We start from the raw sequence: 69,640 nt of genomic DNA, 5'->3' as shown, positions 1-69,640 counted from the left end.
CAACGAAGAGTCCTGGTTCAATGTCTTGTGACCAAAGAAGAGTCCCGGCTCGGTGTCCTGTCTCCTATGTCAAATAAGACTCTCGGCACTATGTCCTGTCCCCAAGATGACCTCCTGAGACCAAGAAGCATTCCGGCTCTGTTTCCTGTGTCCAACGAAGAGTCCTAGTTCGGTGTCCAATGTCGACAAAGATTCCCAGCTCTGTGTCCTGTGTCCAAGAATACTGACGGCTCTTTGTACTGTGTCCAACGAAGAGTCCTGGCTCTGTGTCCTCTGTCCGATGAAGAGTCCCTGTTCTGTGTACTGTATCCTATGTTGACGAAGATTCCCGGCTCTCTGCCCTATGTCAAACGAAGAGTATGGGTTCTGTGTCCTGTTCCCAATGAAGAGTCCCGATTCTGTGTCCTGTGTCCAACGAAGAATCCGGGTTCTGTGTCCTGTGTCCAACAAAGAATCCGGTTTCCCTGTCCTGTGTCCAAAGATGGGTCTCAGTTATGTGTCCTGTGTCCAACGAAGAGTCTTGGTTCGGTGTCCTGTCTCTTATGTCAAAGAAGAGAAACAGCTCTGTGTACTGTAACCTATGTCGAGAAAGATTCCCGGCTCTGTGTCCTTTATCCAAGAATACTCACGGCTCTGTGTTCTGTGTCCAACGAAGAGTCCCAGTTATGTGTCCTGTCTCCAACGAAGAGTCCTGGTTTTCTGTCCTGTGACCAAGGAAGGGTCCCAGCTCTGTGTCCGGTCTCCTATGTCAAAGAAGAGTCTCGATGCTGTGTGCTGTCCGCAAGACGACATCCTGAGTCCAAGAAGCATCCCGGCTCTGTTTCCTGTGTCCAACGAAGAGTCCTGGTTCGGTGTCCTGTGTCCAACGAAGAGTCCTGGTTCGGTGTCCTGTGTCCAACGAAGAATCCGGGTTCTGTGTCCAGTCTCCTATGTCAAAGATGAGTCTCGGCACTTTCTCCTGTCCCAAAGACGACTTCCTGAGTCCAAGAAGCATCCCGGCTCTGTTTCCCGTGTCCAACAAAGTGACCTGGTTCGCTGTCCTGTGTCCAACGAAGAGTGCAGGCTCAGTAACAAAACCCTATGTCAAAATAGTCTCCTGGCTCTGTGTACGGAATCCTATGTCGACGAAGTTTCCCTGCTCTGTGTCCTGTGTCCAACGAAGAGTCCTGGTTCGGTGTCCTGTGTCCAACGAAGAGTCTTGGTTCGGTGTCCTGTGTCGAACGAAGAGTCCTGGTTAGGTGTCCTGTCTCCTATGTCAAAAGAAAATCCCGGCTCTGTGTACTATATCCTATGTCAACGAAGATTTCCGGCTCTGTGTCCTGTATCCTACGAAGAATCCGGTTTCAGTGTCCTGTGTGCAATGAAGAGACCCGTTTCTGTGTCCTAAGTCCAAAGAAGAATCCCGCTTCTATGTCCTGTGTCGAACGAAGTGTCCCAGTTATGTGTCCTGTGTCCAACGAATAGTCCTGGTTCGGTTTCCTGTCACCCATGTCAAAGAAGAGTCCCGGCTCTGTGTACTGTACATTTTGTCGAGGAACATTCCCGGCTCTGTGTCCTGTATCCAAGAATACTCACGGCTCTGTGTCCTGTGTCCAACGAAGAGTCCTGGCTCTGTGTCCTCTGTCCAACGAAGAGTCCCTGTTCTGTGTACTGTATCCTATGTCGGCGAAGATTCCCGGCTCTCTGGCCTATGTCAAACGAAGAGTACGGGTTCTGTGTCCTGTTCCCAATGAAGAGCCCCGACTATGTGTCCTGTGTCCAATGAAGAGAGACGTTTCTGTGTCCGATTTAAGAAGAAAAATCCCGCTTCTGTGTCGGTGTCCAACGAAGAGTCCCAGTTATGTGTCCTGTGTCCACCGAAGCATCCTGGTTCTATGTCCTGTGACCAAGGAATAGTCCCAGCTCTGTGTCCTGTCTCCTATGTCAAAGAAGAGACCCGGCTCTGTGTACTGTAACCTGTGTCAAGGAAGATTCCCAGCTCTGTGTCCTATATCCAAGAATACTCACGGCTCTGTGGCCTGTGTCCAACCAAGAGTCCCAGTTATGTATCCTGTGTCCAACGAAGAGTCCTGGTTCAATGTCTTGTGACCAAAGAAGAGTCCCGGCTCGGTGTCCTGTCTCCTATGTCAAATAAGACTCTCGGCACTATGTCCTGTCCCCAAGATGACCTCCTGAGACCAAGAAGCATTCCGGCTCTGTTTCCTGTGTCCAACGAAGAGTCCTAGTTCGGTGTCCAATGTCGACAAAGATTCCCAGCTCTGTGTCCTGTGTCCAAGAATACTGACGGCTCTTTGTACTGTGTCCAACGAAGAGTCCTGGCTCTGTGTCCTCTGTCCGATGAAGAGTCCCTGTTCTGTGTACTGTATCCTATGTTGACGAAGATTCCCGGCTCTCTGCCCTATGTCAAACGAAGAGTATGGGTTCTGTGTCCTGTTCCCAATGAAGAGTCCCGATTCTGTGTCCTGTGTCCAACGAAGAGTCCCAGCTCTGCAACAGTATCCTATGCTAAAAAAGAGTCCGAGCTCTGTGTACTGTATCCTATATCAACAAAGATTCCCGGCTCTCAGTCCTGTATTCCTGTGTCCAACGAAGAGTCCTGGTCGGTGTCCTGTCTCCTATGTCAAAAAAGAGTCCTGGCTCTGTGTACTGTATCCTATGTCGACAAAGATTCCCGGCTCTGTGTCCTGTGTCCAACGAAGAATCCGGGTTCTGTGTCCTGTGTCCAACAAAGAATCCGGTTTCCCTGTCCTGTGTCCAAAGATGGGTCTCAGTTATGTGTCCTGTGTCCAACGAAGAGTCTTGGTTCGGTGTCCTGTCTCTAATGTCAAAGAAGAGAAACAGCTCTGTGTACTGTAACCTATGTCGAGAAAGATTCCCGGCTCTGTGTCCTTTATCCAAGAATACTCACGGCTCTGAGTTCTGTGTCCAACGAAGAGTCCCAGTTATGTGTCCTTTCTCCAACGAAGAGTCCTGGTTTTCTGTCCTGTGACCAAGGAAGAGCCCCGATTACGTGTCCTGTGTCCAATGAAGAGAGATGTTTCTGTGTCCGATTTAAGAAGAAAAATCCCGCTTCTGTGTCGGTGTCCAACGAAGAGTCCCAGTTATGTGTCCTGTGTCCACCGAAGCATCCTGGTTCTCTGTCCTGTGACCAAGGAATAGTCCCAGCTCTGTGTCCTGTCTCCTATGTCAAAGAAGAGACCCGGCTCTGTGTACTGTAACCTGTGTCGAGGAAGATTCCCAGCTCTGTGTCCTATATCCAAGAATACTCACGGCTCTGTGGCCTGTGTCCAACCAAGAGTCCCAGTTATGTATCCTGTGTCCAACGAAGAGTCCTGGTTCAATGTCTTGTGACCAAAGAAGAGTCCCGGCTCGGTGTCCTGTCTCCTATGTCAAATAAGACTCTCGGCACTATGTCCTGTCCCCAAGATGACCTCCTGAGACCAAGAAGCATTCCGGCTCTGTTTCCTGTGTCCAACGAAGAGTCCTAGTTCGGTGTCCAATGTCGACAAAGATTCCCAGCTCTGTGTCCTGTGTCCAAGAATACTGACGGCTCTTTGTACTGTGTCCAACGAAGAGTCCTGGCTCTGTGTCCTCTGTCCGATGAAGAGTCCCTGTTCTGTGTACTGTATCCTATGTTGACGAAGATTCCCGGCTCTCTGCCCTATGTCAAACGAAGAGTATGGGTTCTGTGTCCTGTTCCCATTGAAGAGTCCCGATTCTGTGTCCTGTGTCCAACGAAGAGTCCCAGCTCTGCAACAGTATCCTATGCTAAAAAAGAGTCCGAGCTCTGTGTACTGTATCCTATATCAACAAAGATTCCCGGCTCTCAGTCCTGTATTCCTGTGTCCAACGAAGAGTCCTGGTCGGTGTCCTGTCTCCTATGTCAAAAAAGAGTCCTGGCTCTGTGTACTGTATCCTATGTCGACAAAGATTCCCGGCTCTGTGTCCTGTGTCCAACGAAGAATCCGGGTTCTGTGTCCTGTGTCCAACAAAGAATCCGGTTTCCCTGTCCTGTGTCCAAAGATGGGTCTCAGTTATGTGTCCTGTGTCCAACGAAGAGTCTTGGCTCGGTGTCCTGTCTCTTATGTCAAAGAAGAGAAACAGCTCTGTGTACTGTAACCTATGTCGAGAAAGATTCCCGGCTCTGTGTCCTTTATTCAAGAATACTCACGGCTCTGTGTTCTGTGTCCAACGAAGAGTCCCAGTTATGTGTCCTGTCTCCAACGAAGAGTCCTGGTTTTCTGTCCTGTGACCAAGGAAGGGTCCCAGCTCTGTGTCCGGTCTCCTATGTCAAAGAAGAGTCTTGATGCTGTGTGCTGTCCGCAAGACGACATCCTGAGTCCAAGAAGCATCCCGGCTCTGTTTCCTGTGTCCATCGAAGAGTCCTGGTTCGGTGTCCTGTGTCCAACGAAGAGTCCTGGTTCGGTGTCCTGTGTCCAACGAAGAATCCGGGTTCTGTGTCCAGTCTCCTATGTCAAAGATGAGTCTCGGCACTTTCTCCTGTCCCAAAGACGACTTCCTGAGTCCAAGAAGCATCCCGGCTCTGTTTCCCGTGTCCAACGAAGAGAACTGGTTCGCTGCCCTGTGTCCAACGAAGAGTGCAGGCTCAGTAACAAAACCCTATGTCAAAATAGTCTCCTGGCTCTGTGTACGGAATACTATGTCGGCGAAGTTTCCCTGCTCTGTGTCCTGTGTCCAACGAAGAGTCCTGGTTCGGTGTCCTGTGTCCAACGAAGAGTCTTGGTTCGGTGTCCTGTGTCGAACGAAGAGTCCTGGTTAGGTGTCCTGTCTCCTATGTCAAAAGAAAATCCCGGCTCTGTGTACTATATCCTATGTCAACGAAGATTTCCGGCTCTGTGTCCTGTATCCTACGAAGAATCCGGTTTCAGTGTCCTGTGTGCAATGAAGAGACCCGTTTCTGTGTCCTAAGTCCAAAGAAGAATCCCGCTTCTATGTCCTGTGTCGAACGAAGTGTCCCAGTTATGTGTCCTGTGTCCAACGAATAGTCCTGGTTCGGTTTCCTGTCACCCATGTCAAAGAAGAGTCCCGGCTCTGTGTACTGTACATTTTGTCGAGGAACATTCCCGGCTCTGTGTCCTGTATCCAAGAATACTCACGGCTCTGTGTCCTGTGTCCAACGAAGAGTCCTGGCTCTGTGTCCTCTGTCCAACGAAGAGTCCCTGTTCTGTGTACTGTATCATATGTCGGCGAAGATTCCCGGCTCTCTGGCCTATGTCAAACGAAGAGTACGGGTTCTGTGTCCTGTTCCCAATGAAGAGCCCCGATTATGTGTCCTGTGTCCAATGAAGAGAGACGTTTCTGTGTCCGATTTAAGAAGAAAAATCCCGCTTCTGTGTCGGTGTCCAACGAAGAGTCCCAGTTATGTGTCCTGTGTCCACCGAAGCATCCTGGTTCTCTGTCCTGTGACCAAGGAATAGTCCCAGCTCTGTGTCCTGTCTCCTATGTCAAAGAAGAGACCCGGCTCTGTGTACTGTAACCTGTGTCGAGGAAGATTCCCAGCTCTGTGTCCTATATCCAAGAATACTCACGGCTCTGTGGCCTGTGTCCAACCAAGAATCCCAGTTATGTATCCTGTGTCCAACGAAGAGTCCTGGTTCAATATCTTGTGACCAAAGAAGAGTCCCGGCTCGGTGTCCTGTCTCCTATGTCAAATAAGACTCTCGGCACTATGTCCTGTCCCCAAGATGACCTCCTGAGACCAAGAAGCATTCCGGCTCTGTTTCCTGTGTCCAACGAAGAGTCCTAGTTCGGTGTCCAATGTCGACAAAGATTCCCAGCTCTGTGTCCTGTGTCCAAGAATACTGACGGCTCTTTGTACTGTGTCCAACGAAGAGTCCTGGCTCTGTGTCCTCTGTCCGATGAAGAGTCCCTGTTCTGTGTACTGTATCCTATGTTGACGAAGATTCCCGGCTCTCTGCCCTATGTCAAACGAAGAGTATGGGTTCTGTGTCCTGTTCCCAATGAAGAGTCCCGATTCTGTGTCCTGTGTCCAACGAAGAGTCCCAGCTCTGCAACAGTATCCTATGCTAAAAAAGAGTCCGAGCTCTGTGTACTGTATCCTATATCAACAAAGATTCCCGGCTCTCAGTCCTGTATTCCTGTGTCCAACGAAGAGTCCTGGTCGGTGTCCTGTCTCCTATGTCAAAAAAGAGTCCTGGCTCTGTGTACTGTATCCTATGTCGACAAAGATTCCCGGCTCTGTGTCCTGTGTCCAACGAAGAATCCGGGTTCTGTGTCCTGTGTCCAACAAAGAATCCAGTTTCCCTGTCCTGTGTCCAAAGATGGGTCTCAGTTATGTGTCCTGTGTCCAACGAAGAGTCTTGGTTCGGTGTCCTGTCTCTTATGTCAAAGAAGAGAAACAGCTCTGTGTACTGTAACCTATGTCGAGAAAGATTCCCGGCTCTGTGTCCTTTATCCAAGAATACTCATGGCTCTGTGTTCTGTGTCCAACGAAGAGTCCCAGTTATGTGTCCTGTCTCCAACGAAGAGTCCTGGTTTTCTGTCCTGTGACCAAGGAAGGGTCCCAGCTCTGTGTCCGGTCTCCTATGTCAAAGAAGAGTCTCGATGCTGTGTGCTGTCCGCAAGACGACATCCTGAGTCCAAGAAGCATCCCGGCTCTGTTTCCTGTGTCCAACGAAGAGTCCTGGTTCGGTGTCCTGTGTCCAACGAAGAGTCCTGGTTCGGTGTCCTGTGTCCAACGAAGAATCCGGGTTCTGTGTCCAGTCTCCTATGTCAAAGATGAGTCTCGGCACTTTCTCCTGTCCCGAAGACGACTTCCTGAGTCCAAGCGGCATCCTGGCACTGTTTCCTGTGTCCAACAAAGAGTCCTGGTTCGGTGTACTGTGTCCAACGAAGAGTCCTGGTCGGTGTCCTGTCTCCTATGTCAAAAAAGAGTCCTGGCTCTGTGTACTGTATCCTATGTCGACAAAGATTACCAGCTCTGTGTCCTGTGTCCAACGAAGAATCCGGGTTCTGTGTCCTGTGTCCAACAAAGAATCCGGTTTCCCTGTCCTGTGTCCAAAGATGGGTCTCAGTTATGTGTCCTGTGTCCAACGAAGAGTCTTGGTTCGGTGTCCTGTCTCTAATGTCAAAGAAGAGATACAGCTCTGTGTACTGTAACCTATGTCGAGAAAGATTCCCGACTCTGTGTCCTTTATCCAAGAATACTCACGGCTCTGAGTTCTGTGTCCAACGAAGAGTACCAGTTATGTGTCCTGTCTCCAACGAAGAGTCCTGGTTTTCTGTCCTGTGACCAAGGAAGGGTCCCAGCTCTGTGTCCGGTCTCCTATGTCAAAGAAGAGTCTCGATGCTGTGTGCTGTCCGCAAGACGACATCCTGAGTCCAAGAAGCATCCCGGCTCTGTTTCCTGTGTCCAACGAAGAGTCCTGGTTCGGTGTCCTGTGTCCAACGAAGAGTCCTGGTTCGGTGTCCTGTGTCCAACGAAGAATCCGGGTTCTGTGTCCAGTCTCCTATGTCAAAGATGAGTCTCGGCACTTTCTCCTGTCCCAAAGACGACTTCCTGAGTCCAAGAAGCATCCCGGCTCTGTTTCCCGTGTCCAACAAAGTGACCTGGTTCGCTGTCCTGTGTCCAACGAAGAGTGCAGGCTCAGTAACAAAACCCTATGTCAAAATAGTCTCCTGGCTCTGTGTACGGAATCCTATGTCGACGAAGTTTCCCTGCTCTGTGTCCTGTGTCCAATGAAGAGTCCTGGTTCGGTGTCCTGTGTCCAACGAAGAGTCTTGGTTCGGTGTCCTGTGTCGAACGAAGAGTCCTGGTTAGGTGTCCTGTCTCCTATGTCAAAAGAAAATCCCGGCTCTGTGTACTATATCCTATGTCAACGAAGATTTCCGGCTCTGTGTCCTGTATCCTACGAAGAATCCGGTTTCAGTGTCCTGTGTGCAATGAAGAGACCCGTTTCTGTGTCCTAAGTCCAAAGAAGAATCCCGCTTCTATGTCCTGTGTCGAACGAAGTGTCCCAGTTATGTGTCCTGTGTCCAACGAATAGTCCTGGTTCGGTTTCCTGTCACCCATGTCAAAGAAGAGTCCCGGCTCTGTGTACTGTACATTTTGTCGAGGAACATTCCCGGCTCTGTGTCCTGTATCCAAGAATACTCACGGCTCTGTGTCCTGTGTCCAACGAAGAGTCCTGGCTCTGTGTCCTCTGTCCAACGAAGAGTCCCTGTTCTGTGTACTGTATCCTATGTCGGCGAAGATTCCCGGCTCTCTGGCCTATGTCAAACGAAGAGTACGGGTTCTGTGTCCTGTTCCCAATAAAGAGCCCCGACTATGTGTCCTGTGTCCAATGAAGAGAGACGTTTCTGTGTCCGATTTAAGAAGAAAAATCCCGCTTCTGTGTCGGTGTCCAACGAAGAGTCCCAGTTATGTGTCCTGTGTCCACCGAAGCATCCTGGTTCTCTGTCCTGTGACCAAGGAATAGTCCCAGCTCTGTGTCCTGTCTCCTATGTCAAAGAAGAGACCCGGCTCTGTGTACTGTAACCTGTGTCGAGGAAGATTCCCAGCTCTGTGTCCTATATCCAAGAATACTCACGGCTCTGTGGCCTGTGTCCAACCAAGAGTCCCAGTTATATATCCTGTGTCCAACGAAGAGTCCTGGTTCAATGTCTTGTGACCAAAGAAGAGTCCCGGCTCGGTGTCCTGTCTCCTATGTCAAATAAGACTCTCGGCACTATGTCCTGTCCCCAAGATGACCTCCTGAGACCAAGAAGCATTCCGGCTCTGTTTCCTGTGTCCAACGAAGAGTCCTAGTTCGGTGTCCAATGTCGACAAAGATTCCCAGCTCTGTGTCCTGTGTCCAAGAATACTGACGGCTCTTTGTACTGTGTCCAACGAAGAGTCCTGGCTCTGTGTCCTCTGTCCGATGAAGAGTCCCTGTTCTGTGTACTGTATCCTATGTTGACGAAGATTCCCGGCTCTCTGCCCTATGTCAAACGAAGAGTATGGGTTCTGTGTCCTGTTCCCAATGAAGAGTCCCGATTCTGTGTCCTGTGTCCAACGAAGAGTCCCAGCTCTGCAACAGTATCCTATGCTAAAAAAGAGTCCGAGCTCTGTGTACTGTATCCTATATCAACAAAGATTCCCGGCTCTCAGTCCTGTATTCCTGTGTCCAACGAAGAGTCCTGGTCGGTGTCCTGTCTCCTATGTCAAAAAAGAGTCCTGGCTCTGTGTACTGTATCCTATGTCGACAAAGATTCCCGGCTCTGTGTCCTGTGTCCAACGAAGAATCCGGGTTCTGTGTCCTGTGTCCAACAAAGAATCCGGTTTCCCTGTCCTGTGTCCAAAGATGGGTCTCAGTTATGTGTCCTGTGTCCAACGAAGAGTCTTGGTTCGGTGTCCTGTCTCTAATGTCAAAGAAGAGATACAGCTCTGTGTACTGTAACCTATGTCGAGAAAGATTCCAGGCTCTGTGTCCTTTATCCAAGAATACTCACGGCTCTGAGTTCTGTGTCCAACGAAGAGTCCCAGTTATGTGTCCTGTCTCCAACGAAGAGTCCTGGTTTTCTGTCCTGTGACCAAGGAAGAGCCCCGATTACGTGTCCTGTGTCCAATGAAGAGAGATGTTTCTGTGTCCGATTTAAGAAGAAAAATCCCGCTTCTGTGTCGGTGTCCAACGAAGAGTCCCAGTTATGTGTCCTGTGTCCACCGAAGCATCCTGGTTCTCTGTCCTGTGACCAAGGAATAGTCCCAGCTCTGTGTCCTGTCTCCTATGTCAAAGAAGAGACCCGGCTCTGTGTACTGTAACCTGTGTCGAGGAAGATTCCCAGCTCTGTGTCCTATATCCAAGAATACTCACGGCTCTGTGGCCTGTGTCCAACCAAGAGTCCCAGTTATGTATCCTGTGTCCAACGAAGAGTCCTGGTTCAATGTCTTGTGACCAAAGAAGAGTCCCGGCTCGGTGTCCTGTCTCCTATGTCAAATAAGACTCTCGGCACTATGTCCTGTCCCCAAGATGACCTCCTGAGACCAAGAAGCATTCCGGCTCTGTTTCCTGTGTCCAACGAAGAGTCCTAGTTCGGTGTCCAATGTCGACAAAGATTCCCAGCTCTGTGTCCTGTGTCCAAGAATACTGACGGCTCTTTGTACTGTGTCCAACGAAGAGTCCTGGCTCTGTGTCCTCTGTCCGATGAAGAGTCCCTGTTCTGTGTACTGTATCCTATGTTGACGAAGATTCCCGGCTCTCTGCCCTATGTCAAACGAAGAGTATGGGTTCTGTGTCCTGTTCCCATTGAAGAGTCCCGATTCTGTGTCCTGTGTCCAACGAAGAGTCCCAGCTCTGCAACAGTATCCTATGCTAAAAAAGAGTCCGAGCTCTGTGTACTGTATCCTATATCAACAAAGATTCCCGGCTCTCAGTCCTGTATTCCTGTGTCCAACGAAGAGTCCTGGTCGGTGTCCTGTCTCCTATGTCAAAAAAGAGTCCTGGCTCTGTGTACTGTATCCTATGTCGACAAAGATTCCCGGCTCTGTGTCCTGTGTCCAACGAAGAATCCGGGTTCTGTGTCCTGTGTCCAACAAAGAATCCGGTTTCCCTGTCCTGTGTCCAAAGATGGGTCTCAGTTATGTGTCCTGTGTCCAACGAAGAGTCTTGGCTCGGTGTCCTGTCTCTTATGTCAAAGAAGAGAAACAGCTCTGTGTACTGTAACCTATGTCGAGAAAGATTCCCGGCTCTGTGTCCTTTATTCAAGAATACTCACGGCTCTGTGTTCTGTGTCCAACGAAGAGTCCCAGTTATGTGTCCTGTCTCCAACGAAGAGTCCTGGTTTTCTGTCCTGTGACCAAGGAAGGGTCCCAGCTCTGTGTCCGGTCTCCTATGTCAAAGAAGAGTCTCGATGTTGTGTGCTGTCCGCAAGACGACATCCTGAGTCCAAGAAGCATCCCGGCTCTGTTTCCTGTGTCCATCGAAGAGTCCTGGTTCGGTGTCCTGTGTCCAACGAAGAGTCCTGGTTCGGTGTCCTGTGTCCAACGAAGAATCCGGGTTCTGTGTCCAGTCTCCTATGTCAAAGATGAGTCTCGGCACTTTCTCCTGTCCCAAAGACGACTTCCTGAGTCCAAGAAGCATCCCGGCTCTGTTTCCCGTGTCCAACGAAGAGACCTGGTTCGCTGCCCTGTGTCCAACGAAGAGTGCAGGCTCAGTAACAAAACCCTATGTCAAAATAGTCTCCTGGCTCTGTGTACGGAATACTATGTCGGCGAAGTTTCCCTGCTCTGTGTCCTGTGTCCAACGAAGAGTCCTGGTTCGGTGTCCTGTGTCCAACGAAGAGTCTTGGTTCGGTGTCCTGTGTCGAACGAAGAGTCCTGGTTAGGTGTCCTGTCTCCTATGTCAAAAGAAAATCCCGGCTCTGTGTACTATATCCTATGTCAACGAAGATTTCCGGCTCTGTGTCCTGTATCCTACGAAGAATCCGGTTTCAGTGTCCTGTGTGCAATGAAGAGACCCGTTTCTGTGTCCTAAGTCCAAAGAAGAATCCCGCTTCTATGTCCTGTGTCGAACGAAGTGTCCCAGTTATGTGTCCTGTGTCCAACGAATAGTCCTGGTTCGGTTTCCTGTCACCCATGTCAAAGAAGAGTCCCGGCTCTGTGTACTGTACATTTTGTCGAGGAACATTCCCGGCTCTGTGTCCTGTATCCAAGAATACTCACGGCTCTGTGTCCTGTGTCCAACGAAGAGTCCTGGCTCTGTGTCCTCTGTCCAACGAAGAGTCCCTGTTCTGTGTACTGTATCATATGTCGGCGAAGATTCCCGGCTCTCTGGCCTATGTCAAACGAAGAGTACGGGTTCTGTGTCCTGTTCCCAATGAAGAGCCCCGATTATGTGTCCTGTGTCCAATGAAGAGAGACGTTTCTGTGTCCGATTTAAGAAGAAAAATCCCGCTTCTGTGTCGGTGTCCAACGAAGAGTCCCAGTTATGTGTCCTGTGTCCACCGAAGCATCCTGGTTCTCTGTCCTGTGACCAAGGAATAGTCCCAGCTCTGTGTCCTGTCTCCTATGTCAAAGAAGAGACCCGGCTCTGTGTACTGTAACCTGTGTCGAGGAAGATTCCCAGCTCTGTGTCCTATATCCAAGAATACTCACGGCTCTGTGGCCTGTGTCCAACCAAGAGTCCCAGTTATGTATCCTGTGTCCAACGAAGAGTCCTGGTTCAATGTCTTGTGACCAAAGAAGAGTCCCGGCTCGGTGTCCTGTCTCCTATGTCAAATAAGACTCTCGGCACTATGTCCTGTCCCCAAGATGACCTCCTGAGACCAAGAAGCATTCCGGCTCTGTTTCCTGTGTCCAACGAAGAGTCCTAGTTCGGTGTCCAATGTCGACAAAGATTCCCAGCTCTGTGTCCTGTGTCCAAGAATACTGACGGCTCTTTGTACTGTGTCCAACGAAGAGTCCTGGCTCTGTGTCCTCTGTCCGATGAAGAGTCCCTGTTCTGTGTACTGTATCCTATGTTGACGAAGATTCCCGGCTCTCTGCCCTATGTCAAACGAAGAGTATGGGTTCTGTGTCCTGTTCCCAATGAAGAGTCCCGATTCTGTGTCCTGTGTCCAACGAAGAGTCCCAGCTCTGCAACAGTATCCTATGCTAAAAAAGAGTCCGAGCTCTGTGTACTGTATCCTATATCAACAAAGATTCCCGGCTCTCAGTCCTGTATTCCTGTGTCCAACGAAGAGTCCTGGTCGGTGTCCTGTCTCCTATGTCAAAAAAGAGTCCTGGCTCTGTGTACTGTATCCTATGTCGACAAAGATTCCCGGCTCTGTGTCCTGTGTCCAACGAAGAATCCGGGTTCTGTGTCCTGTGTCCAACAAAGAATCCAGTTTCCCTGTCCTGTGTCCAAAGATGGGTCTCAGTTATGTGTCCTGTGTCCAACGAAGAGTCTTGGTTCGGTGTCCTGTCTCTTATGTCAAAGAAGAGAAACAGCTCTGTGTACTGTAACCTATGTCGAGAAAGTTTCCCGGCTCTGTGTCCTTTATCCAAGAATACTCATGGCTCTGTGTTCTGTGTCCAACGAAGAGTCCCAGTTATGTGTCCTGTCTCCAACGAAGAGTCCTGGTTTTCTGTCCTGTGACCAAGGAAGGGTCCCAGCTCTGTGTCCGGTCTCCTATGTCAAAGAAGAGTCTCGATGCTGTGTGCTGTCCGCAAGACGACATCCTGAGTCCAAGAAGCATCCCGGCTCTGTTTCCTGTGTCCAACGAAGAGTCCTGGTTCGGTGTCCTGTGTCCAACGAAGAGTCCTGGTTCGGTGTCCTGTGTCCAACGAAGAATCCGGGTTCTGTGTCCAGTCTCCTATGTCAAAGATGAGTCTCGGCACTTTCTCCTGTCCCGAAGACGACTTCCTGAGTCCAAGCGGCATCCTGGCACTGTTTCCTGTGTCCAACAAAGAGTCCTGGTTCGGTGTACTGTGTCCAACGAAGAGTCCTGGTCGGTGTCCTGTCTCCTATGTCAAAAAAGAGTCCTGGCTCTGTGTACTGTATCCTATGTCGACAAAGATTACCAGCTCTGTGTCCTGTGTCCAACGAAGAATCCGGGTTCTGTGTCCTGTGTCCAACAAAGAATCCGGTTTCCCTGTCCTGTGTCCAAAGATCGGTCTCAGTTATGTGTCCTGTGTCCAACGAAGAGTCTTGGTTCTGTGTCCTGTCTCTAATGTCAAAGAAGAGATACAGCTCTGTGTACTGTAACCTATGTCGAGAAAGATTCCCGGCTCTGTGTCCTTTATCCAAGAATACTCACGGCTCTGAGTTCTGTGTCCAACGAAGAGTACCAGTTATGTGTCCTGTCTCCAACGAAGAGTCCTGGTTTTCTGTCCTGTGACCAAGGAAGGGTCCCAGCTCTGTGTCCGGTCTCCTATGTCAAAGAAGAGTCTCGATGCTGTGTGCTGTCCGCAAGACGACATCCTGAGTCCAAGAAGCATCCCGGCTCTGTTTCCTGTGTCCAACGAAGAGTCCTGGTTCGGTGTCCTGTGTCCAACGAAGAGTCCTGGTTCGGTGTCCTGTGTCCAACGAAGAATCCGGGTTCTGTGTCCAGTCTCCTATGTCAAAGATGAGTCTCGGCACTTTCTCCTGTCCCAAAGACGACTTCCTGAGTCCAAGAAGCATCCCGGCTCTGTTTCCCGTGTCCAACAAAGTGACCTGGTTCGCTGTCCTGTGTCCAACGAAGAGTGCAGGCTCAGTAACAAAACCCTATGTCAAAATAGTCTCCTGGCTCTGTGTACGGAATCCTATGTCGACGAAGTTTCCCTGCTCTGTGTCCTGTGTCCAATGAAGAGTCCTGGTTCGGTGTCCTGTGTCCAACGAAGAGTCTTGGTTCGGTGTCCTGTGTCGAACGAAGAGTCCTGGTTAGGTGTCCTGTCTCCTATGTCAAAAGAAAATCCCGGCTCTGTGTACTATATCCTATGTCAACGAAGATTTCCGGCTCTGTGTCCTGTATCCTACGAAGAATCCGGTTTCAGTGTCCTGTGTGCAATGAAGAGAACCGTTTCTGTGTCCTAAGTCCAAAGAAGAATCCCGCTTCTATGTCCTGTGTCGAACGAAGTGTCCCAGTTATGTGTCCTGTGTCCAACGAATAGTCCTGGTTCGGTTTCCTGTCACCCATGTCAAAGAAGAGTCCCGGCTCTGTGTACTGTACATTTTGTCGAGGAACATTCCCGGCTCTGTGTCCTGTATCCAAGAATACTCACGGCTCTGTGTCCTGTGTCCAACGAAGAGTCCTGGCTCTGTGTCCTCTGTCCAACGAAGAGTCCCTGTTCTGTGTACTGTATCCTATGTCGGCGAAGATTCCCGGCTCTCTGGCCTATGTCAAACGAAGAGTACGGGTTCTGTGTCCTGTTCCCAATGAAGAGCCCCGACTATGTGTCCTGTGTCCAATGAAGAGAGACGTTTCTGTGTCCGATTTAAGAAGAAAAATCCCGCTTCTGTGTCGGTGTCCAACGAAGAGTCCCAGTTATGTGTCCTGTGTCCACCGAAGCATCCTGGTTCTCTGTCCTGTGACCAAGGAATAGTCCCAGCTCTGTGTCCTGTCTCCTATGTCAAAGAAGAGACCCGGCTCTGTGTACTGTAACCTGTGTCGAGGAAGATTCCCAGCTCTGTGTCCTATATCCAAGAATACTCACGGCTCTGTGGCCTGTGTCCAACCAAGAGTCCCAGTTATGTATCCTGTGTCCAACGAAGAGTCCTGGTTCAATGTCTTGTGACCAAAGAAGAGTCCCGGCTCGGTGTCCTGTCTCCTATGTCAAATAAGACTCTCGGCACTATGTCCTGTCCCCAAGATGACCTCCTGAGACCAAGAAGCATTCTGGCTCTGTTTCCTGTGTCCAACGAAGAGTCCTAGTTCGGTGTCCAATGTCGACAAAGATTCCCAGCTCTGTGTCCTGTGTCCAAGAATACTGACGGCTCTTTGTACTGTGTCCAACGAAGAGTCCTGGCTCTGTGTCCTCTGTCCGATGAAGAGTTCCTGTTCTGTGTACTGTATCCTATGTTGACGAAGATTCCCGGCTCTCTGCCCTATGTCAAACGAAGAGTATGGGTTCTGTGTCCTGTTCCCAATGAAGAGTCCCGATTCTGTGTCCTGTGTCCAACGAAGAGTCCCAGCTCTGCAACAGTATCCTATGCTAAAAAAGAGTCCGAGCTCTGTGTACTGTATCCTATATCAACAAAGATTCCCGGCTCTCAGTCCTGTATTCCTGTGTCCAACGAAGAGTCCTGGTCGGTGTCCTGTCTCCTATGTCAAAAAAGAGTCCTGGCTCTGTGTACTGTATCCTATGTCGACAAAGATTCCCGGCTCTATGTCCTGTGTCCAACGAAGAATCCGGGTTCTGTGTCCTGTGTCCAACAAAGAATCCGTTTTCCCTGTCCTGTGTCCAAAGATGGGTCTCAGTTATGTGTCCTGTGTCCAACGAAGAGTCTTGGCTCGGTGTCCTGTCTCTTATGTCAAAGAAGAGAAACAGCTCTGTGTACTGTAACCTATGTCGAGAAAGATTCCCGGCTCTGTGTCCTTTATTCAAGAATACTCACGGCTCTGTGTTCTGTGTCCAACGAAGAGTCCCAGTTATGTGTCCTGTCTCCAACGAAGAGTCCTGGTTTTCTGTCCTGTGACCAAGGAAGGGTCCCAGCTCTGTGTCCGGTCTCCTATGTCAAAGAAGAGTCTCGATGCTGTGTGCTGTCCGCAAGACGACATCCTGAGTCCAAGAAGCATCCCGGCTCTGTTTCCTGTGTCCAACGAAGAGTCCTGGTTCGGTGTCCTGTGTCCAACGAAGAGTCCTGGTTCGGTGTCCTGTGTCCAACGAAGAATCCGGGTTCTGTGTCCAGTCTCCTATGTCAAAGATGAGTCTCGGCACTTTCTCCTGTCCCGAAGACGACTTCCTGAGTCCAAGAAGCATCCCGGCTCTGTTTCCCGTGTCCAACGAAGAGACCTGGTTCGCTGTCCTGTGTCCAACGAAGAGTGCAGGCTCAGTAACAAAACCCTATGTCAAAATAGTCTCCTGGCTCTGTGTACGGAATACTATGTCGGCGAAGTTTCCCTGCTCTGTGTCCTGTGTCCAACGAAGAGTCCTGGTTCGGTGTCCTCTGTCCAACGAAGAGTCTTGGTTCGGTGTCCTGTGTCGAACGAAGAGTCCTGGTTAGGTGTCCTGTCTCCTATGTCAAAAGAAAATCCCGGCTCTGTGTACTATATCCTATGTCAACGAAGATTTCCAGCTCTGTGTCCTGTATCCTACGAAGAATCCGGTTTCAGTGTCCTGTGTGCAATGAAGAGACCCGTTTCTGTGTCCTAAGTCCAAAGAAGAATCCCGCTTCTATGTCCTGTGTCGAACGAAGTGTCCCAGTTATGTGTCCTGTGTCCAACGAATAGTCCTGGTTCGGGTTCCTGTCACCCATGTCAAAGAAGAGTCCCGGCTCTGTGTACTGTACATTTTGTCGAGGAACATTCCCGGCTCTGTGTCCTGTATCCAAGAATACTCACGGCTCTGTGTCCTGTGTCCAACGAAGAGTCCTGGCTCTGTGTCCTCTGTCCAACGAAGAGTCCCTGTTCTGTGTACTGTATCCTATGTCGGCGAAGATTCCCGGCTCTCTGGCCTATGTCAAACGAAGAGTATGGGTTCTGTGTCCTGTTCCCAATGAAGAGCCCCGACTATGTGTCCTGTGTCCAATGAAGAGAGACGTTTCTGTGTCCGATTTAAGAAGAAAAATCCCGCTTCTGTGTCGGTGTCCAACGAAGAGTCCCAGTTATGTGTCCTGTGTCCACCGAAGCATCCTGGTTCTCTGTCCTGTGACCAAGGAATAGTCCCAGCTCTGTGTCCTGTCTCCTATGTCAAAGAAGAGACCCGGCTCTGTGTACTGTAACCTGTGTCGAGGAAGATTCCCAGCTCTGTGTCCTATATCCAAGAATACTCACGGCTCTGTGGCCTGTGTCCAACCAAGAGTCCCAGTTATGTATCCTGTGTCCAACGAAGAGTCCTGGTTCAATGTCTTGTGACCAAAGAAGAGTCCCGGCTCGGTGTCCTGTCTCCTATGTCAAATAAGACTCTCGGCACTATGTCCTGTCCCCAAGATGACCTCCTGAGACCAAGAAGCATTCCGGCTCTGTTTCCTGTGTCCAACGAAGAGTCCTAGTTCGGTGTCCAATGTCGACAAAGATTCCCAGCTCTGTGTCCTGTGTCCAAGAATACTGACGGCTCTTTGTACTGTGTCCAACGAAGAGTCCTGGCTCTGTGTCCTCTGTCCGATGAAGAGTCCCTGTTCTGTGTACTGTATCCTATGTTGACGAAGATTCCCGGCTCTCTGCCCTATGTCAAACGAAGAGTATGGGTTCTGTGTCCTGTTCCCAATGAAGAGTCCCGATTCTGTGTCCTGTGTCCAACGAAGAGTCCCAGTTATGTGTCCTGTGTCCAACGAATAGTCCTGGTTCGGTTTCCTGTCACCCATGTCAAAGAAGAGTCCCGGCTCTGTGTACTGTACATTTTGTCGAGGAACATTCCCGGCTCTGTGTCCTGTATCCAAGAATACTCACGGCTCTGTGTCCTGTGTCCAACGAAGAGTCCTGGCTCTGTGTCCTCTGTCCAACGAAGAGTCCCTGTTCTGTGTACTGTATCATATGTCGGCGAAGATTCCCGGCTCTCTGGCCTATGTCAAACGAAGAGTACGGGTTCTGTGTCCTGTTCCCAATGAAGAGCCCCGATTATGTGTCCTGTGTCCAATGAAGAGAGACGTTTCTGTGTCCGATTTAAGAAGAAAAATCCCGCTTCTGTGTCGGTGTCCAACGAAGAGTCCCAGTTATGTGTCCTGTGTCCACCGAAGCATCCTGGTTCTCTGTCCTGTGACCAAGGAATAGTCCCAGCTCTGTGTCCTGTCTCCTATGTCAAAGAAGAGACCCGGCTCTGTGTACTGTAACCTGTGTCGAGGAAGATTCCCAGCTCTGTGTCCTATATCCAAGAATACTCACGGCTCTGTGGCCTGTGTCCAACCAAGAGTCCCAGTTATGTATCCTGTGTCCAACGAAGAGTCCTGGTTCAATGTCTTGTGACCAAAGAAGAGTCCCGGCTCGGTGTCCTGTCTCCTATGTCAAATAAGACTCTCGGCACTATGTCCTGTCCCCAAGATGACCTCCTGAGACCAAGAAGCATTCCGGCTCTGTTTCCTGTGTCCAACGAAGAGTCCTAGTTCGGTGTCCAATGTCGACAAAGATTCCCAACTCTGTGTCCTGTGTCCAAGAATACTGACGGCTCTTTGTACAGTGTCCAACGAAGAGTCCTGGCTCTGTGTCCTCTGTCCGATGAAGAGTCCCTGTTCTGTGTACTGTATCCTATGTTGACGAAGATTCCCGGCTCTCTGCCCTATGTCAAACGAAGAGTATGGGTTCTGTGTCCTGTTCCCAATGAAGAGTCCCGATTCTGTGTCCTGTGTCCAACGAAGAGTCCCAGCTCTGCAACAGTATCCTATGCTAAAAAAGAGTCCGAGCTCTGTGTACTGTATCCTATATCAACAAAGATTCCCGGCTCTCAGTCCTGTATTCCTGTGTCCAACGAAGAGTCCTGGTCGGTGTCCTGTCTCCTATGTCAAAAAAGAGTCCTGGCTCTGTGTACTGTATCCTATGTCGACAAAGATTCCCGGCTCTGTGTCCTGTGTCCAACGAAGAATCCGGGTTCTGTGTCCTGTGTCCAACAAAGAATCCAGTTTCCCTGTCCTGTGTCCAAAGATGGGTCTCAGTTATGTGTCCTGTGTCCAACGAAGAGTCTTGGTTCGGTGTCCTGTCTCTTATGTCAAAGAAGAGAAACAGCTCTGTGTACTGTAACCTATGTCGAGAAAGATTCCCGGCTCTGTGTCCTTTATCCAAGAATACTCACGGCTCTGTGTTCTGTGTCCAACGAAGAGTCCCAGTTATGTGTCCTGTCTCCAACGAAGAGTCCTGGTTTTCTGTCCTGTGACCAAGGAAGGGTCCCAGCTCTGTGTCCGGTCTCCTATGTCAAAGAAGAGTCTCGATGCTGTGTGCTGTCCGCAAGACGACATCCTGAGTCCAAGAAGCATCCCGGCTCTGTTTCCTGTGTCCAACGAAGAGTCCTGGTTCGGTGTCCTGTGTCCAACGAAGAGTCCTGGTTCGGTGTCCTGTGTCCAACGAAGAATCCGGGTTCTGTGTCCAGTCTCCTATGTCAAAGATGAGTCTCGGCACTTTCTCCTGTCCCGAAGACGACTTCCTGAGTCCAAGAAGCATCCCGGCTCTGTTTCCCGTGTCCAACGAAGAGACCTGGTTCGCTGTCCTGTGTCCAACGAAGAGTGCAGGCTCAGTAACAAAACCCTATGTCAAAATAGTCTCCTGGCTCTGTGTACGGAATCCTATGTCGACGAAGTTTCCCTGCTCTGTGTCCTGTGTCCAACGAAGAGTCCTGGTTCGGTGTCCTGTGTCCAACGAAGAGTCTTGGTTCGGTGTCCTGTGTCGAACGAAGAGTCCTGGTTAGGTGTCCTGTCTCCTATGTCAAAAAAAATCCCGGCTCTGTGTACTATATCCTATGTCAACGAAGATTTCAGGCTCTGTGTCCTGTATCCTACGAAGAATCCGGTTTCAGTGTCCTGTGTGCAATGAAGAGACCCGTTTCTGTGTCCTAAGTCCAAAGAAGAATCCCGCTTCTATGTCCTGTGTCGAACGAAGTGTCCCAGTTATGTGTCCTGTGTCCAACGAATAGTCCTGGTTCGGTTTCCTGTCACCCATGTCAAAGAAGAGTCCCGGCTCTGTGTACTGTACATTTTGTCGAGGAACATTCCCGGCTCTGTGTCCTGTATCTAAGAATACTCACGGCTCTGTGTCCTGTGTCCAACGAAGAGTCCTGGCTCTGTGTCTGTCCAACGAAGAGTCCCTGTTCTGTGTACTGTATCCTATGTCGGCGAAGATTCCCGGCTCTCTGGCCTATGTCAAACGAAGAGTACGGGTTCTGTGTCCTGTTCCTAATGAAGAGCCCCGATTATGTGTCCTGTGTCCAATGAAGAGAGACGTTTCTGTGTCCGATTTAAGAAGAAAAATCCCGCTTCTGTGTCGGTGTCCGTTGAAGAGTCCCAGTTATGTGTCCTGTGTCCACCGAAGCATCCTGGTTCTCTGTCTTGTGACCAAGGAATAGTCCCAGCTCTGTGTCCTGTCTCCTATGTCAAAGAAGAGACCCGGCTCTGTGTACTGTAACCTGTGTCGAGGAAGATTCCCAGCTCTGTGTCCTATATCCAAGAATACTCACGGCTCTGTGGCCTGTGTCCAACCAAGAGTCCCAGTTATGTATCCTGTGTCCAACGAAGAGTCCTGGTTCAATGTCTTGTGACCAAAGAAGAGTCCCGGCTCGGTGTCCTGTCTCCTATGTCAAATAAGACTCTCGGCACTATGTCCTGTCCCCAAGATGACCTCCTGAGACCAAGAAGCATTCCGGCTCTGTTTCCTGTGTCCAACGAAGAGTCCTAGTTCGGTGTCCAATGACAACAAAGATTCCCAGCTCTGTGTCCTGTGTCCAAGAATACTGACGGCTCTTTGTACTGTGTCCAACGAAGAGTCCTGGCTCTGTGTCCTCTGTCCGATGAAGAGTCCCTGTTCTGTGTACTGTATCCTATGTCGACGAAGATTCCCGGCTCTCTGCCCTATGTCAAACGAAGAGTACGGGTTCTGTGTCCTGTTCCCAATGAAGAGTCCGGATTCTGTGTCCTGTGTCCAACGATGAGTCCCAGCTCTGCAACAGTATCCTATGCTAAAAAAGAGTCCGAGCCCTGTGTACTGTATCCTATATCAACAAAGATTCCCGGCTCTCAGTCCTGTATTCCTGTGTCCAACGAAGAGTCCCGGTTCTGTGTCCTGTCTCCTATGTCAAAAATGAGTCCTGGCTCTGTGTACTGTATCGTATCTCAACGAAGATTCCCGGCTCTGTTTCCAGTGTACCACGAAGAGTCCTATTTCGGTGTCCTCTGTCCAACGAAGAGTCCTGGTTCGGTGTCCTGTCTCCAATGTCAAAGAAGAGTCCCGGCTCTGTATCCTGTATCTTATGTCGACGAAGATATCCGGCTCATTTTCCTGTGTCCAGCGCAGAGTCCTTCTTTGCTGTCCTGTGTCCAACGAAGAGTCCTGGTTCGGTGTCCTGTGTCCAATGAAGAGTCCTGGTCGGTGTCCTGTCTCCTGTGTCAAAAATGAATCCAGGCTCTGTGCACTGTATCCTATGTCGATGAGATTCCTGGCTCTGTGTTCAATGTCCAACGAAAATCCCGTTTCTGTGTCCTGTGTCCAACGAAGAGCCCTGGTTCGGTACCTCGTCTCCAATGTCAAAGAAGAATCCCGCTTCTGTGTCCTGTGTCCAACGAAGAGTCCCAGTTATGTGTCCTGTGTCCAAAGAAGAGTCTTGGTTCGGTATCCTTTCTCTTATGTCAAAGAAGAGTCTCGGCAGTGTGTCTTGTCCACAGACGACATCCTGAGTCCAAGAAGCATTCCGGCTCTGTTTCCTGTGTCCAATGAATAGTCCTGGTTCGGTGTCCTGTGTCCAACGAAGAGTCCTGGTCGGTGTCCTGTCACCTATGTCAAAGAAGAGTCCCGGCTCTCTGTAATGTACATTTTGTCGAGGAAGATTCACGGCTCTGTGTCCTGTATCCAAGAATACTCACCGCTCTGTGTACTGTGTCCAATGAAGAGTCCTGGCTCTGTGTCCTCTGTCCAACGAAGAGTCCCTGTTCTGTGTACTGTATCCTATGTCGACGAAGATTCCCGGCTCACTGCCTTATGTCAAACGAAGAGTACGGGCTCTGTGTCCTGTTCCCAATGAAGAGTCCCGATTCTGAGTCCTGTGGCCAACGAAGAGTCCTGGTTCGCTGTCCTGAGTCCAACGAAGAGTCCTGGTTCGGTGTCCTATGTCCAATGAAGAGTCCTGGATGGTATCCTGTCTCCTGTGTCAAAAATGAGACCAGGCTCTGTGTACTGTATCCTATGTCAAGGAGATTCCCGGCTCTGTGTCCGATGTCCAACGAAGAATCCCGCTTCTGTGTCCTGTGTCCAACGAAGAATCCCAGTTATGTGTCCTGTGTCCAACGAAGAGCCCTGGTTCGGTATCTTGTCTCCAATGTCAAAGAAGAGTCCCAGCTCTGTGTCCTGTATCCAAGAATACTCCCTTCTCTGTGTCCTGTGTCCAGTGAAGAGACCCGTTTCTGTGTCCGATATAAAACGAAGAATCTCGCATCTGTGTCCTGTGTCCAACGAAGAGTCCCAGTTATGTGTCCTGTGTCCAATGAAGAGTCCTGGTTCTCTGTCCTTTGACCAAGGAATAGTCCCAGCTCTGTGTCCTGTCTCATATCTCAAACAAGAGCCTCGACTCTGTGTCCTGTCCCCACGATGACTTCCTGAGTCCAAGAAGCATCCCGGCTCCGTACCCTGTGTCCAACGAAGGGTCCTGGTTAGGTGTCCTGTGTCCAACGAAGAGTCCCGGCTCTGTAACAGTATCCTATGTCAAAAAAGAATCCTGTCTCTGTGTACTGTATGCTATGTCGAGAAAGATTGCCGGCTCTGTGTCCTGTGTCCAACGAAGAATCCGGGTTATGTGTCCTGTGTCCAACAAAGAATCCGGTTTCCCTGTCCTGTGTCCAAAGATGGGTCTCAGTTATGTGTCCTGTGTCCAACGAAGAGTCTTGGTTCGCTGTCCTGTCTCTTATGTCAAAGAAGAGAAACAGCTCTGTGTACTGTAACCTATGTCGAGAAAGATTCCCGGCTCTGTGTCCTTTATCCAAGAATACTCACGGCTCTGAGTTCTGTGTCCAACGAAGAGTCCCAGTTATGTGTCCTGTCTCCAACGAAGAGTCCTGGTTTTCTGTCCTGTGACCAAGGAAGGGTCCCAGCTCTGTGTCCGGTCTCCTATGTAAAGGAAGAGTCTCGATACTGTGTGCTGTCCGCAAGACGACATCCTGAGTCCAAGAAGCATCCTGGCTCTGTTTCCTGTGTCCAACGAGAGTCCTGGTTCGGTGTCCTGAGTCCAGCGAAGAGTCCTGGTCGGTGTCATGTGTCCAACGAAGAGTCCCGGCTCTGTAACAGGATCCTATGTCAAACAAGAATCCTGTCTCTGTGTACTGTATCCTATGTCGTCAAAGATTCCCGGCTCTGTGTCCTGTGTCCTACGAAGAATCCGGGTTCCATGTCCTGTGTCCAATGAAGTGACACTTTTCTGTGTCCGATGTAAGATGAAGAATCCCGCTTCTGTGTCCTGTGTCCAACGAAGAGTCCTGATCGGTGTCCAGTCTCCAATGTCAAAGAAGAGACCCAGCTCTGTGTACTGTATCCTATGTCGAGAAAGATTGCCGGCTCTGTGTCCCGTATCCAAGAATACTCATGGCTCTGTGTCCTGTGTCCAATGAAGTGTCCTGGTTCACAGTCATGTGACCAAGGAACAGTCCCGGCTGTGAGTCCAGTCTCCTATGTTGAGGAAGAATATCGGCACTGTGTCCTGTCCCCAAGACGACATCCTGAGTCCAAGCGGCATCTTGGCACTGTTTCCTGTGTCCAACAAAGAGTCCTGGTTCGGTGTACTGTGTCCAACAAAGAGTCCTGGTCGGTGTCCTGTCTCCTATGTCAAAAGAGAGTCCTGACTCTGTGTACTGTATCCTATGTCGACAAAGTTTCCCGGCTCTGTGTCCTGTGTCCAACGAAGAATCCGGGTTCTGTGTCCTGTGTCCAACAAAGAATCCGGTTTCCCTGTCCTGTGTCCAAAGATGGGTCTCAGTTATGTGTCCTGTGTCCAACGAAGAGTCTTGGTTCGGTGTCCTGTCTCTTATGTCAAAGAAGAGAAACAGCTCTGTGTACTGTAACCTATGTCGAGAAAGATTCCCGGCTCTGTGTCCTTTATCCAAGAATACTCACGGCTCTGAGTTCTGTGTCCAACGAAGAGTCTCAGTTATGTGTCCTGTCTCCAACGAAGAGTCCTGGTTTTCTGTCCTGTGACCAAGGAAAGGTCCCAGCTCTGTGTCTGGTCTCCTATGTCAAAGAAGAGTCTCGATACTGTGTGCTGTCTGCAAGACGACATCCTGAGTCCAAGAAGCATCCCGGCTCTGTTTCCTATGTCCAACGAGAGTCCTGGTTCGGCGTCCTGAGTCCAACGAAGAGACCTGGTCGGTGTCCTTGTGTTCTATGTCAAAAATGAGTCCTGGCTCTGTGTACTGTATCCTATGTCGACGAAGATTCCCGGCTCTGTGTCCTCTGTCCAACGAAGAGTCCTGGTTCGGTGTCCTGTGTCCAACGAAGAGTCCTGGTTCGGTGTCCTGTGTCCAATGAAGAATCAGGTTCTGTGTCCAGTCTCCTATGTCAAAGATGAGTCTCGGCACTTTCTCCTGTCCCGAAGATGACTTCCTGAGTCCAAGAAGCATCCCGGCTCTGTTTCCCGTGTCCAACGAAGAGACCTGGTTCGCTGTCCTGTGTCCAACGAAGAGTCCAGGCTCAGTAACAAAATCCTATGTCAAAATAGTCTCCTGGCTCTGTGTACGGAATCCTATGTCGACAAACTTTCCCTGCTCTGTGACCTGTGTCCAACGAAGAGTCCTGGTTCGGTGTCCTGTGTCCAACGAAGAGTCTTGGTTCGGTGCCCTGTGTCCAACGAAGAGTCCTGGTTAGGTGTCCTGTATCCTATGTCAAAAGAAAATCCCGGCTCTGTGTACTATATCCTATGTCAACGAAGATTTCCGGCTCTGTGTTCTGTATACTACGAAGAATCCGGTTTCAGTGTCCTGTGTGCAATGAAGAGACCCGTTTCTGTATCCTAAGTCCAAAGAAGAATCCCGCTTCTATGTCCTGTGTCGAACGAAGTGTCCCAGTTATGTGTCCTGTGTCCAATGAATAGTCCCAGCTCTGTGTCCTGTCTCCTATGTCAAAGAAGAGTCCCGGCTCTGTGTACTGTACATTTTGTCGAGGAACATTCCTGGCTCTGTGTCCTGTATCCAAGAATACTCACGGCTCTGTGTCCTGTGTCCAACGAAGAGTCCTGGCTCTGAGTCCTCAGTCCAATGAAGAGTCCCTGTTCTGTGTACTGTATCCTATGTCTACGAAGATTCCTGGCTCTCTGCCCTATGTCAAACGAAGAGTACGGTTTCTGTGTCCTGTTCCCAATGAAGAGCCCCGATTATGTGTCCTGTGTCCAATGAAGAGAGACGTTTCTGTGTCCGATATAAGAAGAAAAATCCCGCTTCTGTGTCGGTGTCCGTTGAAGAGTCCCAGTTATGTGTCCTGTGTCCACCGAAGTATCCTGGTTCTCTGTCCTGTGACCAAGGAATAGTCCCAGCTCTGTGTCCTGTCTCCTATGTCAAAGAAGAGTCCCGGCTCTGTGCACTGTAACCTGTGTCGAGGAAGATTCCCAGCTCTGTGTCCTGTGTCCAATGAAGAGTCCTGGTTCGGTGTCCTGTGTCCAACGAAGAGTCCTGGTCGGTGTCCTGTCTCCTGTGTCAAAAATGAATCCACGCTATGTACACAGTATCCTATGTCGACAAGATTCCTGGCTCTGTGTCCAATGTCCAACGAAGAATCCCGCTTCTGTGTCCTGTGTCCAACGAAGAGCCCTGGTTCGGTACCTTGTCTCCAATGTCAAAGAAGAATCCCGCTTCTGTGTCCTGTGTCCAACGAAGAGTCCCAGTTATGCGTCCTGTGTCCAAAGAAGAGTCCTGGTTCGGTATCCTTTCTCTTATGTCAAAGAAGAGTCTCGGCATTGTGTCTTGTCCCCAAGATGACATCCTGAGTCCAAGAAGCATCCCGGCTCTGTTTCCTGTGTCCAACGAATAGTCCTGGTTCGGTGTCCTGTGTCCAACGAAGAGTCCTGGTCGGTGTCCTGTCTCCTATGTCAAAGAAGAGTCCCGGCTCTCTGTACTGTACATTTTGTCGAGGAAGATTCACGGCTCTGTGTCCTGTATCCAAGAATACTCACGGCTCTGTGTACTGTGTCCAACGAAGAGTCCTGGCTCTGTGTCCTCTGTCCAACGAAGAGTCCCTGTTCTGTGTACTGTATACTATGTCGATGAAGATTCCCGGCTCACTGCCCTATGTCAAACGAAAAGTACGGGCTCTGTGTCCTGTTCCTAATGAAGAGTCCCGATTCTGAGTCCTGTGTCCAACGAAGAGTCCTGGTTCGGTGTCCTATGTCCAATGAAGAGTCCTGGATGGTATCCTGTCTCCTGTGTCAAAAATGAGACCAGGCTCTGTGTACTGTATCCTATATCGACGAGATTCCCGGCTCTGTGTCCGATGTCCAACGAAGAATCCCGCTTCTGTGTCCTGTGTCCAACGAAGAATCCCAGTTATGTGTCCTGTGTCCAACGAAGAGCCCTGGTTCGCTATCTTGTCGCCAATGTCAAAGAAGAGTCCTGGCTCTGTGTCCTGTATCCAGGAATACTCCCGGCTCTGTGTCCTGTGTCCAGTGAAGAGACCCGTTTCTGTGTCCGATATAAAACGAAGAATCTCGCACCTGTGTCCTGTGTCCAATGAAGAGTCCCAGTTATGTGTCCTGTGTCCAATGAAGAGTCCTAGTTCTCTGTCCTTTGACCAAGGAATTGTCCCAGCTCTGTGTCCTGTCTCATATCTCAAACAAGAGCCTCGACTCTGTGTCCTGTCCACACGATGACTTCCTGAGTCCAAGAAGCATCCCGGCTCCGTGCCCTGTGTCCAACGAAGGGTCCTGGTTAGGTGTCTTGTGTCCAACGAAGAGTCCCGGCTCTGTAACAGTATCCTATGTCAAAAAAGAATCCTGTCTCTGTGTACTGTATCCTATGTTGTCAAAGATTCCCGGCTCTGTGTCCTGTGTCCTACGAAGAATCCGGGTTCCATGTCCTGTGTCCAATGAAGAGACACGTTTCTGTGTACGATGTAAGATGAAGAATCCCGCTTCTGTGTCCTGTGTCCAACGAAGAGTCCTGGTCGGTGTCCTGTCTCCTATGTCAAAAAAGAGTCCTGGCTCTGAGTACTGTATCCTATGTCGAGGAAGATTCCCAGCTCTGTGTCCTGTGTCCAATGAAGGATCCGGTTCTGTGTCCTGTCCAATGAAGAGTCCCAGTTATGTGTCCTGTATCCAACGAAGAGTCCTGGTTCGGTATCCTGTCTCCAATGTCAAAGAAGAGACCCAGCTCTGTGTACTGTATCCTATGTCGAGAAAGATTGCCAGCCCTGTGTCCCGTATCCAAGAATACTCACGGCTCTGTGTCCTGTATCCAATGGAATTTCCTGGTTCACAGTCATGTGACCAAGGAACAGTCCCGGCTGTGAGTCCAGTCTCCTATGTTGAGGAAGAATATCGGCACTGTGTCCTGTCCCCAATACGACATCCTGAGTCCAAGCGGCATCCTGGCACTGTTTCCTATGTCCAACAAAGAGTCCTGGTTCGGTGTACTGTGTCCAACGAAGAGTCCTGGTCGGTGTCCTGCCTCCTATGTCAAAAAAGAGTCCTGGCTCTGTGTACTGTATCCTATGTCAACAAAGATTTCCGGCTCTGTGTCCTGTATACTACGAAGAATCCGGTTTCAGTGTCCTGTGTGCAATGAAGAGACCCGTTTCTGTATCCTAAGTCCAAAGAAGAATCCCGCTTCTATGTCCTGTGTCGAACGAAGTGTCCCAGTTATGTGTCCTGTGTCCAACGAATAGTCCCAGCTCTGTGTCCTGTCTCCTATGTCAAAGAAGAGTCCCGGCTCTGTGTACTGTACATTTTGTCGAGGAACATTCCTGGCTCTGTGTCCTGTATCCAAGAATACTCACGGCTCTGTGTCCTGTGTCCAACGAAGAGTCCTGGCTCTGAGTCCTCAGTCCAATGAAGAGTCCCTGTTCTGTGTACTGTATCCTATGTCGACGAAGATTCCTGGCTCTCTGCCCTATGTCAAACGAAGAGTACGGTTTCTGTGTCCTGTTCCCAATGAAGAGCCCCGATTATGTGTCCTGTGTCCAATGAAGAGAGACGTTTCTGTGTCCGATATAAGAAGAAAAATCCCGCTTCTGTGTCGGTGTCCGTTGAAGAGTCCCAGTTATGTGTCCTGTGTCCACCGAAGTATCCTGGTTCTCTGTCCTGTGACCAAGGAATAGTCCCAGCTCTGTGTCCTGTCTCCTATGTCAAAGAAGAGTCCCGGCTCTGTGTACTGTAACCTGTGTCGAGGAAGATTCCCAGCTCTGTGTCCTGTGTCCAATGAAGAGTCCTGGTTCGGTGTCCTGTGTCCAACGAAGAGTCCTGGTCGGTGTCCTGTCTCCTGTGTCAAAAATGAATCCACGCTATGTACACAGTATCCTATGTCGACAAGATTCCTGGCTCTGTGTCCAATGTCAAACGAAGAATCCCGCTTCTGTGTCCTGTGTCCAACGAAGAGCCCTGGTTCGGTACCTTGTCTCCAATGTCAAAGAAGAATCCCGCTTCTGTGTCCTGTGTCCAACGAAGAGTCCCAGTTATGCGTCCTGTGTCCAAAGAAGAGTCCTGGTTAAGTATCCTTTCTCTTATGTCAAAGAAGAGTCTCGGCACTGTGTCTTGTCCACAGACGACATCCTGAGTCCAAGAAGCATCCCGGCTCTGTTTCCTGTGTCCAACGAATAGTCCTGGTTCGGTGTCCTGTGTCCAACGAAGAGTCCTGGTCGGTGTCCTGTCTCCTATGTCAAAGAAGAGTCCCGGCTCTCTGTACTGTACATTTTGTCGAGGAAGATTCACGGCTCTGTGTCCTGTATCCAAGAATACTCACGGCTCTGTGTACTGTGTCCAACGAAGAGTCCTGGCTCTGTGTCCTCTGTCCAACGAAGAGTCCCTGTTCTGTGTACTGTATACTATGTCGATGAAGATTCCCGGCTCACTGCCCTATGTCAAACGAAAAGTACGGGCTCTGTGTCCTGTTCCTAATGAAGAGTCCCGATTCTGAGTCCTGTGTCCAACGAAGAGTCCTGGTTCGGTGTCCTATGTCCAATGAAGAGTCCTGGATGGTATCCTGTCTCCTGTGTCAAAAATGAGACCAGGCTCTGTGTACTGTATCCTATATCGACGAGATTCCCGGCTCTGTGTCCGATGTCCAACGAAGAATCCCGCTTCTGTGTCCTGTGTCCAACGAAGAATCCCAGTTATGTGTCCTGTGTCCAACGAAGAGCCCTGGTTCGCTATCTTGTCGCCAATGTCAAAGAAGAGTCCCGGCTCTGTGTCCTGTCTCATATCTCAAACAAGAGCCTCGACTCTGTGTCCTGTGCACACGATGACTTCCTGAGTCCAAGAAGCATCCCGGCTCCGTGCCCTGTGTCCAACGAAGGGTCCTGGTTAGGTGTCTTGTGTCCAACGAAGAGTCCCGGCTCTGTAACAGTATCCTATGTCAAAAAAGAATCCTGTCTCTGTGTACTGTATCCTATGTTGTCAAAGATTCCCGGCTCTGTGTCCTGTGTCCTACGAAGAATCCGGGTTCCATGTCCTGTGTCCAATGAAGAGACACGTTTCTGTGTCCGATGTAAGATGAAGAATCCCGCTTCTGTGTCCTGTGTCCAACGAAGAGTCCTGGTCGGTGTCCTGTCTCCTATGTCAAAAAAGAGTCCTGGCTCTGAGTACTGTATCCTATGTCGAGGAAGATTCCCAGCTCTGTGTCCTGTGTCCAATGAAGGATCCGGTTCTGTGTCCTGTCCAATGAAGAGTCCCAGTTATGTGTCCTGTATCCAACGAAGAGTCCTGGTTCGGTATCCTGTCTCCAATGTCAAAGAAGAGACCCAGCTCTGTGTACTGTATCCTATGTCGAGAAAGATTGCCAGCCCTGTGTCCCGTATCCAAGAATACTCACGGCTCTGTGTCCTGTGTCCAATGGAATTTCCTGGTTCACAGTCATGTGACCAAGGAACAGTCCCGGCTGTGAGTCCAGTCTCCTATGTTGAGGAAGAATATCGGCACTGTGTCCTGTCCCCAATACGACATCCTGAGTCCAAGCGGCATCCTGGCACTGTTTCCTATGTCCAACAAAGAGTCCTGGTTCGGTGTACTGTGTCCAACGAAGAGTCGTGGTCGGTGTCCTGTCTCCCATGTCAAAAAAGAGTCCTGGCTCTGTGTACTGTATCCTATGTCGACAAAGATTCCCGGCTCTGTGTCCTGTGTCCAACGAAGAATCCGGGTTCTGTGTCCTGTGTCCAACAAAGAATCCGGTTTCCCTGTCCTGTGTCCAAAGATGGGTCTCAGTTATGTGTCCTGTGTCCAACGAAGAGTCTTGGTTCGGTGTCCTGTCTCTTATGTCAAAGAAGAGAAACAGCTCTGTGTACTGTAACCTATGTCGAGAAAGATTCCCAGCTCTGTGTCCTTTATCCAAGAATACTCACGGCTCTGAGTTCTGTGTCCAACAAAGAGTCCCGGCTCTGTGTCCGATGTCCAACGAAGAATCCCGCTTCTGTGTCCTGTGTCCAACGAAGAGCCCTGGTTCGGTACCTTGTCTCCAATGTCAAAGAAGAATCCCACTTCTGTGTCCTGTGTCCAACGAAGAGTCCCAGTTATGTGTCCTGTGTCCAAAGAAGAGTCCTGGTTCGGTGTCCTGTCTCTTATGTCAAAGAAGAGAAACAGCTCTGTGTACTGTAACCTATGTCGAGAAAGATTCCCAGCTCTGTGTCCTTTATCCAAGAATACTCACGGCTCTGAGTTCTGTGTCCAACAAAGAGTCCCGGCTCTGTGTCCGATGTCCAACGAAGAATCCCGCTTCTGTGTCCTGTGTCCAACGAAGAGCCCTGGTTCGGTACCTTGTCTCCAATGTCAAAGAAGAATCCCACTTCTGTGTCCTGTGTCCAACGAAGAGTCCCAGTTATGTGTCCTGTGTCCAAAGAAGAGTCCTGGTTCGGTATCCTTTCTCTTATGTCAAAGAAGAGTCTCGGCAGTGTGTCTTGTCCCCAGACGACATCCTGAGTCCAAGAAGCATCCCGGCTCTGTTTCCTGTGTCCAACGAATAGTCCTGGTTCGGTGTCCTGTGTCCAACGAAGAGTCCTGGTCGGTGTCCTGTCTCCTATGTCAAAGAAGAGTCCCGGCTCTCTGTACTGTACATTTTGTCGAGGAAGATTCACGGCTCTGTGTCCTGTATCCAAGAATACTCACGGCTCTGTGTACTGTGTCCAACAAAGAGTCCTGGCTCTGTGTCCTCTGTCCAACGAAGAGTCCCTGTTCTGTGTACTGTATACTATGTCGATGAAGATTCCCGGCTCACTGCCCTATGTCAAACGAAAAGTACGGGCTCTGTGTCCTGTTCCTAATGAAGAGTCCCGATTCTGAGTCCTGTGTCCAACGAAGAGTCCTGGTTCGGTGTCCTATGTCCAATGAAGAGTCCTGGATGGTATCCTGTCTCCTGTGTCAAAAATGAGACCAGGCTCTGTGTACTGTATCCTATATCGACGAGATTCCCGGCTCTGTGTCCGATGTCCAACGAAGAATCCCGCTTCTGTGTCCTGTGTCCAACGAAGAATCCCAGTTATGTGTCCTGTGTCCAACGAAGAGCCCTGGTTCGCTATCTTGTCGCCAATGTCAAAGAAGAGTCCCGGCTCTGTGTCCTGTCTCATATCTCAAACAAGAGCCTCGACTCTGTGTCCTGTCCACACGATGACTTCCTGAGTCCAAAAAGCATCCCGGCTCCGTGCCCTGTGTCCAACGAAGGGTCCTGGTTAGGTGTCTTGTGTCCAACGAAGAGTCCCGGGTCTGTAACAGTATCCTATGTCAAAAAAGAATCCTGTCTCTGTGTACTGTATCCTATGTTGTCAAAGATTCCCGGCTCTGTGTCCTGTGTCCTACGAAGAATCCGGGTTCCATGTCCTGTGTCCAATGAAGAGACACGTTTCTGTGTCCGATGTAAGATGAAGAATCCCGCTTCTGTGTCCTGTGTCCAACGAAGAGTCCTGGTCGGTGTCCTGTCTCCTATGTCAAAAAGGAGTCCTGGCTCTGAGTACTGTATCCTATGTCGAGGAAGATTCCCAGCTCTGTGTCCTGTGTCCAATGAAGGATCCGGTTCTGTGTCCTGTCCAATGAAGAGTCCCAGTTATGTGTCCTGTATCCAACGAAGAGTCCTGGTTCGGTATCCTGTCTCCAATGTCAAAGAAGAGACCCAGCTCTGTGTACTGTATCCTATGTCGAGAAAGATTGCCAGCCCTGTGTCCCGTATCCAAGAATACTCACGGCTCTGTGTCCTGTGTCCAATGGAATTTCCTGGTTCACAGTCATGTGACCAAGGAACAGTCCCGGCTGTGAGTCCAGTCTCCTATGTTGAGGAAGAATATCGGCACTGTGTCCTGTCCCCAATACGACATCCTGAGTCCAAGCGGCATCCTGGCACTGTTTCCTATGTCCAACAAAGAGTCCTGGTTCGGTGTACTGTGTCCAACGAAGAGTCCTGGTCGGTGTCCTGTCTCCTATGTCAAAAAAGAGTCCTGGCTCTGTGTACTGTATCCTATGTCGACAAAGATTCCCGGCTCTGTGTCCTGTGTCCAACGAAGAATCCGGGTTCTGTGTCCTGTGTCCAACAAAGAATCCGGTTTCCCTGTCCTGTGTCCAAAGATGGGTCTCAGTTATGTGTCCTGTGTCCAACGAAGAGTCTTGGTTCGGTGTCCTGTCTCTTATGTCAAAGAAGAGAAACAGCTCTGTGTACTGTAACCTATGTCGAGAAAGATTCCCAGCTCTGTGTCCTTTATCCAAGAATACTCACGGCTCTGAGTTCTGTGTCCAACAAAGAGTCCCGGCTCTGTGTCCGATGTCCAACGAAGAATCCCGCTTCTGTGTCCTGTGTCCAACGAAGAGCCCTGGTTCGGTACCTTTTCTCCAATGTCAAAGAAGAATCCCACTTCTGTGTCCTGTGTCCAACGAAGAGTCCCAGTTATGTGTCCTGTGTCCAAAGAAGAGTCCTGGTTCGGTATCCTTTCTCTTATGTCAAAGAAGAGTCTCGGCAGTGTGTCTTGTCCCCAGACGACATCCTGAGTCCAAGAAGCATCCCGGCTCTGTTTCCTGTGTCCAACGAATAGTCCTGGTTCGGTGTCCTGTGTCCAACGAAGAGTCCTGGTCGGTGTCCTGTCTCCTATGTCAAAGAAGAGTCCCGGCTCTCCGTACTGTACATTTTGTCGAGGAAGATTCACGGCTCTGTGTCCTGTATCCAAGAATACTCACGGCTCTGTGTACTGTGTCCAACGAAGAGTCCTGGCTCTGTGTCCTCTGTCCAACGAAGAGTCCCTGTTCTATGTACTGTATCCTATGTCGACGAAGATTCCCAGCTCATTGCCCTATGTCAAACGAAGAGTACGGGCTCTGTGTCCTGTTCCCAATGAAGAGTCCCGATTCTGTGTCCTATGTCCAACGAAGAGTCCTGTACGGTATCCTGTCTCCTGTGTCAAAAATGAGTCCAGGCTCTGTGTACTGTATCCTATGTCGACGAGATTCCCGGCTCTGTGTCCGATGTCCAACGAAGTATCCCGCTTCTGTGTCCTGTGTCCAACGAAGAATCCCAGTTATGTGTCCTGTGTCCAACGAAGAGCCCTGGTTTGGTATCTTGTCTCCAATGTCAAAGAAGAGTCCCGGCTCTGTGTCCTGTATCCAAGAATACTCCCGGCTCTGTGTCCTGTGTCCAGTGAAGAGACCCGTTTCTGTGACCGATATAAAACGAAGAATCTCGCATCTGTGTCCTGTGTCCAACGAAGAGTCCCAGTTATGTGTCCTGTGTCCAACGAAGAGTCCTGGTTCTCTGTCCTTTGACCAAGGAATAGTCCCATCTCTGTGTCCTGTCTCCTATCTCAAACAAGAGCTCGACACTGTGTCCTGTCCCCACGATGACTTCCTGAGTCCAAGAAGCATCCCGGCTCCGTGCCCTGTGTCCAACGAAGAGTCCCGGCTCTGTAACAGTATCCTATGTCAAAAAAGAGTCCTGTCTCTGTGTACTGTATCCTATGTCGTCAAAGATTCCCGGCTCTGTGTCCTGTGTCCAATGAAGGATCCGGTTCTGTGTCCTGTCCAATGAAGAGTCCCAGTTATGTGTCCTGTATCCAACGAAGAGTCCTGGTTCACTATCCTGTCTCCAATGTCAAAGAAGAGACCCGGCTCTGTGTACTGTATCCTATGTCGAGAAAGATTGCCGGCTCTGTGTCCCGTATCCAAGAATACTCACGGCTCTGTGTCCTGTGTCCAATGAAGTGTCCTGGTTCACAGTCATGTGACCAAGGAACAGTCCCGGCTGTGAGTCCAGTCTCCTATGTTGAGGAAGAGTCTCGGCACTGTGTCCTGTCCCCAAGACGACATCCTGAGTCCAAGCGGCATCCTGGCACTGTTTCCTGTGTCCAACAAAGAGTCCTGGTTCGGTGTACTGTGTCCAACGAAGAGTCCTGGTCGGTGTCCTGTCTCCTATGTCAAAAAAGAGTCCTGGCTCTGTGTACTGTATCCTATGTCGACAAAGATTCCCGGCCCTGTGTCCTGTGTCCAACGAAGAATCCGGGTTCTGTGTCCTGTGTCCAACAAAGAATCCGGTTTCCCTGTCCTGTGTCCAAAGATGGGTCTCAGTTATGTGTCCTGTGTCCAACGAAGAGTCCTGGTCGGTGTCCTGTCTCCTATGTCAAAGAAGAGTCCCGGCTCTCTGTACTGTACATTTTGTCGAGGAAGATTCACGGCTCTGTGTCCTGTATCCAAGAATACTCACGGCTCTGTGTACTGTGTCGAACGAAGAGTCCTGGCTCTGTGTCCTCTGTCCAACGAAGAGTCCCTGTTCTGTGTACTGTATCCTATGTCGACGAAGGTTCCCGGCTCACTGCCCTATGTCAAACGAAGAGTACGGGCTCTGTGTCCTGTTCCCAATGAAGAGTCCCGATTCTGTGTCCTGTGTCCAACAAAGAGTCCTGGTTCGCTGTCCTGAGTCCAACGAAGCATCCTGGTTCGTTGTCCTATGTCCAACGAAGAGTCCTGGTTGGTGTCCTGTCTCCTATGTCAAAAAAGAGTCCTGGCTCTGTGTACTGTATCCTAAGTCGACAAAGATTCCCGGCTCTGTGTCCTGTGTCCAATGAAGAATCCGGGTTCTGTGTCCTGTGTCCAACAAAGAATCCGGTTTCCCTGTCCTGTGTCCAAAGATGGGTCTCAGTTATGTGTCCTGTGTCCAACGAAGAGTCCTGGTTCGGTGTCCTGTGTCCAACGAAGAATCCGGGTTCTGTGTCCAGTCTACTATGTCAAAGATGAGTCTCGGCACTTTCTCCTGTCCCGAAGACGACTTCCTGAGTCCAAGAAGCATCCCGGCTCTGTTTCCCGTGTCCAACGAAGAGACCTGGTTCGCTGTCCTGTGTCCAACGAAGAGTGCAGGCTCAGTAACAAAAACCTATGTCAAAATAGTCTCCTGGCTCTGTGTACGGACTCCTATGTCGACGAAGTTTCCCTGCTCTGTGTCCTGTGTCCAACGAAGAGTCCTGGTTCGGTGTCCTGTGTCCAACGAAGAGTCTTGGTTCGGTGTCCTGTGTCGAACGAAGAGTCCTGGTTAGGTGTCCTGTCTCCTATGTCAAAAGAAAATCCCGGCTCTGTGTACTATATCCTATGTCAACGAAGATTTCCGGCTCTGTGTCCTGTATCCTACGAAGAATCCGGTTTCAGTGTCCTGTGTGCAATGAAGAGACCCGTTTCTGTGTCCTAAGTCCAAAGAAGAATCCCGCTTCTATGTCCTGTGTCGAACGAAGTGTCCCAGTTATGTGTCCTGTGTCCAACGAATAGTCCTGGTTCGGTTTCCTGTCACCCATGTCAAAGAAGAATCCCGGCTCTGTAACAGTATCCTATGTCAAAAAAGAGTCCTGTCTCTGTGTACTGTATCCTATGTCGTCAAAGATTCCCGGCCCTGTGTCCTGTGTCCAACGAAGAATCCGGGTTCTGTGTCCTGTGTCCAACAAAGAATCCGGTTTCCCTGTCCTGTGTCCAAAGATGGGTCTCAGTTATGTGTCCTGTGTCCAACGAAGAGTCCTGGTTCGGTGTCCTGTGTCCAACGAAGAATCCGGGTTCTGTGTCCAGTCTACTATGTCAAAGATGAGTCTCGGCACTTTCTCCTGTCCCGAAGACGACTTCCTGAGTCCAAGAAGCATCCCGGCTCTGTTTCCCGTGTCCAACGAAGAGACCTGGTTCGCTGTCCTGTGTCCAACGAAGAGTGCAGGCTCAGTAACAAAAACCTATGTCAAAATAGTCTCCTGGCTCTGTGTACGGACTCCTATGTCGACGAAGTTTCCCTGCTCTGTGTCCTGTGTCCAACGAAGAGTCCTGGTTCGGTGTCCTGTGTCCAACGAAGAGTCTTGGTTCGGTGTCCTGTGTCGAACGAAGAGTCCTGGTTAGGTGTCCTGTCTCCTATGTCAAAAGAAAATCCCGGCTCTTTGTACTATATCCTATGTCAACGAAGATTTCCGGCTCTGTGTCCTGTATCCTACGAAGAATCCGGTTTCAGTGTCCTGTGTGCAATGAAGAGACCCGTTTCTGTGTCCTAAGTCCAAAGAAGAATCCCGCTTCTATGTCCTGTGTCGAACGAAGTGTCCCAGTTATGTGTCCTGTGTCCAACGAATAGTCCTGGTTCGGTTTCCTGTCACCCATGTCAAAGAAGAGTCCCGGCTCTGTGTACTGTACATTTTGTCGAGGAACATTCCCGGCTCTGTGTCCTGTATCCAAGAATACTCACGGCTCTGTGTCCTGTGTCCAACAAAGAGTCCTGGCTCTGTGTCCTCTGTCCAACGAAGAGTCCCTGTTCTGTGTACTGTATCCTATGTCGGCGAAGATTCCCGGCTCTCTGCCCTATGTCAAACGAAGAGTACGGGTTCTGTGTCCTGTTCCCAATGAAGAGCCCCGATTATGTGTCCTGTGTCCAATGAAGAGAGACGTTTCTGTGTCCGATTTAAGAAGAAATATCCCGCTTCTGTGTCGGTGTCCAACGAAGAGTCCCAGTTATGTGTCCTGTGTCCACCGAAGCATCCTGGTTCTCTGTCCTGTGACCAAGGAATAGTCCCAGCTCTGTGTCCTGTCTCCTATGTCAAAGAAGAGTCCCGGCTCTGTGTACTTTAACCTGTGTTGAGGAAGATTCCCAGCTCTGTGTCCTATATCCAAGAATACTCACGGCTCTGTGGCCTGTGTCCAACCAAGAGTCCCAGTTATGTATCCTGTGTCCAACGAAGAGTCCTGGTTCAATGTCTTGTGACCAAAGAAGAGTCCCGGCTCGGTGTCCTGTCTCCTATCTCAAATAAGACTCTCGGCACTATGTCCTGTCCCCAAGACGACCTCCTGAGACCAAGAACCATTCCGGCTCTGTTTCCTGTGTCCAACGAAGAGTCCTAGTTCGGTGTCCTATGTCGACAAAGATTCCCGGCTTTGCGTCCTGTGTCCAAGAATACTGACGGCTCTTTGTACTGTGTACAACGAAGAGTCCCTGTTCTACGTACTGTATCCTATGTCGACGAAGATTCCCGGCTCACTGCCCTATGTCAAACGAAGAGTACGGGCTCTGTGTCCTGTTCCCAATGAAGTGTCCCGATTCTGTGTCCTGTGTCCAACGAAGAGTCCTGGTTCGCTGTCCTGAGTCCAACGAAGCGTCCTGGTTCGGTGTCCTATGTCCAATGAAGAGTCCTGGACGGTATCCTGTCTCCTGTGTCAAAAATGAGTCCAGGCTCTGTGTACTGTATCCTATGTCGACGAGATTCCCGGCTCTGTGTCCGATGTCCAACGAAGAATCCCGCTTCTGTGTCCTGTGTCCAACGAAGAGCCCTGGTTCGGTACCTTGTCTCCAATGTCAAAGAAGAATCCCGCTTCTGTGTCCTGTGTCCAACGAAGAGTCCCAGTTATGTGTCCTGTGTCCAAAGAAGAGTCCTGGTTCGGTATCCTGTGTCCAACGAAGAGTCCTGGTTCGGTGTCCTGTGTCCAACGAAGAGTCCTGGTCGGTGTCCTGTCTCCTATGTCAAAGAAGAGTCCCGGCTCTCTGTACTGTACATTTTGTCGAGGAAGATTCACGGCTCTGTGTCCTGTATCCAAGAATACTCACGGCTCTGTGTACTGTGTCCAACGAAGACTCCTGGCTCTGTGTCCTCTGTCCAACGAAGAGTCCCTGTTCTGTGTACTGTATCCTATGTCGACGAAGATTCCCAGCTCACTGCCCTATGTCAAACGAAGAGTACGGGCTCTGTGTCCTGTTCCCAATGAAGAGTCCCGATTCTGTGTCCTATGTCCAACGAAGAGTCCTGTACGGTATCCTGTCTCCTGTGTCAAAAATGAGTCCAGGCTCTGTGTACTGTATCCTATGTCGATGAGATTCCCGGCTCTGTGTCCGATGTCCAACGAAGTATCCCGCTTCTGTGTCCTGTGTCCAACGAAGAATCCCAGTTATGTGTCCTGTGTCCAACAAAGAGCCCTGGTTTGGTATCTTGTCTCCAATGTCAAAGAAGAGTCCCGGCTCTGTGTCCTGTATCCAAGAATACTCCCGGCTCTGTGTCCTGTGTCCAGTGAAGAGACCCGTTTCTGTGTCCGATATAAAACGAAGAATCTCGCATCTGTGTCCTGTGTCCAACGAAGAGTCCCAGTTATGTGTCCTGTGTCCAACGCAGAGTCCTGGTTCTCTGTCCTTTGACCAAGGAATAGTCTCATCTCTGTGTCCTGTCTCCTATCTCAAACAAGAGCTCGACACTGTGTCCTGTCCCCACGATGACTTCCTGAGTCCAAGAAGCATCCCGGCTCCGTGCCCTGTGTCCAACGAAGAGTCCCGGCTCTGTAACAGTATCCTATGTCAAAAAAGAGTCCTGTCTCTGTGTACTGTATCCTATGTCGTCAAAGATTCCCGGCTCTGTGTCCTGTGTCCTACGAAGAATCCGGGTTCCATGTCCGTGTCCAATGAAGGATCCGGTTCTGTGTCCTGTCCAATGAAGAGTCCCAGTTATGTGTCCTGTATCCAACGAAGAGTCCTGGTTCAGTATCCTGTCTCCAATGTCAAAGAAGAGACCCGGCTCTGTGTACTGTATCCTATGTCGAGAAAGATTGCCGGCTCTGTGTCCCGTATCCAAGAATACTCACGGCTCTGTGTCCTGTGTCCAATGAAGTGTCCTGAATTACAGTCATGTGACCAAGGAACAGTCCCGGCTGTGAGTCCAGTCTCCTATGTTGAGGAAGAGTCTCGGCACTGTGTCCTGTCCCCAAGACGACATCCTGAGTCCAAGCGGCATCCTGGCACTGTTTCCTGTGTCCAACAAAGAGTCCTGGTTCGGTGTACTGTGTCCAACGAAGAGTCCTGGTCGGTGTCCTGTCTCCTATGTCAAAAAAGAGTCCTGGCTCTGTGTACTGTATCCTATGTCAACAAAGATTCCCGGCCCTGTGTCCTGTGTCCAACGAAGAATCCGGGTTCTGTGTCCTGTGTCCAACAAAGAATCCGGTTTCCCTGTCCTGTGTCCAAAGATGGGTCTCAGTTATGTGTCCTGTGTCCAACGAAGAGTCCTGGTCGGTGTCCTGTCTCCTATGTCAAAGAAGAGTCCCGGCTCTCTGTACTGTACATTTTGTCGAGGAAGATTCACGGCTCTGTGTCCTGTATCCAAGAATACTCACGGCTCTGTGTACTGTGTCGAACGAAGAGTCCTGGCTCTGTGTCCTCTGTCCAACGAAGAGTCCCTGTTCTGTGTACTGTATCCTATGTCGACGAAGATACCCGGCTCACTGCCCTATGTCAAACGAAGAGTACGGGCTCTGTGTCCTGTTCCCAATGAAGAGTCCCGATTCTGTGTCCTCTGTCCAACGAAGAGTCCTGGTTCGCTGTCCTGTGTCCAACGAAGCGTCCTGGTTCGTTGTCCTATGTCCAACGAAGAGTCCTGGTTGGTGTCCAGTCTCCTATGTCAAAAAAGAGTCCTGGCTCTGTGTACTGTATCCTATGTCGACAAAGATTCCCGGCTCTGTGTCCTGTGTCCAATGAAGAATCCGGGTTCTGTGTCCTGTGTCCAACAAAGAATCCGGTTTCCCTGTCCTGTGTCCAAAGATGGGTCTCAGTTATGTGTCCTGTGTCCAACGAAGAGTCCTGGTTCGGTGTCCTGTGTCCAATGAAGAATCCGGGTTCTGTGTCCAGTCTCCTATGTCAAAGATGAGTCTCGGCACTTTCTCCTGTCCCAAAGACGACTTCCTGAGTCCAAGAAGCATCCCGGCTCTGTTTCCCGTGTCCAACGAAGAGACCTGGTTCGCTGTCCTGTGTCCAACGAAGAGTGCAGGCTCAGTAACAAAAACCTACGTCAAAATAGTCTCCTGGCTCTGTGTACGGACTCCTATGTCGACGAAGTTTCCCTGCTCTGTGTCCTGTGTCCAACGAAGAGTCCTGGTTCGGTGTCCTGTGTCCAACGAAGAGTCTTGGTTCGGTGTCCTGTGTCGAACGAAGAGTCCTGGTTAGGTGTCCTGTCTCCTATGTCAAAAGAAAATCCCGGCTCTGTGTACTATATCCTATGTCAACGAAGATTTCCGGCTCTGTGTCCTGTATCCTACGAAGAATCCGGTTTCAGTGTCCTGTGTGCAATGAAGAGACCCGTTTCTGTGTCCTAAGTCCAAAGAAGAATCCCGCTTGTATGTCCTGTGTCGAACGAAGTGTCCCAGTTATGTGTCCTGTGTCCAACGAATAGTCCTGGTTCGGTTTCCTGTCACCCATGTCAAAGAAGAGTCCCGGCTCTGTGTACTGTACATTTTGTCGAGGAACATTCCCGGCTCTGTGTCCTGTATCCAAGAATACTCACGGCTCTGTGTCCTGTGTCCAACGAAGAGTCCTGGCTCTGTGTCCTCTGTCCAACGAAGAGTCCCTGTTCTGTGTATTGTATCCTATGTCGGCGAAGATTCCCGGCTCTCTGCCCTATGTCAAATGAAGAGTACGGGTTCTGTGTCCTGTTCCCAACGAAGAGTCCCGATTCTGTGTCCTGTGTCCAACGAAGAGTCCTGGTTCGCTGTCCTGAGTCCAACGAAGCGTCCTGGTTCAGTGTCCTATGTCCAACGAAGAGTCCTGGACGGTATCCTGTCTCCTGTGTCAAAAATGAGTCCAGGCTCTGTGTACTGTATCCTATGTCGACGAGATTCCCGGCTCTGTGTCCGATGTCCAACGAAGAATCCCGCTTCTGTGTCCTGTGTCCAACGAAGAGCCCTGGTTCGGTACCTTGTCTCCAATGTCAAAGAAGAATCCCACTTCTGTGTCCTGTGTCCAATGAAGAGTCCCAGTTATGTGTCCTGTGTCCAAAGAAGAGTCCCAGTTATGTGTCCTGTGTCCAACAAAGAGCCCTGGTTTGGTATCTTGTCTCCAATGTCAAACGAAGAGTACGGGCTCTGTGTCCTGTTCCCAATGAAGAGTCCCGATTCTGTGTCCTGTGTCCAACGAAGAGTCCTGGTTCGCTGTCCTGAGTCCAACGAAGCGTCCTGGTTCAGTGTCCTATGTCCAACGAAGAGTCCTGTACGGTATCCTGTCTCCTGTGTCAAAAATGAGTCCAGGCTCTGTGTACTGTATCCTATGTCGACGAGATTCCCGGCTCTGTGTCCGATGTCCAAGGAAGAATCCCGCTTCTGTGTCCTGTGTCCAACGAAGAATCCCAGTTATGTGTCCTGTGTCCAACGAATAGTCCTGGTTCGGTTTCCTGTCACCCATGTCAAAGAAGAGTCCCGGCTCTGTGTACTGTACATTTTGTCGAGGAACATTCCCGGCTCTGTGTCCTGTATCCAAGAATACTCACGGCTCTGTGTCCTGTGTCCAACGAAGAGTCCTGGCTCTGTGTCCTCTGTCCAACGAAGAGTCCCTATTCTGTGTACTGTATCCTATGTCGGCGAAGATTCCCGGCTCTCTGCCCTATGTCAAATGAAGAGTACGGGTTCTGTGTCCTGTTCCCAACGAAGAGTCCCGATTCTGTGTCCTGTGTCCAACGAAGAGTCCTGGTTCGCTGTCCTGAGTCCAACGAAGCGTCCTGGTTCAGTGTCCTATGTCCAACGAAGAGTCCTGGATGGTATCCTGTCTCCTGTGTCAAAAATGAGTCCAGGCTCTGTGTACTGTATCCTATGTCGACGAGATTCCCGGCTCTGTGTCCGATGTCCAACGAAGAATCCCGCTTCTGTGTCCTGTGTCCAACGAAGAGCCCTGGTTCGGTACCTTGTCTCCAATGTCAAAGAAGAATCCCACTTCTGTGTCCTGTGTCCAATGAAGAGTCCCAGTTATGTGTCCTGTGTCCAAAGAAGAGTCCCAGTTATGTGTCCTGTGTCCAAAGAAGAGTCCTGGTTCGGTATACTTTCTCTTATGTCAAAGAAGAGTCTCGGCACTGTGTCTTGTCCCCAGACGACATCCTGAGTCCAAGAAGCATCCCGGCTCTGTTTCCTGTGTCCAACGAATACTCCTGGTTCGGTGTCCTGTGTCCAACGAAGAGTCCTGGTCGGTGTCCTGTCTCCTATGTCAAAGAAGAGTCCCGGCTCTCAGTACTGTACATTTTGTCGAGGAAGATTCACGGCTCTGTGTCCTGTATCCAAGAATACTCACGGCTCTGTGTACTGTGTCCAACGAAGAGTCCTGGCTCTGTGTCCTCTGTCCAACGAAGAGTCCCTGTTCTGTGTACTGTATCCTATGTCGACGAAGATTCCCGGCTCACTGCCCTATGTCAAACGAAGAGTACGGGCTCTGTGTCCTGTTCCCAATGAAGAGTCCCGATTCTGTGTCCTGTGTCCAACGAAGAGTCCTGGTTCGCTGTCCTGAGTCCAACGAAGCGTCCTGGTTCAGTGTCCTATGTCCAACGAAGAGTCCTGTACGGTATCCTGTCTCCTGTGTCAAAAATGAGTCCAGGCTCTGTGTACTGTATCCTATGTCGACGAGATTCCCGGCTCTGTGTCTGATGTCCAAGGAAGAATCCCGCTTCTGTGTCCTGTGTCCAACGAAGAATCCCAGTTATGTGTCCTGTGTCCAACAAAGAGCCCTGGTTTGGTATCTTGTCTCCAATGTCAAAGAAGAGTCCCGGCTCTGTGTCCTGTATCCAAGAATACTCCCGGCTCTGTGTCCTGTGTCCAGTGAAGAGACCCGTTTCTGTGTCCGATATAAAACGAAGAATGTCGCATCTGTGTCCTGTGTCCAACGAAGAGTCCCAGTTATCTGTCCTGTGTCCAACGAAGAGTACTGGTTCTCTGTCCTTTGACCAAGGAATAGTCCCATCTCTGTGTCCTGTCTCCTATCTCAAACAAGAGCTCGACACTGTGTCCTGTCCCCACGATGACTTCCTGAGTCCAAGAAGCATCCCGGCTCCGTGCCCTGTGTCCAACGAAGAGTCCCGGCTCTGTAACAGTATCCTATGTCAAAAAAGAGTCCTGTCTCTGTGTACTGTATCCTATGTCGTCAAAGATTCCCGGCTCTGTGTCCTGTGTCCAATGAAGGATCCAGTTCTGTGTCCTGTCCAATGAAGAGTCCCAGTTATGTGTCCTGTATCCAACGAAGAGTCCTGGTTCAGTATCCTGTCTCAAATGTCAAAGAAGAGACCCGGCTCTGTGTACTGTATCCTATGTCGAGAAAGATTGCCGGCTCTGTGTCCCGTATCCAAGAATACTCACGGCTCTGTGTCCTGTGTCCAATGAAGTGTCCTGGTTCACAGTCATGTGACCAAGGAACAGTCCCGGCTGTGAGTCCAGTCTCCTATGTTTAGGAAGAGTCTCGGCACTGTGTCCTGTCCCCAAGACGACATCCTGAGTCGAAGCGGCATCCTGGCACTGTTTCCTGTGTCCAACAAAGAGTCCTGGTTCGGTGTACTGTGTCCAACGAAGAGTCCTGGTTGGTGTCCTGTCTCCTATGTCAAAAAAGAGTCCTGGCTCTGTGTACTGTATCCTATGTCGACGAAGATTCCCGGCTCTGTGTCCTGTGTCCAACGAAGAGTCCTGGTTCGGTGTCCTGTGTCCAACGAAGAATCCGCCTTCTGTGTCCAGTCTCCTATGTCAAAGATGAGTCTCGGCACTTTCTCCTGTCCCAAAGACGACTTCCTGAGTCCAAGAAGCATCCCGGCTCTGTTTCCCGTGTCCAACGAAGAGACCTGGTTCGCTGTCCTGTGTCCAACGAAGAGTGCAGGCTCAGTAACAAAAACCTACGTCAAAATAGTCTCCTGGCTCTGTGTATGGACTCCTATGTCGACGAAGTTTCCCTGCTCTGTGTCCTGTGTCCAACGAAGAGTCCTGGTTCGGTGTCCTGTGTCCAACGAAGAGTCTTGGTTCGGTGTCCTGTGTCGAACGAAGAGTCCTGGTTAGGTGTCCTGTCTCCTATGTCAAAAGAAAATCCCGGCTCTGTGTACTATATCCTATGTCAACGAAGATTTCCGGCTCTGTGTCCTGTATCCTACGAAGAATCCGGTTTCAGTGTCCTGTGTGCAATGAAGAGACCCGTTTCTGTGTCCTAAGTCCAAAGAAGAATCCCACTTCTATGTCCTGTGTCGAACGAAGTGTCCCAGTTATGTGTCCTGTGTCCAACGAAGAGTCCTGGTCGGTGTCCTGTCTCCTATGTCAAAAAAGAGTCCTGGCTCTGTGTACTGTATCCTATGTCGACAAAGATTCCCGGCCCTGTGTCCTGTGTCCAACGAAGAATCCGGGTTCTGTGTCCTGTGTCCAACAAAGAATCCGGTTTCCCTGTCCTGTGTCCAAAGATGGGTCTCAGTTATGTGTCCTGTGTCCAACGAAGAGTCCTGGTCGGTGTCCTGTCTCCTATGTCAAAGAAGAGTCCCGGCTCTCTGTACTGTACATTTTGTCGAGGAAGATTCACGGCTCTGTGTCCTGTATCCAAGAATACTCACGGCTCTGTGTACTGTGTCCAACGAAGAGTCCTGGCTCTGTGTCCTCTGTCCAACGAAGAGTCCCTGTTCTGTGTACTGTATCCTATGTCGACGAAGATTCCCGGCTCACTGCCCTATGTCAAACGAAGAGTACGGGCTCTGTGTCCTGTTCCCAATGAAGAGTCCCGATTCTGTGTCCTGTGTCCAACGAAGAGTCCTGGTTCGCTGTCCTGAGTCCAACGAAGCGTCCTGGTTCAGTGTCCTATGTCCAACGAAGAGTCCTGGACGGTATCCTGTCTCCTGTGTCAAAAATGAGTCCAGGCTCTGTGTACTGTATCCTATGTCGACGAGATTCCCGGCTCTGTGTCCGATGTCCAACGAAGAATCCCGCTTCTGTGTCCTGTGTCCAACGAAGAGCCCTGGTTCGGTACCTTGTCTCCAATGTCAAAGAAGAATCCCACTTCTGTGTCCTGTGTCCAACGAAGAGTCCCAGTTATGTGTCCTGTGTCCAAAGAAGAGTCCTGGTTCAGTATACTTTCTCTTATGTCAAAGAAGAGTCTCGGCACTGTGTCTTGTCCCCAGACGACATCCTGAGTCCAAGAACCATCCCGGCTCTGTTTCCTGTGTCCAACGAATACTCCTGGTTCGGTGTCCTGTGTCCAACGAGGAGTCCTGGTCGGTGTCCTGTCTCCTATGTCAAAGAAGAGTCCCGGCTCTCAGTACTGTACATTTTGTCGAGGAAGATTCACGGCTCTGTGTCCTGTATCCAAGAATACTCACGGCTCTGTGTACTGTGTCCAACGAAGAGTCCTGGCTCTGTGTCCTCTGTCCAACGAAGAGTCCCTGTTCTGTGTACTGTATCCTATGTCGACGAAGATTCCCGGCTCACTGCCCTATGTCAAACGAAGAGTACGGGCTCTGTGTCCTGTTCCCAATGAAGAGTCCCGATTCTGTGTCCTGTGTCCAACGAAGAGTCCTGGTTCGCTGTCCTGAGTCCAACGAAGCGTCCTGGTTCAGTGTCCTATGTCCAACGAAGAGTCCTGTACGGTATCCTGTCTCCTGTGTCAAAAATGAGTCCAGGCTCTGTGTACTGTATCCTATGTCGACGAGATTCCCGGCTCTGTGTCCGATGTCCAAGGAAGAATCCCGCTTCTGTGTCCTGTGTCCAACGAAGAATCCCAGTTATGTGTCCTGTGTCCAACAAAGAGCCCTGGTTTGGTATCTTGTCTCCAATGTCAAAGAAGAGTCCTGGCTCTGTGTCCTGTATCCAAGAATACTCCCGGCTCTGTGTCCTGTGTCCAGTGAAGAGACCCGTTTCTGTGTCCGATATAAAACGAAGAATGTCGCATCTGTGTCCTGTGTCCAACGAAGAGTCCCAGTTATCTGTCCTGTGTCCAACGAAGAGTACTGGTTCTCTGTCCTTTGACCAAGGAATAGTCCCATCTCTGTGTCCTGTCTCCTATCTCAAACAAGAGCTCGACACTGTGTCCTGTCCCCACGATGACTTCCTGAGTCCAAGAAGCATCCCGGCTCCGTGCCCTGTGTCCAACGAAGAGTCCCGGCTCTGTAACAGTATCCTATGTCAAAAAAGAGTCCTGTCTCTGTGTACTGTATCCTATGTCGTCAACGATTCCCGGCTCTGTGTCCTGTGTCCAATGAAGGATCCGGTTCTGTGTCCTGTCCAATGAACAGTCCCAGTTATGTGTCCTGTATCCAACGAAGAGTCCTGGTTCAGTATCCTGTCTCAAATGTCAAAGAAGAGACCCGGCTCTGTGTACTGTATCCTATGTCGAGAAAGATTGCCGGCTCTGTGTCCCGTATCCAAGAATACTGACGGCTCTGTGTCCTGTGTCCAATGAAGTGTCCTGGTTCACAGTCATGTGACCAAGGAACAGTCCCGGCTGTGAGTCCAGTCTCCTATGTTGAGGAAGAGTCTCGGCAATGTGTCCTGTCCCCAAGACGACATCCTGAGTCCAAGCGGCATCCTGGCACTGTTTCCTGTGTCCAACAAAGAGTCCTGGTTCGGTGTACTGTGTCCAACGAAGAGTCCTGGTTGGTGTCCTGCCTCCTATGTCAAAAAAGAGTCCTGGCTCTGTGTACTGTATCCTATGTCGACGAAGATTCCCGGCTCTCTGTCCTGTATTCCTGTGTCCAACGAAGAGTCCCAGTTATGTGTCCTGTCTCCAACGAAGAGTCCTGGTTTTCTGTCCTGTGACCAAGGAAGGGTCCCAGCTCTGTGTCCGGTCTCTTACGTCAAAGAAGAGTCTCGATACTGTGTGCTGTCCGCAAGACGACATCCTGAGTCCAAGAAGCATCCCGGCTCTGTTTCCTGTGTCCAACGAGAGTCCTGGTTCGGTGTCCTGAGTCCAACAAAGAGTCCTGGTCGGTGTACTTGTGTTCTATGTCAAAAATTAGTCCTGGCTCTGTGTACTGTATCCTATGTCGATGAAGATTCCCGGCTCTGTGACCTGTGTCCAACGAAGAGTCCTGGTTCGGTGTCCTGTGTCCAACGAAGAGTCCTGGTTCGGTGTCCTGTGTCCAACGAAGAATCCGGGTTCTGTGTCCAGTCTCCTATGTCAAAGATGAGTCTCGGCACTTTCTCCTGTCCCGAAGACGACTTCCTGAGTCCAAGAAGCATCCCGGCTCTGTTTCCCGTGTCCAACAAAGAGACCTGGTTCGCTGTCCTGTTTCCAACGAAGAGTGCAGGCTCAGTAACAAAAACCTACGTCAAAATAGTCTCCTGGCTCTGTGTACGGAATCCTATGTCTACGAAGTTTCCCTGCTCTGTGTCCTGTGTCCAACAAAGAGTCCTGGTTCGGTGTCCTGTGTCCAACGAAGAGTCTTGGTTCGGTGTCCTGTGTCGAACGAAGAGTCCTAGTTAGGTGTCCTGTCTCCTATGTCAAAAGAAAATCCCGGCTCTGTGTACTATATCCTATGTCAACGAAGATTTCCGGCTCTGTGTCCTGTATCCTATGAAGAATCCGGTTTCAGTGTCCTGTGTGCAATGAAGAGACCCGTTTCTGTGTCCTAAGTCCAAAGAAGAATCCCGCTTCTATGTCCTGTGTCGAACGAAGTGTCCCAATTATGTGTCCTGTGTCCAACGAATAGTCCTGGTTCGGTTTCCTGTCACCCATGTCAAAGAAGATTCCCGGCTCTGTGTACTGTACATTTTGTCGAGGAACATTCCCGGCTCTGTGTCCTGTATCCAAGAATACTCACGGCTCTGTGTCCTGTGTCCAACGAAGAGTCCTGGCTCTGTGTCCTCTGTCCAACGAAGAGTCCCAGTTATGTGTCCTGTCTCCAACGAAGTGTCCTGGTTTTCTGTCCTGTGACCAAGGAAGGGTCCCAGCTCTGTGTCCGGTCTCTTACGTCAAAGAAGAGTCTCGATACTGTGTGCTGTCCGCAAGACGACATCCTGAGTCCAAGAAGCATCCCGGCTCTGTTTCCTGTGTCCAACGAGAGTCCTGGTTCGGTGTCCTGAGTCCAACAAAGAGTCCTGGTCGGTGTACTTGTGTTCTATGTCAAAAATGAGTCCTGGCTCTGTGTACTGTATCCTATGTCGATGAAGATTCCCGGCTCTGTGACCTGTGTCCAACGAAGAGTCCTGGTTCGGTGTCCTGTGTCCAACGAAGAGTCCTGGTTCGGTGTCCTGTGTCCAACGAAGAATCCGGGTTCTGTGTCCAGTCTCCTATGTCAAAGATGAGTCTCGGCACTTTCTCCTGTCCCGAAGACGACTTCCTGAGTCCAAGAAGCATCCCGGCTCTGTTTCCCGTGTCCAACGAAGAGACCTGGTTCGCTGTCCTGTTTCCAACGAAGAGTGCAGGCTCAGTAACAAAAACCTACGTCAAAATAGTCTCCTGGCTCTGTGTACGGAATCCTATGTCTACGAAGTTTCCCTGCTCTGTGTCCTGTGTCCAACAAAGAGTCCTGGTTCGGTGTCCTGTGTCCAACGAAGAGTCTTGGTTCGGTGTCCTGTGTCGAACGAAGAGTCCTAGTTAGGTGTCCTGTCTCCTATGTCAAAAGAAAATCCCGGCTCTGTGTACTATATCCTATGTCAACGAAGATTTCCGGCTCTGTGTCCTGTATCCTATGAAGAATCCGGTTTCAGTGTCCTGTGTGCAATGAAGAGACCCGTTTCTGTGTCCTAAGTCCAAAGAAGAATCCCGCTTCTATGTCCTGTGTCGAACGAAGTGTCCCAGTTATGTGTCCTGTGTCCAACGAATAGTCCTGGTTCGGTTTCCTGTCACCCATGTCAAAGAAGAGTCCCGGCTCTGTGTACTGTACATTTTGTCGAGGAACATTCCCGGCTCTGTGTCCTGTATCCAAGAATACTCACGGCTCTGTGTCCTGTGTCCAACGAAGAGTCCTGGCTCTGTGTCCTCTGTCCAACGAAGAGTCCCTGTTCTGTGTACTGTATACTATGTCGGTGAAGATTCCCGGCTCTCTGCCCTATATCAAACGAAGAGTACGGGTTCTGTGTCCTGTTCCCAATGAAGAGCCCCGATTACGTGTCCTGTGTCCAATGAAGAGAGATGTTTCTGTGTCCGATTTAAGAAGAAAAATCCCGCTTCTGTGTCGGTGTCCAACGAAGAGTCCCAGTTATGTGTCCTGTGTCCACCGAAGCATCCTGGTTCTCTGTCCTGTGACCAAGGAATAGTCCCAGCTCTGTGTCCAGTCTCCTATGTCAAAGAAGAGTCCCGGCTCTGTGTACTGTAACCTGTGTCGAGGAAGATTCCCTGCTCTGTGTCCTATATCCAAGAATACTCACGGCTCTGTGGCCTGTGTCCAACCAAGAGTCCCAGTTATGTATCCTGTGTCCAACGAAGAGTCCTGGTTCAATGTCTTGTGACCAAAGAAGAGTCCCGGCTCGGTGTCCTGTGTCCAACGAAGAATCCGGGTTCTGTGTCCTGTGTCCAACAAAGAATCCGGTTTCCCTGTCCTGTGTCCAAAGATGGGTCTCAGTTATGTGTCCTGTGTCCAACGAAGAGTCTTGGTCGGTGTCCTGTCTCCTATGTCAAAGAAGAGTCCCGGCTCTCTGTACTGTACATTTTGTCGAGGAAGATTCACGGCTCTGTGTCCTGTATCCAAGAATACTCACGGCTCTGTGTACTGTGTCCAACGAAGAGTCCTGGCTCTGTGTCCTCTGTCCAACGAAGAGTCCCTGTTCTGTGTACTGTATCCTATGTCGACGAAGATTCCCGGCTCACTGCCCTATGTCAAACGAAGAGTACGGGCTCTGTGTCCTGTTCCCAATGAAGAGTCCCGATTCTGTGTCCTGTGTCCAATGAAGAGTCCTGGTTCGCTGTCCTGAGTCCAACGAAGCGTCCTGGTTCGGTGTCCTACATCCAACGAAGAGTCCTGGACGGTATCCTGTCTCCTGTGTCAAAAATGAGTCCAGGCTCTGTGTACTGTATCCTATGTCGACGAGATTCCCGGCTCTGTGTCCGATGTCCAACGAAGAATCCCGCTTCTGTGTCCTGTGTCCAACGAAGAGTCCTGGTTCGGTACCTTGTCTCCAATGTCAAAGAAGAATCCCACCTCTGTGTCCTGTGTCCAACGAAGAGTCCCAGTTATGTGTCCTGTGTCCAAAGAAGAGTCCTGGTTCGGTATACTTTCTCTTATGTCAAAGAAGAGTCTCGGCACTGTGTCTTGTCCCCAGACGACATCCTGAGTCCAAGAAGCATCCTGGCTCTGTTTCCTGTGTCCAACGAATACTCCTGGTTCGGTGTCCTGTGTCCAACGAAGAGTCCTGGTCGGTGTCCTGTCTCCTATGTCAAAGAAGAGTCCCGGCTCTCTGTACTGTACATTTTGTCGAGGAAGATTCACGGCTCTGTGTCCTGTATCCAAGAATACTCACGGCTCTGTGTACTGTGTCCAACGAAGAGTCCTGGCTCTGTGTCCTCTGTCCAACGAAGAGTCCCTGTTCTGTGTACTGTATCCTATGTCGACGAAGATTCCCGGCTCACTGCCCTATGTCAAACGAAGAGTACGGGCTCTGTGTCCTGTTCCCAATGAAGAGTCCCGATTCTGTGTCCTGTGTCCAACGAAGAGTCCTGGTTCGCTGTCCTGAGTCCAACGAAGCGTCCTGGTTCAGTGTCCAATGTCCAACGAAGAGTCCTGTGAGGTATCCTGTCTCCTGTGTCAAAAATGAGTCCAGGCTCTGTGTACTGTATCCTATGTCGACGAGATTCCCGGCTCTGTGTCCGATGTCCAACGAAGAATCCCGCTTCTGTGTCCTGTGTCCAACGAAGAATCCCAGTTATGTGTCCTGTGTCCAACAAAGAGCCCTGGTTTGGTATCTTGTCTCCAATGTCAAAGAAGAGTCCCGGCTCTGTGTCCTGTATCCAAGAATACTCCCGGCTCTGTGTCCTGTGTCCAGTGAAGAGACCCGTTTCTGTGTCCTGTGTCCAACGGAGAGTCCTGGTTCTCTGTCCTTTGACCAAGGAATAGTCCCATCTCTGTGTCCTGTCTCCTATCTCAAACAAGAGCTCGACACTGTGTCCTGTCCCCACGATGACTTCCTGAGTCCAAGAAGCATCCCGGCTCCGTGCCCTGTGTCCAACGAAGAGTCCCGGCTCTGTAACAGTATCCTATGTCAAAAAAGAGTCCTGTCTCTGTGTACTGTATCCTATGTCGTCAAAGATTCCCGGCTCTGTGTCCTGTGTCCAATGAAGGATCCGGTTCTGTGTCCTGTCCAATGAAGAGTCCCAGTTATGTGTCCTGTATCCAACGAAGAGTCCTGGTTCAGTATCCTGTCTCAAATGTCAAAGAAGAGACCCGCCTCGGTGTACTGTATCCTATGTCGAGAAAGATTGCCGGCTCTGTGTCCCGTATCCAAGAATACTCACGGCTCTGTGTCCTGTGTCCAATGAAGTGTCCTGGTTCACAGTCATGTGACCAAGGAACAGTCCCGGCTGTGAGTCCAGTCTCCTATGTTGAGGAAGAGTCTCGGCACTGTGTCCTGTCCCCAAGACGACATCCTGAGTCCAAGCGGCATCCTGGCACTGTTTCCTGTGTCCAACAAAGAGTCCTGGTTCGGTGTACTGTGTCCAACGAAGAGTCCTGGTCGGTGTCCTGTCTCCTATGTCAAAAAAGAGTCCTGGCTCTGTGTACTGTATCCTATGTCAACAAAGATTCCCGGCTCTGTGTCCTGTGTCCAACGAAGAATCCGGGTTCTGTGTCCTGTGTCCAACAAAGAATCCGGTTTCCCTGTCCTGTGTCCAAAGATGGGTCTCAGTTATGTGTCCTGTGTCCAACGAAGAGTCTTGGTTCGGTGTCCTGTCTCTTATGTCAAAGAAGAGAAACAGCTCTGTGTACTGTAACCTATGTCGAGAAAGATTCCCAGCTCTGTGTCCTTTATCCAAGAATACTCACGGCTCTGAGTTCTGTGTCCAACGAAGAGTCCCAGTTATGTGTCCTGTCTCCAACGAAGAGTCCTGGTTTTCTGTCCTGTGACCAAGGAAGGGTCCCAGCTCTGTGTCCGGTCTCCTATGTCAAAGAAGAGTCTCGATACTGTGTGCTGTCCGCAAGACGACATCCTGAGTCCAAGAAGCATCCCGGCTCTGTTTCCTGTGTCCAACGAGAGTCCTGGTTCGGTGTCCTGAGTCCAACGAAGAGTCCTGGTCGGTGTCCTTGTGTTCTATGTCAAAAATGAGTCCTGGCTCTGTGTACTCTATCCTATGTCGACGAAGATTCCCGGCTCTGTGACCTGTGTCCAACGAAGAGTCCTGGTTCGGTGTCCTGTGTCCAACGAAGAGTCCTGGTTCGGTGTCCTGTGTCCAACGAAGAATCCGGGTTCTGTGTCCAGTCTCCTATGTCAAAGATGAGTCTCGGCACTTTCTCCTGTCCCGAAGACGACTTCCTGAGTCCAAGAAGCATCCCGGCTCTGTTCCCCGTGTCCAACGAAGAGACCTGTTTCGCTGTCCTGTGTCCAACGAAGAGTGCAGGCTCAGTAACAAAAACCTACGTCAAAATAGTCTCCTGGCTCTGTGTACGGAATCCTATGTCGACGAAGTTTCCCTGCTCTGTGTCCTGTGTCCAACGAAGAGTCCTGGTTCGGTGTCCTGTGTCCAACGAAGAGTCTTGGTTCGGTGTCCTGTGTCGAACGAAGAGTCCTAGTTAGGTGTCCTGTCTCCTATGTCAAAAGAAAATTCCGGCTCTGTGTACTATATCCTATGTCAACGAAGATTTCCGGCTCTGTGTCCTGTATCCTACGAAGAATCCGGTTTCAGTGTCCTGTGTGCAATGAAGAGACCCGTTTCTGTGTCCTAAGTCCAAAGAAGAATCCCGCTTCTATGTCCTGTGTCGAACGAAGTGTCCCAGTTATGTGTCCTGTGTCCAACGAATAGTCCTGGTTCGGTTTCCTGTCACCCATGTCAAAGAAGAGTCCCGGCTCTGTGTACTGTACATTTTGTCGAGGAACATTCCCGGCTCTGTGTCCTGTATCCAAGAATACTCACGGCTCTGTGTCCTGTGTCCACCGAAGCATCCTGGTTCTCTGTCCTGTGACCAAGGAATAGTCCCAGCTCTGTGTCCAGTCTCCTATGTCAAAGAAGAGTCCCGGCTCTGTGTACTGTAACCTGTGTCGAGGAAGATTCCCTGCTCTGTGTCCTATATCCAAGAATACTCACGGCTCTGTGGCCTGTGTCCAACCAAGAGTCCCAGTTATGTATCCTGTGTCCAACGAAGAGTCCTGGTTCAATGTCTTGTGAACAAAGAAGAGTCCCGGCTCGGTGTCCTGTGTCCAACGAAGAATCCGGGTTCTGTGTCCTGTGTCCAACAAAGAATCCGGTTTCCCTGTCCTGTGTCCAAAGATGGGTCTCAGTTATGTGTCCTGTGTCCAACGAAGAGTCTTGGTCGGTGTCCTGTCTCCTATGTCAAAGAAGAGTCCCGGCTCTCTGTACTGTACATTTTGTCGAGGAAGATTCACGGCTCTGTGTCCTGTATCCAAGAATACTCACGGCTCTGTGTACTGTGTCCAACGAAGAGTCCTGGCTCTGTGTCCTCTGTCCAACGAAGAGTCCCTGTTCTGTGTACTGTATCCTATGTCGACGAAGATTCCCGGCTCACTGCCCTATGTCAAACGAAGAGTACGGGCTCTGTGTCCTGTTCCCAATGAAGAGTCCCGATTCTGTGTCCTGTGTCCAATGAAGAGTCCTGGTTCGCTGTCCTGAGTCCAACGAAGCGTCCTGGTTCGGTGTCCTACATCCAACGAAGAGTCCTGGACGGTATCCTGTCTCCTGTGTCAAAAATGAGTCCAGGCTCTGTGTACTGTATCCTATGTCGACGAGATTCCCGGCTCTGTGTCCGATGTCCAATGAAGAATCCCGCTTCTGTGTCCTGTGTCCAACGAAGAGCCCTGGTTCGGTACCTTGTCTCCAATGTCAAAGAAGAATCCCACCTCTGTGTCCTGTGTCCAACGAAGAGTCCCAGTTATGTGTCCTGTGTCCAAAGAAGAGTCCTGGTTCGGTATACTTTCTCTTATGTCAAAGAAGAGTCTCGGCACTGTGTCTTGTCCCCAGACGACATCCTGAGTCCAAGAAGCATCCTGGCTCTGTTTCCTGTGTCCAACGAATACTCCTGGTTCGGTGTCCTGTGTCCAACGAAGAGTCCTGGTCGGTGTCCTGTCTCCTATGTCAAAGAAGAGTCCCGGCTCTCTGTACTGTACATTTTGTCGAGGAAGATTCACGGCTCTGTGTCCTGTATCCAAGAATACTCACGGCTCTGTGTACTGTGTCCAACGAAGAGTCCTGGCTCTGTGTCCTCTGTCCAACGAAGAGTCGCTGTTCTGTGTACTGTATCCTATGTCGACGAAGATTCCCGGCTCACTGCCCTATGTCAAACGAAGAGTACGGGCTCTGTGTCCTGTTCCCAATGAAGAGTCCCGATTCTGTGTCCTGTGTCCAACGAAGAGTCCTGGTTCGCTGTCCTGAGTCCAACGAAGCGTCCTGGTTCAGTGTCCTATGTCCAACGAAGAGTCCTGTGCGGTATCCTGTCTCCTGTGTCAAAAATGAGTCCAGGCTCTGTGTACTGTATCCTATGTCGACGAGATTCCCGGCTCTGTGTCCGATGTCCAACGAAGAATCTCGCATCTGTGTCCTGTGTCCAACGAAGAGTCCTGGTTCGGTGTCCTGTGTCCAACGAAGAGTCCTGGTTCGGTGTCCTGTGTCCAACGAAGAGTCCTGGTTAGGTGTCCTATCTCCTATGTCAAAAGAAAATCCTGGCTCTGTGTACTATATCCTATGTCAACGAATATTCCCGGCTCTGTGTCCTGTATCCTATGAAGAATCTGGTTTCTGTGTCTTGTGTGCAATGAATAGAAACGTTTCTGTGTCCTAAGACCAACGAAAAATCCCACTTCTGTGTCCTGTGTTGAACAAAGTGTCCCAGTTATGTGTCCTGTGTCCAACGAATAGTCCCATCTCTGTGTCCTGTCTCCTATCTCAAACAAGAGCTCGACACTGTGTCCTGTCCCCATGATGACTTCCTGAGTCCAAGAAGCATCCCGGCTCCGTGCCCTGTGTCCAACGAAGAGTCCCGGCTCTGTAACAGTATCCTATGTCAAAAAAGAGTCCTGTCTCTGTGTACTGTATCCTATGTCCTCAAAGATTCCCGGCTCTGTGTCCTGTGTCCAATGAAGGATCCGGTTCTGTGTCCTGTCCAATGAAGAGTCCCAGTTATGTGTCCTGTATCCAACGAAGAGTCCTGGTTCAGTACCCTGTCTCAAATGTCAAAGAAGAGACCCGGCTCTGTGTACTGTATCCTATGTCGAGAAAGATTGCCGGCTCTGTGTCCCGTATCCAAGAATACTCACGGCTCTGTGTCCTGTGTCCAATGAAGTGTCCTGGTTCACAGTCATGTGACCAAGGAACAGTCCCGGCTGTGAGTCCAGTCTCCTATGTTGAAGAAGAGTCTCGGCACTGTGTCCTGCCCCAAGACGACATCCTGAGTCCAAGCGGCATCCTGGCACTGTTTCCTGTGTCCAACAAAGAGTCCTGGTTCGGTGTACTGTGTCCAACGAAGAGTCCTGGTCGGTGTCCTGTCTCCTATGTCAAAAAAGAGTCCTGGCTCTGTGTACTGTATCCTATGTCGACAAAGATTCCCGGCCCTGTGTCCTGTGTCCAACGAAGAATCCGGGTTCTGTGTCCTGTGTCCAACAAAGAATCCGGTTTCCCTGTCCTGTGTCCAAAGATGGGTCTCAGTTATGTGTCCTGTGTCCAACGAAGAGTCTTGGTTCGGTGTCCTGTCTCTTATGTCAAAGAAGAGAAACAGCTCTGTGTACTGTAACCTATGTCGAGAAAGATTCCCAGCTCTGTGTCCTTTATCCAAGAATACTCACGGCTCTGAGTTCTGTGTCCAACGAAGAGTCCCAGTTATGTGTCCTGTCTCCAACGAAGAGTCCTGGTTTTCTGTCCTGTGACCAAGGAAGGGTCCCAGCTCTGTGTCCGGTCTCCTATGTCAAAGAAGAGTCTCGATACTGTGTGCTGTCCGCAAGACGACATCCTGAGTCCAAGAAGCATCCCGGCTCTGTTTCCTGTGTCCAACGAGAGTCCTGGTTCGGTGTCCTGAGTCCAACGAAGAGTCCTGGTCGGTGTCCTTGTGTTCTATGTCAAAAATGAGTCCTGGCTCTGTGTACTGTATCCTATGTCGACGAAGATTCCCGGCTCTGTGTCCTGTGTCCAACGAAGAGTCCTGGTTCGGTGTCCTGTGTCCAACGAAGAGTCCTGGTTCGGTGTCCTGTGTCCAACGAAGAATCCGGGTTCTGTGTCCAGTCTCCTATGTCAAAGATGAGTCTCGGCACTTTCTCCTGTCCTGAAGACGACTTCCTGAGTCCAAGAAGCATCCCGGCTCTGTTTCCCGTGTCCAACGAAGAGACCTGGTTCGCTGTCCTGTGTCCAACGAAGAGTCCAGGCTCAGTAACAAAAACCTATGTCAAAATAGTCTCCTGGCTCTGTGTACGGAATCCTATGTCGACGAAGTTTCCCTGCTCTGTGTCCTGTGTCCAACGAAGAGTCCTGGTTCGGTGTCCTGTGTCCAACGAAGAGTCTTGGTTCGGTGTCCTGTGTCGAACGAAGAGTCCTGGTTAGGTGTCCTGTCTCCTATGTCAAAAGAAAATCCCGGCTCTGTGTACTATATCCTATGTCAACGAAGATTTCCGGCTCTGTGTCCTGTATCCTACGAAGAATCCGGTTTCAGTGTCCTGTGTGCAATGAAGAGACCCGTTTCTGTGTCCTAAGTCCAAAGAAGAATCCCGCTTCTGTGTCCTAAGTCCAAAGAAGAATCCCGCTTCTATGTCCTGTGTCGAACGAAGTGTCCCAGTTATGTGTCCTGTGTCCAACGAATAGTCCTGGTTCGGTTTCCTGTCACCCATGTCAAAGAAGAGTCCCGGCTCTGTGTACTGTACATTTTGTCGAGGAACATTCCCGGCTCTGTGTCCTGTATCCAAGAATACTCACGGCTCTGTGTCCTGTGTCCAACGAAGAGTCCTGGCTCTGTGTCCTCTGTCCAACGAAGAGTCCCTGTTCTGTGTACTGTATCCTATGTCGGCGAAGATTCCCGGCTCTCTGCCCTATGTCAAACGAAGAGTACGGGTTCTGTGTCCTGTTCCCAATGAAGAGCCCCGATTACGTGTCCTGTGTCCAATGAAGAGAGATGTTTCTGTGTCCGATTTAAGAAGAAAAATCCCGCTTCTGTGTCGGTGTCCAACGAAGAGTCCCAGTTATGTGTCCTGTGTCCACCGAAGCATCCTGGTTCTCTGTCCTGTGACCAAGGAATAGTCCCAGCTCTGTGTCCTGTCTCCTATGTCAAAGAAGAGTCCCGGCTCTGTGTACTGTAACCTGTGTCGAGGAAGATTCCCAGCTCTGTGTCCTATATCCAAGAATACTCACGGCTCTGTGGCCTGTGTCCAACCAAGAGTCCCAGTTATGTATCCTGTGTCCAACGAAGAGTCCTGGTTCAATGTCTTGTGACCAAAGAAGAGTCCCGGCTCGGTGTCCTGTGTCCAACGAAGAATCCGGGTTCTGTGTCCTGTGTCCAACAAAGAATCCGGTTTCCCTGTCCTGTGTCCAAAGATGGGTCTCAGTTATGTGTCCTGTGTCCAACGAAGAGTCCTGGTCGGTGTCCTGTCTCCTATGTCAAAGAAGAGTCCCGGCTCTCTGTACTGTACATTTTGTCGAGGAAGATTCACGGCTCTGTGTCCTGTATCCAAGAATACTCACGGCTCTGTGTACTGTGTCCAACGAAGAGTCCTGGCTCTGTGTCCTCTGTCCAATGAAGAGTCCCGGCTCTGTGTCCTGTATCCAAGAATACTCACGGCTCTGTGGCCTGTGTCCAACGAAGAGTCCCAGTTATGTATGCTGTGTCCAACAAAGAGTCCTGGTTCTCTGTCCTGTGACCAAGGAAGAGTCCCAGCTCTGTGTCCGGTCTCCTATGCCAAAGAAGAGTCTCGATACTGTGTGCTGTCCGCAAGACGACATCCTGAGTCCAAGAAGCATCCCGGCTCTGTTTCCTGTGTCCAACGAAGAATCCTGGTTCGCTGTCCTTTGTCCAACGAAGAGTCCCGGCTCAGTAACAAAATCCTATGTCAAAATAGACTCCTGGCTCTGTGTACGGAATCCTATGTCGACGAAGTTTCCCTGCTCTGTGTCCTATTCCCAACGAAGAGTCCTGGTTCGGTGTCCTGTGTCCAACGAAGAGTCCTGGTTCGGTGTCCTGTTTCCAACGAAGAGTCCTGGTTAGGTGTCCTATCTCCTATGTCAAAAGAAAATCCTGGCTCTGTGTACTATATCCTATGTCAACGAATATTCCCGGCTCTGTGTCCTGTATCCTATGAAGAATCTGGTTTCTGTGTCTTGTGTGCAATGAATAGAAACGTTTCTGTGTCCGAAGACCAACGAAAAATCCCACTTCTGTGTCCTGTGTCGAACAAAGTGTCCCAGTTATGTGTCCTGTGTCCAACGAATAGTCCCATCTCTGTGCCCTGTCTCCTATCTCAAACAAGAGCTCGACACTGTGTCCTGTCCCCACGATGACTTCCTGAGTCCAAGAAGCATCCCGGCTCCGTGCCCTGTGTCTAACAAAGAGTCCCGGCTCTGTAACAGTATCCTATGTCAAAAAAGAGTCCTGTCTCTGTGTACTGTATCCTATGTCGAGAAAGATTGCCGGCTCTGTGTCCCGTATCCAAGAATACTCACGGCTCTGTGACCTGTGTCCAATGAAGTGTCCTGGTTCACAGTCATGTGACCAAGGAACTGTCCCGGCTGTGAGTCCATTCTCCTATGTTGAGGAAGAGTCTCGGCACTGTGTCCTGTCCCCAAGACGACATCCTGAGTCCAAGCGGCATCCTGGCACTGTTTCCTGTGTCCAACAAAGAGTCCTGGTTCGGTGTACTGTGTCCAACGAAGAGTCCTGGTCGGTGTCCTGTCTCCTATGTCAAAAAAGAGTCCTGGCTCTGTGTACTGTATCCTATGTCGACAAAGATTCCCGGCCCTGTGTCCTGTGTCCAACAAAGAATCCGGTTTCCCTGTCCTGTGTCCAAAGATGGGTCTCAGTTATGTGTCCTGTGTCCAACGAAGAGTCTTGGTTCGGTGTCCTGTCTCTTATGTCAAAGAAGAGAAACAGCTCTGTGTACTGTAACCTATGTCGAGAAAGATTCCCAGCTCTGTGTCCTTTATCCAAGAATACTCACGGCTCTGAGTTCTGTGTCCAACGAAGAGTCCCAGTTATGTGTCCTGTCTCCAACGAAGAGTCCTGGTTTTCTGTCCTGTGACCAAGGAAGGGTCCCAGCTCTGTGTCCGGTCTCCTATGTCAAAGAAGAGTCTCGATACTGTGTGCTGTCCGCAAGACGACATCTTGAGTCCAAGAAGCATCCCGGCTCTGTTTCCTGTGTCCAACGAGAGTCCTGGTTCGGTGTCCTGAGTCCAACAAAGAGTCCTGGTCGGTGTCCTTGTGTTCTATGTCAAAAATGAGTCCTGGCTCTGTGTACTGTATCCTATGTCGACGAAGATTCCCGGCTCTGTGTCCTGTGTCCAACGAAGAGTCCTGGTTCGGTGTCCTGTGTCCAACGAAGAGTCCTGGTTCGGTGTCCTGTGTCCAACGAAGAATCCGGGTTCTGTGTCCAGTCTCCTATGTCAAAGATGAGTCTCGGCACTTTCTCCTGTCCCGAAGACGACTTCCTGAGTCCAAGAAGCATCCCGGCTCTGTTTCCCGTGTCCAACGAAAAGACCTGGTTCGCTGTCCTGTGTCCAACGAAGAGTCCAGGCTCAGTAACAAAAATCTATGTCAAAATAGTCTCCTGGCTCTGTGTACGGAATCCTATGTCGACGAAGCTTCCCTGCTCTGTGTTGTGTCCAATGAAGAGTCCTGGTTCGGTGTCCTGTGTCCAATGAAGAGTCTTGGTTCGGTGTCCTGTGTCGAACGAAGAGTCCTGGTTAGGTGTCCTGTCTCCTATGTCAAAAGAAAATCCCGGCTCTGTGTACTATATCCTATGTCAACGAAGATTTCCGGCTCTGTGTCCTGTATCCTACGAAGAATCAGGTTTCAGTGTCCTGTGTGCAATGAAGAGACCCGTTTCTGTGTCCTAAGTCCAAAGAAGAATCCCGCTTCTATGTCCTGTGTCGAACGAAGTGTCCCAGTTATGTGTCCTGTGTCCAACGAATAGTCCTGGTTCGGTTTCCTGTCACCCATGTCAAAGAAGAGTCCCGGCTCTGTGTACTGTACATTTTGTCGAGGAACATTCCCGGCTCTGTGTCCTGTATCCAAGAATACTCACGGCTCTGTGTACTGTGTCCAACGAAGAGTCCTGGCTCTGTGTCCTCTGTCCAACGAAGAGTCCCTGTTCTGTGTACTGTATCCTATGTCGGCGAAGATTCCCGGCTCTCTGCCCTATGTCAAACGAAGAGTACGGGTTCTGTGTCCTGTTCCCAATGAAGAGCATCGATTACGTGTCCTGTGTCCAATGAAGAGAGATGTTTCTGTGTCTGATTTAAGAAGAAAAATCCCGCTTCTGTGTCGGTGTCCAACGAAGAGTCCCAGTTATGTGTCCTGTGTCCACCGAAGCATCCTGGTTCTCTGTCCTGTGACCAAGGAATAGTCCCAGCTCTGTGTCCTGTCTCCTATGTCAAAGAAGAGTCCCGGCTCTGTGTACTGTAACCTGTGTCGAGGAAGATTCCCAGCTCTGTGTCCTATATCCAAGAATACTCACGGCTCTGTGGCCTGTGTCCAACCAAGAGTCCCAGTTATGTATCCTGTGTCCAACGAAGAGTCCTGGTTCAATGTCTTGTGACCAAAGAAGAGTCCCGGCTCGGTGTCCTGTGTCCAACGAAGAATCCGGGTTCTGTGTCCTGTGTCCAACAAAGAATCCGGTTTCCCTGTCCTGTGTCCAAAGATGGGTCTCAGTTATGTGTCCTGTGTCCAACGAAGAGTCTTGGTCGGTGTCCTGTCTCCTATGTCAAAGAAGAGTCCCGGCTCTCTGTACTGTACATTTTGTCGAGGAAGATTCACGGCTCTGTGTCCTGTATCCAAGAATACTCACGGCTCTGTGTACTGTGTCCAACGAAGAGTCCTGGCTCTGTGTCCTCTGTCCAACGAAGAGTCCCTGTTCTGTGTACTGTATCCTATGTCGACGAAGATTCCCGGCTCACTGCCCTATGTCAAACGAAGAGTACGGGCTCTGTGTCCTGTTCCCAATGAAGAGTCCCGATTCTGTGTCCTGTGTCCAACGAAGAGTCCTGGTTCGCTGTCCTGAGTCCAACGAAGCGTCCTGGTTCAGTGTCCTATGTCCAACGAAGAGTCCTGGACGGTATCCTGTCTCCTGTGTCAAAAATGAGTCCAGGCTCTGTGTACTGTATCCTATGTCGACGAGATTCCCGGCTCTGTGTCCGATGTCCAACGAAGAATCCCGCTTCTGTGTCCTGTGTCCAACGAAGAGCCCTGGTTCGGTACCTTGTCTCCAATGTCAAAGAAGAATCCCACTTCTGTGTCCTGTGTCCAACGAAGAGTCCCAGTTATGTGTCCTGTGTCCAAAGAAGAGTCCTGGTTCGGTATACTTTCTCTTATGTCAAAGAAGAGTCTCGGCACTGTGTCTTGTCCCCAGACGACATCCTGAGTCCAAGAAGCATCCCGGCTCTGTTTCCTTTGTCCAACGAATACTCCTGGTTCGGTGTCCTGTGTCCAACGAAGAGTCCTGGTCGGTGTCCTGTCTCCTATGTCAAAGAAGAGTCCCGGCTCTCTGTACTGTACATTTTGTCGAGGAAGATTCACGGCTCTGTGTCCTGTATCCAAGAATACTCACGGCTCTGTGTACTGTGTCCAACGAAGAGTCCTGGCTCTGTGTCCTCTGTCCAACGAAGAGTCCCTGTTCTGTGTACTGTATCCTATGTCGAGGAAGATTCCCGGCTCTGTGTCCTGTATCCAAGAATACTCACGGCTCTGTGGCCTGTGTCCAACGAAGAGTCCCAGTTATGTATGCTGTGTCCAACAAAGAGTCCTGGTTCTCTGTCCTGTGACCAAGGAAGAGTCCCAGCTCTGTGTCCGGTCTCCTATGCCAAAGAAGAGTCTCGATACTGTGTGCTGTCCGCAAGACGACATCCTGAGTCCAAGAAGCATCCCGGCTCTGTTTCCTGTGTCCAACGAAGAATCCTGGTTCGCTGTCCTTTGTCCAACGAAGAGTCCCGGCTCAGTAACAAAATCCTATGTCAAAATAGACTCCTGGCTCTGTGTACGGAATCCTATGTCGACGAAGTTTCCCTGCTCTGTGTCCTATTCCCAACGAAGAGTCCTGGTTCGGTGTCCTGTGTCCAACGAAGAGTCCTGGTTCGGTGTCCTGTTTCCAACGAAGAGTCCTGGTTAGGTGTCCTATCTCCTATGTCAAAAGAAAATCCTGGCTCTGTGTACTATATCCTATGTCAACGAATATTCCCGGCTCTGTGTCCTGTATCCTATGAAGAATCTGGTTTCTGTGTCTTGTGTGCAATGAATAGAAACGTTTCTGTGTCCAAAGACCAACGAAAAATCCCACTTCTGTGTCCTGTGTCGAACAAAGTGTCCCAGTTATGTGTCCTGTGTCCAACGAATAGTCCCATCTCTGTGCCCTGTCTCCTATCTCAAACAAGAGCTCGACACTGTGTCCTGTCCCCACGATGACTTCCTGAGTCCAAGAAGCATCCCGGCTCCGTGCCCTGTGTCTAACAAAGAGTCCCGGCTCTGTAACAGTATCCTATGTCAAAAAAGAGTCCTGTCTCTGTGTACTGTATCCTATGTCGAGAAAGATTGCCGGCTCTGTGTCCCGTATCCAAGAATACTCACGGCTCTGTGACCTGTGTCCAATGAAGTGTCCTGGTTCACAGTCATGTGACCAAGGAACTGTCCCGGCTGTGAGTCCATTCTCCTATGTTGAGGAAGAGTCTCGGCACTGTGTCCTGTCCCCAAGACGACATCCTGAGTCCAAGCGGCATCCTGGCACTGTTTCCTGTGTCCAACAAAGAGTCCTGGTTCGGTGTACTGTGTCCAACGAAGAGTCCTGGTCGGTGTCCTGTCTCCTATGTCAAAAAAGAGTCCTGGCTCTGTGTACTGTATCCTATGTCGACAAAGATTCCCGGCCCTGTGTCCTGTGTCCAACAAAGAATCCGGTTTCCCTGTCCTGTGTCCAAAGATGGGTCTCAGTTATGTGTCCTGTGTCCAACGAAGAGTCTTGGTTCGATGTCCTGTCTCTTATGTCAAAGAAGAGAAACAGCTCTGTGTACTGTAACCTATGTCGAGAAAGATTCCCAGCTCTGTGTCCTTTATCCAAGAATACTCACGGCTCTGAGTTCTGTGTCCAACGAAGAGTCCCAGTTATGTGTCCTGTCTCCAACGAAGAGTCCTGGTTTTCTGTCCTGTGACCAAGGAAGGGTCCCAGCTCTGTGTCCGGTCTCCTATGTCAAAGAAGAGTCTCGATACTGTGTGCTGTCCGCAAGACGACATCTTGAGTCCAAGAAGCATCCCGGCTCTGTTTCCTGTGTCCAACGAGAGTCCTGGTTCGGTGTCCTGAGTCCAACAAAGAGTCCTGGTCGGTGTCCTTGTGTTCTATGTCAAAAATGAGTCCTGGCTCTGTGTACTGTATCCTATGTCGACGAAGATTCCCGGCTCTGTGTCCTGTGTCCAACGAAGAGTCCTGGTTCGGTGTCCTGTGTCCAACGAAGAGTCCTGGTTCGGTGTCCTGTGTCCAACGAAGAATCTGGGTTCTGTGTCCAGTCTCCTATGTCAAAGATGAGTCTCGGCACTTTCTCCTGTCCCGAAGACGACTTCCTGAGTCCAAGAAGCATCCCGGCTCTGTTTCCCGTGTCCAACGAAAAGACCTGTTTCGCTGTCCTGTGTCCAACGAAGAGTCCAGGCTCAGTAACAAAAATCTATGTCAAAATAGTCTCCTGGCTCTGTGTACGGAATCCTATGTCGACGAAGCTTCCCTGCTCTGTGTTGTGTCCAATGAAGAGTCCTGGTTCGGTGTCCTGTGTCCAATGAAGAGTCTTGGTTCGGTGTCCTGTGTCGAACGAAGAGTCCTGGTTAGGTGTCCTGTCTCCTATGTCAAAAGAAAATCCCGGCTCTGTGTACTATATCCTATGTCAACGAAGATTTCCGGCTCTGTGTCCTGTATCCTACGAAGAATCAGGTTTCAGTGTCCTGTGTGCAATGAAGAGACCCGTTTCTGTGTCCTAAGTCCAAAGAAGAATCCCGCTTCTATGTCCTGTGTCGAACGAAGTGTCCCAGTTATGTGTCCTGTGTCCAACGAATAGTCCTGGTTCGGTTTCCTGTCACCCATGTCAAAGAAGAGTCCCGGCTCTGTGTACTGTACATTTTGTCGAGGAACATTCCCGGCTCTGTGTCCTGTATCCAAGAATACTCACGGCTCTGTGTACTGTGTCCAACGAAGAGTCCTGGCTCTGTGTCCTCTGTCCAACGAAGAGTCCCTGTTCTGTGTACTGTATCCTATGTCGGCGAAGATTCCCGGCTCTCTGCCCTATGTCAAACGAAGAGTACGGGTTCTGTGTCCTGTTCCCAATGAAGAGCATCGATTACGTGTCCTGTGTCCAATGAAGAGAGATGTTTCTGTGTCTGATTTAAGAAGAAAAATCCCGCTTCTGTGTCGGTGTCCAACGAAGAGTCCCAGTTATGTGTCCTGTGTCCACCGAAGCATCCTGGTTCTCTGTCCTGTGACCAAGGAATAGTCCCAGCTCTGTGTCCTGTCTCCTATGTCAAAGAAGAGTCCCGGCTCTGTGTACTGTAACCTGTGTCGAGGAAGATTCCCAGCTCTGTGTCCTATATCCAAGAATACTCACGGCTCTGTGGCCTGTGTCCAACCAAGAGTCCCAGTTATGTATCCTGTGTCCAACGAAGAGTCCTGGTTCAATGTCTTGTGACCAAAGAAGAGTCCAGGCTCGGTGTCCTGTGTCCAACGAAGAATCCGGGTTCTGTGTCCTGTGTCCAACAAAGAATCCGGTTTCCCTGTCCTGTGTCCAAAGATGGGTCTCAGTTATGTGTCCTGTGTCCAACGAAGAGTCTTGGTCGGTGTCCTGTCTCCTATGTCAAAGAAGAGTCCCGGCTCTCTGTACTGTACATTTTGTCGAGGAAGATTCACGGCTCTGTGTCCTGTATCCAAGAATACTCACGGCTCTGTGTACTGTGTCCAACGAAGAGTCCTGGCTCTGTGTCCTCTGTCCAACGAAGAGTCCCTGTTCTGTGTACTGTATCCTATGTCGACGAAGATTCCCGGCTCACTGCCCTATGTCAAACGAAGAGTACGGGCTCTGTGTCCTGTTCCCAATGAAGAGTCCCGATTCTGTGTCCTGTGTCCAACGAAGAGTCCTGGTTCGCTGTCCTGAGTCCAACGAAGCGTCCTGGTTCGGTGTCCTATGTCCAACGAAGAGTCCTGGACGGTATCCTGTCTCCTGTGTCAAAAATGAGTCCAGGCTCTGTGTACTGTATCCTATGTCGACGAGATTCCCGGCTCTGTGTCCGATGTCCAACGAAGAATCCCGCTTCTGTGTCCTGTGTCCAACGAAGAGCCCTGGTTCGGTACCTTGTCTCCAATGTCAAAGAAGAATCCCACTTCTGTGTCCTGTGTCCAACGAAGAGTCCCAGTTATGTGTCCTGTGTCCAAAGAAGAGTCCTGGTTCGGTATACTTTCTCTTATGTCAAAGAAGAGTCTCGGCACTGTGTCTTGTCCCCAGACGACATCCTGAGTCCAAGAAGCATCCCGGCTCTGTTTCCTTTGTCCAACGAATACTCCTGGTTCGGTGTCCTGTGTCCAACGAAGAGTCCTGGTCGGTGTCCTGTCTCCTATGTCAAAGAAGAGTCCCGGCTCTCTGTACTGTACATTTTGTCGAGGAAGATTCACGGCTCTGTGTCCTGTATCCAAGAATACTCACGGCTCTGTGTACTGTGTCCAACGAAGAGTCCTGGCTCTGTGTCCTCTGTCCAACGAAGAGTCCCTGTTCTGTGTACTGTATCCTATGTCGAGGAAGATTCCCGGCTCTGTGTCCTGTATCCAAGAATACTCACGGCTCTGTGGCCTGTGTCCAACGAAGAGTCCCAGTTATGTATGCTGTGTCCAACAAAGAGTCCTGGTTCTCTGTCCTGTGACCAAGGAAGAGTCCCAGCTCTGTGTCCGGTCTCCTATGCCAAAGAAGAGTCTCGATACTGTGTGCTGTCCGCAAGACGACATCCTGAGTCCAAGAAGCATCCCGGCTCTGTTTCCTGTGTCCAACGAAGAATCCTGGTTCGCTGTCCTTTGTCCAACGAAGAGTCCCGGCTCAGTAACAAAATCCTATGTCAAAATAGACTCCTGGCTCTGTGTACGGAATCCTATGTCGACGAAGTTTCCCTGCTCTGTGTCCTATTCCCAACGAAGAGTCCTGGTTCGGTGTCCTGTGTCCAACGAAGAGTCCTGGTTCGGTGTCCTGTTTCCAACGAAGAGTCCTGGTTAGGTGTCCTATCTCCTATGTCAAAAGAAAATCCTGGCTCTGTGTACTATATCCTATGTCAACGAATATTCCCGGCTCTGTGTCCTGTATCCTATGAAGAATCTGGTTTCTGTGTCTTGTGTGCAATGAATAGAAACGTTTCTGTGTCCGAAGACCAACGAAAAATCCCACTTCTGTGTCCTGTGTCGAACAAAGTGTCCCAGTTATGTGTCCTGTGTCCAACGAATAGTCCCATCTCTGTGCCCTGTCTCCTATCTCAAACAAGAGCTCGACACTGTGTCCTGTCCCCACGATGACTTCCTGAGTCCAAGAAGCATCCCGGCTCCGTGCCCTGTGTCTAACAAAGAGTCCCGGCTCTGTAACAGTATCCTATGTCAAAAAAGAGTCCTGTCTCTGTGTACTGTATCCTATGTCGAGAAAGATTGCCGGCTCTGTGTCCCGTATCCAAGAATACTCACGGCTCTGTGACCTGTGTCCAATGAAGTGTCCTGGTTCACAGTCATGTGACCAAGGAACTGTCCCGGCTGTGAGTCCATTCTCCTATGTTGAGGAAGAGTCTCGGCACTGTGTCCTGTCCCCAAGACGACATCCTGAGTCCAAGCGGCATCCTGGCACTGTTTCCTGTGTCCAACAAAGAGTCCTGGTTCGGTGTACTGTGTCCAACGAAGAGTCCTGGTCGGTGTCCTGTCTCCTATGTCAAAAAAGAGTCCTGGCTCTGTGTACTGTATCCTATGTCGACAAAGATTCCCGGCCCTGTGTCCTGTGTCCAACAAAGAATCCGGTTTCCCTGTCCTGTGTCCAAAGATGGGTCTCAGTTATGTGTCCTGTGTCCAACGAAGAGTCTTGGTTCGATGTCCTGTCTCTTATGTCAAAGAAGAGAAACAGCTCTGTGTACTGTAACCTATGTCGAGAAAGATTCCCAGCTCTGTGTCCTTTATCCAAGAATACTCACGGCTCTGAGTTCTGTGTCCAACGAAGAGTCCCAGTTATGTGTCCTGTCTCCAACGAAGAGTCCTGGTTTTCTGTCCTGTGACCAAGGAAGGGTCCCAGCTCTGTGTCCGGTCTCCTATGTCAAAGAAGAGTCTCGATACTGTGTGCTGTCCGCAAGACGACATCTTGAGTCCAAGAAGCATCCCGGCTCTGTTTCCTGTGTCCAACGAGAGTCCTGGTTCGGTGTCCTGAGTCCAACAAAGAGTCCTGGTCGGTGTCCTTGTGTTCTATGTCAAAAATGAGTCCTGGCTCTGTGTACTGTATCCTATGTCGACGAAGATTCCCGGCTCTGTGTCCTGTGTCCAACGAAGAGTCCTGGTTCGGTGTCCTGTGTCCAACGAAGAGTCCTGGTTCGGTGTCCTGTGTCCAACGAAGAATCCGGGTTCTGTGTCCAGTCTCCTATGTCAAAGATGAGTCTCGGCACTTTCTCCTGTCCCGAAGACGACTTCCTGAGTCCAAGAAGCATCCCGGCTCTGTTTCCCGTGTCCAACGAAAAGACCTGTTTCGCTGTCCTGTGTCCAACGAAGAGTCCAGGCTCAGTAACAAAAATCTATGTCAAAATAGTCTCCTGGCTCTGTGTACGGAATCCTATGTCGACGAAGCTTCCCTGCTCTGTGTTGTGTCCAATGAAGAGTCCTGGTTCGGTGTCCTGTGTCCAATGAAGAGTCTTGGTTCGGTGTCCTGTGTCGAACGAAGAGTCCTGGTTAGGTGTCCTGTCTCCTATGTCAAAAGAAAATCCCGGCTCTGTGTACTATATCCTATGTCAACGAAGATTTCCGGCTCTGTGTCCTGTATCCTACGAAGAATCAGGTTTCAGTGTCCTGTGTGCAATGAAGAGACCCGTTTCTGTGTCCTAAGTCCAAAGAAGAATCCCGCTTCTATGTCCTGTGTCGAACGAAGTGTCCCAGTTATGTGTCCTGTGTCCAACGAATAGTCCTGGTTCGGTTTCCTGTCACCCATGTCAAAGAAGAGTCCCGGCTCTGTGTACTGTACATTTTGTCGAGGAACATTCCCGGCTCTGTGTCCTGTATCCAAGAATACTCACGGCTCTGTGTACTGTGTCCAACGAAGAGTCCTGGCTCTGTGTCCTCTGTCCAACGAAGAGTCCCTGTTCTGTGTACTGTATCCTATGTCGGCGAAGATTCCCGGCTCTCTGCCCTATGTCAAACGAAGAGTACGGGTTCTGTGTCCTGTTCCCAATGAAGAGCATCGATTACGTGTCCTGTGTCCAATGAAGAGAGATGTTTCTGTGTCTGATTTAAGAAGAAAAATCCCGCTTCTGTGTCGGTGTCCAACGAAGAGTCCCAGTTATGTGTCCTGTGTCCACCGAAGCATCCTGGTTCTCTGTCCTGTGACCAAGGAATAGTCCCAGCTCTGTGTCCTGTCTCCTATGTCAAAGAAGAGTCCCGGCTCTGTGTACTGTAACCTGTGTCGAGGAAGATTCCCAGCTCTGTGTCCTATATCCAAGAATACTCACGGCTCTGTGGCCTGTGTCCAAC

Source organism: Hemitrygon akajei, chromosome 13, assembly GCF_048418815.1.
Source record: "Hemitrygon akajei chromosome 13, sHemAka1.3, whole genome shotgun sequence".
NCBI lineage: Eukaryota > Metazoa > Chordata > Chondrichthyes > Myliobatiformes > Dasyatidae > Hemitrygon > Hemitrygon akajei.
The sequence above is the reverse complement of the archived record's forward strand: the minus strand, read 5'-3'. Positions refer to the sequence as shown.